Raw genomic sequence first — 72,089 nt, 5'->3', positions numbered from 1 at the left:
TTACCAGGAAGGTTTCCAACAATAACGAAGATTTAGAATTGAATTACGCGAAGTAAAACTATCTTTCGATGCAACTTACTTTACAACTTTAAAGGTATGAACTTTCTTCCGATGATTCTAGATACATTTTGAGATATGTACAATATATTAATGCTAAATAACTCAAAATGCCTGACTATTAGATAGAAAACTTCAACTTAGGTCTACACACTTGTGGTTCAGTAAAAATAAAATAGGAAAGAGGTTATTGAATGATAAAGATGATACTGAAAGCATTACATTTACAAATCAAACTAGAGGTAACAAATTCAAATTAGCAAAGAAGAGATGAAATACAACACAACGTCATTAGACTTTTTTACTGCGAATAGTGGACAAAATTGGAGGAGCTCATTTGGATCTTATATCACTGCAAATTCTAGTAATAAGAGTTTTTTAATGGAGGAGTTCGAAACCAATATCTCTGCATTATTAAAGAATGTCATTTCAAACAACTTACCAAGTAAAAATGTTTGATTTATTTATCAATTTTGCTAATTATCATTAATTTAAATAGTTTCATTGCGTGTCATCTTAAAAAGAAAAGAAGAAAATTTGCGAGATTTTGAAGGAAAAAAACATAAGTGGAATCGTCTACATGCAACGTTTATCATTGTTTATCACAAGGAAAATTATAAAACTAAAAAAGTAATGCAACAAAGAAGTAATTGACTAAATTGCCGAGTAGATCGATGTGACAAAGTATACTGGTATGAAACAAAAAGAATAGCTTGCAGTCATCCCCATCAATGAGGATATACATATATATTTACAAATACATGTTTTAATTTTACTGATCACAAATAAGATACTACAGAATGGACACTCTGGTCAGCTGAGTAACAGTTGATGTTTAAAGAAATCATGTAAACAATTTCAATCCAGTCACAAACAGCTGACTTACAACCTAAGTCAGTAAAGTTTACGAGTTTTGTAATAACTGTCATCAGCTGCTCATCGGTATTTAATGTAAATTGTTTAGTCCAATAAGAAACACATGTTTTTAATGTCTTGTTTGTTATGAGACGACCTAATTAATAGCACCACATTGGTTTTTGATTCTGTTTTTTTTAATGCCCGGATATTTATCTATTTGTTGATCATAAGTTAAGGTGTTTTCCGTTCTCTTTCCTGAAAATTTCCATTTTCCATATCAAACTTTCACATATTCAAATAAAACATCTGATTAAAAAAAATAGTGATGTACTAGGGTTTTACAAGAGTCCAATGTCAATCAACACGACCAGTTACTGATGATTGTTTTAAATGATAGTGATATGTGGTACGATTACCAGTTATAGATAACTATCTATTGATAGGACAACGTTACCATTGTTATGAAATTGCAGGTCAAAAAATGCGATAGGATAAATAAAATTGAGAATGGAAATGGTGAATGTGTCAAAGAGACAACAACCGGACCATAGAACAAACAATAGCAGAAGGTCACCAACAGGTCTTCAATGCAGCGAGAAATTTCCGCACCCGGAGGCGTCCTTCAGCTGGCCCCAAACAAATATATATATATACTAATTCAGGGATAATGAACGCCATACTAAACTCCAAATTGTACACAATAAACTTAAATTAAAAACAATACAAGACTAACAAAGGCCAGATAGGATTAATCATGTTTGTGACTCCCTCAATTATTACTGAAATAGTGTGGTGTAACAACGCAGCACAAGTACAAAATGTTAAATCAGTTTGAAAGATCTACACACGTCTGATCGGTACTAGGTGCAAAAAAGAACAGACTAAACTACTTTCTACTCTTTTTTTTTTAGGTTTCTTTATTAGTAATATGGCTCTTCAACCGTTTCGGTTCTTATTTACATCCTTGGTTTTCAAGATGTGTTCCTAATGAAGGAAAATCCAGAAAAGTGCCTCGGCCGCGTGCAATTTATAACAAGTTTTCATTTTTAATAATAGATACATGTATAAACATAGTTTATCACTTGTGGTTCGTGACAGATACTGCATACCCTTTCGAACCGCCTGAATTAACCAACAATTTTTAGAAGGAATCATATGACTCAACCTTACGCTCTCAGTAATAAAACTGAATACATAACAATGGAATTTAGAAAAAGTAATATAAAAATACTAATAATAGATATCAAAGGTACAAGAATTATAATTACAGAAATGACAATATGAACAACTAAGACTGAAACGCAAAAATATTAGGAATACGAGATGTGAATACTGGAAAAAATCAAGATCAACGAAAAAGGAAATGCCAGTAACAAAAAAAAAAAAAGAAAAAAAAAGAAGAAAGAAACAAAAACCCCAAAACGAGATCACGGGACACAGTAAGAAAAAGAATGAAAAACTAAAAGTGCAGTGAAGTAAGAAGTCGTCGATAATTGTAGTTTACTACTTCTTTAAACATCAACTGTTACTCAGCTGACCAGAGTGTCCATTCTGTAGTATCTTATTTGTGATCAGTAAAATTAAAACATGTATTTGTAAATATATATGTATATCCTCATTGATGGGGATGACTGCAAGCTAGTCTTTTTGTTTCATACCAGTATACTTTGTCACATCGATCTACCCGGCGATTTAGTCAATTTCTTCTTTGTTACATTACTTTTTTTAGTTTTATAATTTTCCTTGTGATAAACAATGATAAACGTTGCATGTAGACGATTCCACTTATGTTTTTTTTTCTCCAAAATCTCGCAAATAGTTTTCTTCTTTTCTTTTTAAGATGACACGCAATTGAAACTATTAAATGATTATAAGCAAAATTGATTAATAAATCAAACATTTTACTTGGTAAGTTGTTTGAAATGACATTTTTTAATTATGCAGGGGTTTTGGTTTCGAACTCCTCCATTAAAAAACTCTTATTACTAGAATTTGCAGTGATATAAGATCCAAATAAGCTCCTCCAATTTTGTCCACTATTCGCAGTAAAAAAGTCTAATGACGTTGTGTTGTATTTCATCTCTTCTTTGCTAATTTGAATTTGTTACCTCTAGTTTGATTTGTAAATGTAATGCTTTCAGTATCATCTTTATCATTCAATAACCTCTTCCCTCTTTTGTTCTTACTGAACCACACGTGTGTAGCCCTACGTTGAAGTTTTCTATATATATCTAATAGTCAGGCATTTTGAGTTATTTAGCATTAATATATTGTACATATTTCAAAATGTATCTAGAATCATCGGAAGAAAGTTCATACCTTTAAAGTTGTAAAGTAAGTTGCATCGAAAGATAGTTTTACTTCGCGTAATTCAATTCTAAATCTTCGTGTACATTTTGTTGCTTTGTTATTGTTGGAAACCTTCCTGGTAAAGAGAGAAAAATAATTTCTGGATCATTTCCAAAGAAATTACTAAAAGAATACTACATCAAGTTACTCGCAAGTAAAGGTTATAAATAAGATAAATGTTTGCCTCTTGGTAACTTGACCATAGCAAGCAAACAGATTGTAGAAGATCTGAAAAAATGCAATGACCATGTGGAACAAGAATACATATTTTGAAGAGCCAATGAATAAACTGAAAAAGCAGTGGCTTTAGAGTTGCATTACTATTTTAGAAATTCTTAAGTTATATCTATAAATAGTCATGAGCTACCAATAGCTAAATATACTCGTCAGCTATCATAATTAGTGGTTCTAAAGCACTGTATGATCACAATCTAAGCCGGGCCAGTCAGCTGTTGGTTTGAAATACTGTCAGATACCAAGACAACTGTCACTGAGGTGTTCTTGTTCTAAAATGGAAAATAATTTAATTTTGATGTAACGCGTCTTCTGATTGGCTGACGTTATTTTGTTATGAGCCCATAGACATAATTTAGACATGTGACCGTGACGTTATCAACGTTTTTTTTTTATGGTTTTCTACGGTTTAAAATGGAATTTAGAATTAAATTATAAGAAATGACTGTAATATTTTTTCTGTCTATTCGAAATAACATAAAAAATTTGGTGCACACTGTTAAATAACCCGCTACGTGCGTTATTCAGTGTGCACCAAATTTTTTATGTTATTTCTTAATAGACAGAAAAAATATTACAGTCATTTTTTAAATACATATACTACTAAAAGTTTAAAGTCTCTTATTTCATATATATTAATCCTAGGTTGTTTTTTAATAAAAAGATTTTATATGGCGTGATATGCTGCAGAATTTTAGAAATATGGTTACCAATGACCATGTGCAACAAGAATACATATTTCGAAGAGCCAATGAACAAACTGAACAAAAGCAGTGGCTTTAATGTTACTATTTTAGAAATTCTTGAGTTATAGCTGAATAGTAGCTACCAATAGCTGAATATAGCAGCTATCATAATCAGTGGTTCTATAGCACTGTATAACCACAATCTAAGCCGGACCAGTCTGTTGGAGTGAAATACTGTCAGATACCAAGACAACTGTCAATGGGGTGTTCTTGTTCTTAAATGGAAATGAAATAACTAAATTAGACATTATAATGATGTATTCTTCTGATATTTCAGTCTCATTCAGTCTCATTGAAATCTGGTTCTGGAATTATTTCCAAAACATGTGATACAAGTGGAAAATAGCAATGAATTTGATAATGATCATAACCAACCTTAACTCCTTAACACATAGAATAACAGAAAAACAATTTAATGACGAAATATATTGTCAAAAGATTGTACATGAATCGGGTATTTATGCAATCCTTGATAAACTATGGAAATTGTCAAAAGAGTGTCAAAGATATTATTATAAAATGTAGAATAGTAAGGTATACATATATATTACTAGTACATTAGTTGTATTATGTTAAACCTATCATAATTGTGGTTCCTCGATGCTTTTAAACTTCATACATGTTTTTTGTTACGTGTCACGGTACTTATCTATCCCAAATTCATGTATTTGGTTTTGATGTTATATTTGTTATTCTCATAGGATTTTGTCTCATGCTTAGTCCGTTTCTGTGTGTGTGTGTGTGTGTGTGTGTTACATTTTAATGTTGTGTCGTTGTTCTCGTCTTATATTTAATGCGTTTCCCTCAGTTCTAGTTTGTTACCCCGATTTTGTTTTTTGTCCATGGGTTTAAGCCTTGTGAGTTTTGAACCGCGTTCTACTACTGTTGTCTTTATTTAACCTGTTTATTTCGAGTGTTACTTTTTTAGTCGAAATTACGCGTCTGGTGTTAACATTTTTAATTCTGGTATCTGTGATGAGTTTATACATATATTGTTTCAGACTATGTTTTCTATGTTGTCTTCATACTATATTCATACATTTTTTGAATACACTCAGATTCCGTCTCTTCCTACATGTCCTACAAACAAAGTACGCTTGCTGTTGTTGTAAAATAATTTGCTGTTTATTTATTTTTATAAAACAATATTATGCAAGAGTTCCCATGAGAAGCGCATGCACAGATAGAGGTCATTGCGTTAGCAGATTTTAAGAAGTTTACACGTGGAAAATTGTAGAAACTTATTATTGAAAGTTTTGATTCTATTCTTATTAATTGGATTTATTATTATATTCAATGGATGAACAGTATTTTACAATTATTGATGTACAGGTCAATAAGTGCATATAATACACTATTTGATATGATCTTGGATGCATCCCAGAGAATAAAATAGAAAATTGTTTTTAGAAATATGAAAAGTAATGAGAGAGTTTCAGAAAAAAACCACAACCCAGATTACAGATATATTTTCAATGAAAATTTGAAAATATTTTTGAAGGTAAATGTACTGTTAATTGAAAATGTAAGAATTAATTGATCAAATAAGAAATGTGATATTGTATCGTCTGATGAACAGCATTGTATTATGACCGCAATCTTAGTATAAACCTTGCATGATATAGATATTAAAAGCCAAGTTTATACTTCACTTTCTAAAACTTAAACAGTAAGATTGACCATATACATTATGCAGATGCAACATGGGCCCAGCAAGGACACAGATACAGGACCGATTTATATATTAGTCGAAGATCACAATGACTTCATATTAGACTGTATCTGTATTAATTTCTTATATTTTGAAGACAAAAGTGGATAAAAACCTTGATTTAAGATACCCAATCTCGTAAGGACCGAGGTATTGTTGTGACATCTGATTGCATTTATGATTTTCTCCCCAAAATTGTTCATTTCAGTCAGTTCTTTGCTTTAAAGGGCACCCTGCTATATAAAGAATAAAACGATAAATGAAATGGAACAATCTAACATCATAATAAGCAATGACAAAACAAGAACCTGATCTTCCAGAATATTTAGCAATAACGATACTGATTATGATATCTTATTGCCGACAACAAGTTCAAATTATATTTTCGCAAACTTTGATATTATGAATGACGTCAGTTTGATACATAGGTTCGTTTAATTAACAAACAACAAAACCAAAGGATTAGTCGTACGAAAGTACATCGCACAATCATGAAACACTCGAGATTAAACAGCACTGCACTGAAAATATGACGCCGAGAGGGCGATTAAAAGAGATAACATTAGAAACGGTTAAAACGAAATCGTATGATGTTTATCTTTACTTCAGCAACAATAATGATCAAACTCAGTAATCTCAAGTAGATCCTCCGTCCGATTAGTTTTTCCATTAATATATATCAACAATATAGGAAATATTTCTATTTTTCCATTGAAATAATTACCGACGATCACTTCTTGTGTATTCACATACGGCAAACTTATGTAACTTATGTAATTATATTTTCTCTATTTTAGTTCTCATTACACATGTTACATAACATAGATATTCTGGCGTAAAAAAGTGCGAATCCCGTTTTAATCAAAATTCTTTAACTCATATTGATCACGGAACGCATCGTCCACACTTAATAACAGTCACTATGTCATCACATAAAAATACGTTTATCAGAGGGAAAATGAAAAAGCTAATTAATGAATCACATATATATGTAAACAAACAAAACTAGAATGGATCTGTTTCTTTGAATTTTTATAATATTATTTATTCGTATATTTTAGCAAATTTGATCGTAACGCATCAAAATGTCCACTACGTAACATGAGTTGTACCTTCATATGTGAAGTACTGTCTAATCTTTAACGATAAAAATGTTTTTCCGATTCAGAAAAAATGCGATTTTTCTAGTTTTTAAATTAAACAAACTGGAATGTATATAGGAAACATTTAAAATTGCCAAAAATATGTGTGTTTTGAAGAAGTTTCGTAGGGGACAAAAGTTCCCTACGAAACAGTACACAAATTATGAAAATAATATCATTTTAAAGAATATTTAAGATTGCACTTTTTGTTTACAAACAGGTCTATAATAGAGGTTTTCAAAATAACTCTTGAAATTAAATTTTAGACAAGTTTATTTTCCATTTTTTTTAAGTCTGAAAGTTACGCTTTTATTGAAAAACGCCCGTATATTGACGACTCTCTAATCGAAAGAACCTATGACGAATAACTAGAGAACTCTAGTGTAACGCAAATTTTGTTACGCGATTTTGTATTGATTAGGGACTTTCCGATTTTATTTTCCTTTGAGTTCAGTATTTTTGTGATTTTACTTTTTTTGTATTTGTTTTTTATTACACTTTAGTGTTTCTGTTGTTTTGTTTATTTCCTCTTATAGGTGATATGATTCCCTCGGTTTTAGTTTATAACCCGGATTTGTTTTTCTCTCAATCGATACATGGTCGTTTGTTTTTTTGTTGCACTTATGTGTATCTGTTGTTTCGTTTTTTTCTCTTATAGGTGATGTGTTTCCCTCGGTTTATGTTTGTTACCCGGATTTGTTTTCTCTCATTCGATTTATGACTTTCGAACAGCGGTATACTGTTGTGGCTTTTATTCATAGAAAGTTACAGTTTCCATCTGGATTTAATTGGAAATCTATTCAGTACTTTTCAAATTAAATAGGTTTCACTACTTCTCCTTTCCCACAATCCTGTTCTGCATGTTATTATTTGTACAAGTCAAAAATATTGTTTGATAGAATAAAGAGAATTATTTTCATAGCCATGGGGGCATTTAACAAAATTATGGTTAACATATTAAATAAATTCCAAAAACAAAAGATGAAGTGTGTAAATATTCATATCTGTAGTTGTCTACTTGTGATCAGAACAATACCAGCTCGATTAGTAAAGTGATAATTTTCCTCAAGTAATTTTTAGATAGAATCTTCAATCCCCATCATTTCATTAGATACAATCACTTGTTTGAAACATATCAGTTTTTGTAATACCACAAAGAAATACCAGTTATTTGTGTTATGTATATAACCAAATACTCAAATTTGAAGATTTGTAGAATTGTCGTATATTATTATTTAGTTTTTGTTATAAACAAACTTTACATCAACAACAATTCATACAATTTACATATACATGGAAGATATATAGCCAAAATTCTAAAGTCACTTATTGCCTGATATGATATTTGGCAATAGGTTGAATAATCATCATAAGATGCCTAAAGATTGCAAACAAATTATAACTTATTGAGTAGACGTTAGCTTATTGACAAGAATTTAAGCTGAATTTAACTTACTATATAAATAAATTCTATGAATAAATCGAAATTTCTATTTTTTTCCTTAAAATATTCAAATCTAACAATGCAAATTATGTTATGCAAGTAAGAAAAACATTCAAATTAAAACTTTGAAATAGATACGTCACTGTATCATTTTATTAAAAAATTACTTCTGTTTCTAAACAATAGAAAACAGTAAATTATTAAAATTTTTCAAATATAATACTTACCACATTATCAACAACACAAAATATAGTTATTAAATATTACAATATCATGTTAATAACCAAATACTTATCAACCACATAAATTGTAAACCTTTAAAAAAGGCGTTGACGAGGAATATCGCCTATATGATAATCATAGTGATACAAAGATAAAAAACAACGTAGAACAAACATCAAACGGACGAATGTTACACGTGTTTGACATATATATTGCGCATATTCAGGCTCACTGACTGCAAAGAACGTAAATCAAGAGGAGGGGCGGCAATTACTTTTGTAATGATCTATTTATAAAATAGGAAAATCCATTGCATGACAATGACCAAGCCTACAAGAAAAGAAGAGGGAAGATAACTACTAGAAGCCTATCTGTATGTGGTCAGATACTTGCAAAATGTATACAGTCATGCACGATTTTGATTCTGTAATTAGTCTAGTTCAAAGATTCAATTACTATATTTACTTGAACTACGGTGAGATTAAAACAAATCTACTGTACTATTTTTATAAATGGGTTTTCCCGTAATGTTGAAATACTGCCGTTCGAACAGGATTGGACATTAAGGTCTTCTGGAGTCTTCAGGTAAATGTTCTCTTTTGTAACATTTTAAATTAAAAGTTTTATATGTTTTTATCTGCGAGAAGTACATTTTTACTTCCTCTAATTATATAAATATTTGTAAAAATACATAATGTTTGAAGATATAGATATAAATAAAACAGTATAATGCCACGTGTTATTTAATTAGTTACACTGCATTACTTTCATTCCACATAGATAAATTAAATGTTATGGATAAATTAGAAAACTAATCAGAAGTATATTTGAAAATGTTTCAGTTTCATTTATATTCTAAAGATTTAATTTCAACTACTTTTAAGACTTTCAGATATTAAAATATCTGAAAGTCGGTTAAAGTCTATACATTAGACCTTAAATATTTTCCGAAAAAAAAATGAAAGTCTAGCATTTCATCAAACCTATATATATATTATATATATATATATAAATTATATATATATCGTATACGTAATCATATTCATGCTAGTTGAACATGTTAAAACAAGTATATATAGTTTATATGTAGTAGTTAGATGTGACATTTTTATTCATTAGTTATATTGATAGAGTTCATAGCATGAAATATTGAACTTGTATTTAAAACAACGTGAAAAATATAGACATGTTATACTATAAGAACTCGTATTTATAGATTTTGTTTTGTTAGTTTTCTTTTGAAAAGTAATTAAACACTTAAAAGTTGCATTCTTCATATGTACTGTTATCTACATTCCATTGGTTAAAAAGAAACAATTTCTTAATTATATATCTTTGTTAATTCCAGAAACTGATAAGAATGAAGGTTTACTTGAGATTACTAGGTTTGATAGTTATCGTTGCTGAAGTAAAGGTAAACATCTTTAATAGGATTTCGTTTTTATTGATACAAGTTTTATCTTTTTATCATCCCTTCCAAAATATTTTCAATGGAATGCAGTTTTAATGCTATGGTTAATGGGGGCTTTAACATATCGTGATATTCCCACAGGTTGGCCCATTTGGCTAAATATTTTACCCTGAGCGATAGCGAGGGGTAAATATCGGCATAAAAGGATAACCTGTGAAAAAAAATCACGATATTTTCAAGCCCCCATGAATTATTTCGATTCTAGTAGCCTAAGGACAAATACGGCAATTCATTTGGATCGAAGTGATCTAGGTTGAGGCAAATATCTGCCGTTCCCATAAATAAACGCACTATTAAATTGGCGTAAAAGAACGTAGCAAACTGAATTAGTGACATGCGTAAACTATTTACAATAACGTATTAAAGAATTTTGAATGAATTTAAATGATAATTTACTTATGTTTTATATGTATAAAAAAAATTGGTTGATACCGCATTTTAGTATCGTTTGTTTACGTTTCCTTGTTGTGATGATTTTCACAAGCGTGTATTTTCCCGTAAAATGCTTATATTCTTACGCCATAGTTCTATGACGTGGTGTACCTCATTCATATAAAAACATATGACGTGGGAGTACAGTTAGAAAAGCCCAGGCAGTATATTCATATTTTACCACGGGTGTGGACTCAAAGCGTTTGAAGGACCTCATGTTAAATTTAGTATTATAACACAACGATGTCATTGATATCAATTAGATAAAGCTGTCATGTCATGGAAACCTAATCCCTGGTTATAGATGAATAGGATCATTTTACTTTTGACTAAATTTGAAGTTATAAGAATGTATACGATATCCTGCATAGAGGGCAAACTATGAAGGTTAAGAAAAGGGTATTATCACAAAGAAAGTCTTTCGGACTGTTGTACAATATTTCACTGCTCGGTGACCGATATTGACAATAATCTTACCTGATGTTCAATTATTTTAATGTTTCTTTAAGACATACTATCCCTTTGGCATCCTATATGTATCACGATAATGCCCACATCATAAGTATTTTTAGAACAGAAGTCCTATATATCGACATTTGTATACTTGTCTGAATCATCGGACATTTTACACATTTCTTTTTACACTTTTTATTCCACTAAAGGCCTAATGTAAGGCATTAAATTTTAAATAAACAATTTAAACAATCATAAAGCACCTGAAACATAATATGTACATATGCAGACGTGTGAAGGAATTAAAATCCCTATTACAATTTTATAAAATTTGGGAAATATGGAACATGATTCAGATTCAGATGGAATTATTTTCCTTTACCAGAAAAATCCTCAATGTACAAATGGATTATACTTTTGATACTTTTTTGCTATTTGATAAGGGTCTTTCTGTTTTGAATTCTCTATGAGTTGTTTTTGGGTTAACTACTATTTATCCGATACGTAAGTTATATAACATGATATATCTCCCTTTTTGCCAGAAAAAAACCTTTGCCGTTACCGAAAGCTTGCTCATAGTATTAAATTTGCTTATATTGAAATCATGATAACTTACACTCGTATACCAGAGTTTGTAATTGGTAGAAGACTCAAAACAGCAACGTAATGTCATGTATTGTTGAAAGCGTTTCGTAAGTGAAGGCAGTGTGAAAGTATACATATATTGCTAACGAAAAATGTCTGATTGGTCAATTGTCTGACGATAAAAACTGAATCATGACCTAACTAAAAGTTATTAAAGAATCGTCTTTGTACTAACTTTTGGGGTTTATACGCGTTGACCGAAGCACATTTTGTATGAAGAGCTACATACTAAAATGAATATGACGCAGAAAATTGAAATTAAAAATAGCTAAACGATTCTTGTAATGGCCTATTTATGCTACACACATGAAAATACGAGCTATATCAACCTATGGTTTCTTTTCAATTGCAGTGATATATGGTTCAATCAATTTGGCATATTTTAGATTTTTTTTTCTGTTTATCATTGTAAAATCAGTCAATCCGTTCATTCGTAATACAACGAGGAGTAAAATTGAATGAAAAAGTTGTCTGGCAGTTATCAACAGCAATATGCATTGTAAGAAATCGATCTACTAGTATAGACTATATATACCTTTTTTGAAACTTTTCCCTTTTCAGATCGTTATTAATACATTTTCTTTTGATAACATTTAACCCAACAGCTAGTTGATTAAGTAACAGAGGAACGAAAGATACCAGACGAACAGTCAAAGTCATAAATCGAAAATGAAATGTCAACGTTATGACTAAAAATGAAAATGAAAAACAGATAAACAATAGTACACATGACACAACATATATAACCAAAGAATAAACAACACGAACCCCACCAAAAACTAGGGATGATCTCAGGTACTCTGGGAGGGTAAGCAGATCCTGCTCCAGATGTGGCACCCGTTTTTTTAATATAGACATTCAGATAACGATACAATCTACGTTTTGTTTTTAAAAATAAATCATGTTTTGTTTGAATTTTATCATTTTTACAATACGATATAATTTCAAGTTATCGAAGCTTGCTAAAATGATTGATTCATCAGGATTAAAGATGATTTTAAATATGTTTTCAGATTATAAATGGTTTCCCGAGAACTTGTAGTGCAGGACAGGCCACGAGGCTGTCATTGTCTGGGGATTATATATGTTGTAACACAGTGATATGTCAACAAGGTTCGTCTATTTACCTTTTTTTTTAAATCTGTTTATAACATGTATTGCAAATTGTGTATACGTATTTATTTTTGGCATTTTTGTATTGTAATGCTATGATAAATTTTATGTTTGTTTTAAAAAACAAATAATCAGTCGTTCAATCTTTAAGACATTTGTAACCACAGTGCGGAATTAGAATAAAAAAGGACATTAACTCTAAGGTAGAACTCTACAGTTTAATAATACATCAAAATTAAACCACTGTATGTTCAATCATCTTCTATTCATGGCTTCCTTATAAATTTAGCAACTGTTTGTGCATATTTATATCATCAATATCTGGTCCAAGGACACAGTTATCGTCCTTTGGTTTTCGTTGTCTAAATATAGTCCCTAGTGTAAACAGTGTATAACTTGCATGTTTTATTTGATACACTTTCCAAATTTATTTCTTGATATTAAATGCATGAAATATTAAGTAGGGGGATGGGATGTTATTACATGTTAAACACATTTGGGTGCTGAATCTTTATGTTAAGTAGTGATTTGGTCCAGTTCAAAAAGATCAAATGTTATCACGTCTGAAGCTGTCACATATGTTTATGTATTGGCATAGACTAGAGAATTCTCCATCTGATTTATTGAAAAATGCTTATGCTGAGTTAAAAATGATAGAAAGTAAAGGTCAAACCAGTTCCAATAATTCATGGCTCTCTAATATCATTTTCTACAGTGAAAAATTGGGTATTGACCTAAATATATGTAAAAATCTAGGAAAAAATAAATTTAAAAACTTATTGAAAAAACAGCTCAAATTAAATTTTCAAAATGATTGGGAGAAAATGCGAGATTTTTATTTACAGAATCAAGGCAAATTGGACACTTATTTTTCATTCAAAAAGTCATTTGACTATGAAAATTATTTAGATTTAAAGCACCCACAAAAACATTTATTAACAAAATACAGACTTAGCAATCACTGTTTAAGAATAGAAACTGGCAGACATGAACGAATTACCAATGTATGTGGTAAATATGAAATATTACCTCGACATGAGAGGATATGTTTATATTGTAATACAAATTGTATTGAAAATGAAATGCACTTTCTTCTGGAATGCCCTATTTACAATAACCTTAGAAGAGATATCACTGATTATATAAAAAAATACCCCAGTTTAGATAGTTTAAATATAAATGATCTTTTTTCATGGATCATTATTAATGAAGATAGCAGATTTCTATCTATTTTATGTGCATACCTGGATAAAAGCCTGCAACTAAGAAAATCAGAAAATTAGTTAGATACTCTAAAATATATCAAAATTATCTCCCCTTGACCACTGATCCTTTCTTCATGCATTTGAATTTCAATTATTATTTTATGTTTCTTTAATCACTCTGTAATGTTTATGTCATGTTGTTATTAATGTTATGCTCTCAATGGGCCCTTTAATTTGGAAAATAAAAAATATTGTATTGTATTGTATTGTCAGACTGAATTTTACACCCCTTAACACAGAATTGTCAATATTTTGAGTTAGAGCTGGTAGAAGTTTCTATAATTTTGATATTATTTGTCTCAGTGATAGTACACTACGCTGTAAAAATCTTTTTGAGAAAGAGCAGGTGCGATTTTTTAAATTTGAATTTGTTGTCTAAAAGAAATGCACTACGAAATAAATGTGTTCTCGGGCCATCTTCCATATATTTGATTTTCAAAAGTTTAAAAGGGTGAAATATAATTCCTTTTTTGTGTGTATCCATGGCAACCTTCTGCATTATTTACCTTGTATTTATCGTTAAAGGGACACGAAGAGGCCACATATTTTCCAAATGTTTGGTTCATAATAAAATTTCCATCCCTATGAGTGAACCCTTTCCTGAAACTATCATCATTAATCTGCCAAATAATCAAATAAAATTTAGGTGTATTTTGCGTTAAATTGAGTAAAACAGATTTCGCGTAAACATGTGAAACTACAACTAACTGTTGAGTGCTTCCAAAATATGAGTTGTCTCACCTCTGCTACCACTTTTGTTATTTTTTCTGTGTTCTGCTAGCTGAAACAATTAAAATGATACCCAAGTTTTAAAAGTTATCGCATCTATCTTTTTCAGGTCAGAAATATGACTTTTGTGATAACCATGATGGTCACGATACCTGTAGTAACTGTCCGGAAAGCACATACCATTTAGACATAATCAATACTGCTGAAATGTCCATTATCATAGATCCGTGTATACCGAAACCTACATGTGAGCAACGTAAGTTAAAAGTTTCTAGCTAAAACTACTTATTTAATTATTTGTGTTGTTAATATGAAAATGAGATGTAGTATGATTATTTATCTGGGTCCAAATAGGCCTTCGAACGAGAAAATCAATGATCCTATTTTTTTTCAACTGCCTGGCGTACCAAATTATAATATTTGTATCTTTGTTGAGCCTGTATGACACATCATTTGACGAAAACTCAAATATGAGAGAAAACATCCATCAGCAATCTTTTATTACCTTAATTATGACTTTCTTTGCGAAATTGGTTTTGTCTTTCAACTTAAACAATGAAATAACTCAATAGTAGAAAATATTAAATGTAGCAAATTTCCCCTAAATTTATTTTTGTCACAATTGAACGTGGAACATTCAATTTTTTTAATGAACTCGACATTTTTGTAGAAATGATTTTTGAATACATTTTTCGATGATGACTACATTATGTATAACATTTTCAAAAGTAACAATGCATTCAAAGAAGTTTTTATTTGAACGGTGCTTTACTTATTGTTTGCTTAGAACGACGTCTTGTTGTTTTGTTTAATAAAGTACACTCTTGATTATTCAAATCAATCATATTTAGTCTTAATTTCGTATTGGAGTTGGCCTTCAAAAAGTTTTGATTCGACCACCGCTGATGTGAAGATGAAACGCACGTCTGACGCATTAAAAGTCTAAATGAATTGATGATATAATTAATATTCACCGCTTTTATTTTATCGCATATGTTTACTTTTATGAATACATTTTAAACACTTATATTGTTTCATTGGACATGGTAAATAAAAAAAAGATTTAACCTTCATACAGTTAACCTTATTAACAAGGCCTCTTAAGTTATCATTTTTTTCATTAAAGCTGAAGTTATGTTAGAGAAAGATGCATGTGTTTGTGATAGAAGTCTTGGTTACTATGGAAGTGATTATAACAACTGTTTATTATCCGATGTTTCCTGTTCCAGTCCGGGATTTGAACTTAAAAATGACGGTAAGTTCAAAGTAGACAGCCTAAAAGACAATTAAAAAACACAAAACTATTTTCAGTCCTAAAATGATTTTGCAAGCTATTCCGAGTGAAGCGGCTGCATACCTAAATGATCTCTCACCGTATGCATTTGTTCTTCTCTGTGATATGCGAAGTATATAACCTTACCGAATACTAATTTTGAGTCTTTTAGATTGACTAAGTCATTTAAACACACTAGAGTTTTTACGTTAAGAATTGTGTAAGTCTAAAGTGCCATTGTCCTGACTCTTCGCACCTGTAGATTTGTAATCTTTGCGAAATACATAGGGGTTTCATGTGGTGAAGCATAATCTTCATATACACAACGAAGTGTTCTCTACCGCATTTTTAAGACATCTAATAGGAAGTGTTCGTGCTCGAAATGTTCGAAACTACAGTAAACTTTATTTATTGAAGATTGTTTAGTTTAGAAGTTTATGCCTTTCAGACATTTAATTTATGTTGTTTTTAATATAGGGCAATGTGGACCATGTGCTGAAGGCTTTTTCAAACCGGAAGCTAGCGATGAACACATATGTAGGAAGAAAACAAAGCAAGTATTCAGTAATAAATATATATGTATAACTCACCTAATTCAACATACAATTTGATAGCTAGTAACCATAAAGTTCAATTCAAAAATCATTTTTCTGCAGTTATTGCCTTTTCCTGGAATGAATTGTTTTCTCTTTTCAATCGACAAAATATAAACAATTTACACATTGAAATTTATAACTCGGTTTTGAGAAAGTTATCCTTTAATGAATATTTGAATTATCGTTTAAGCTAATATATACTCTTTGATGTGAGATGGTTTTGACGTACTTGAAAATTCTATCAATAGCATAATCCTTTATCATTTCCGCAAAACTTCAAAAGACATATATCTTTTTTATAAGATTGTACAGATATATGTTCAAGTTTTCAAAATAATATTGTTTGTTTTTTTTTAGGTGTTTTGAGTCTCAAGAAATTGCTGATAACGGTTCTACAACTAAAGACATATCTTGTAAGGCAAGGAAGAAGGTTAATTTGCAAGATATCAAACCTCTAGAGCAATTAACAGAAAATGAAGGTAAAATTGCTGATAGTTTTTTTCTTTCTGCAGTAATGAATATATGAAATCGATTCTAGAATATCAGTTCTCACAGAAATGGAAGCGATGATAAGTATAATATATCTGTTTTTGGGTTTGGAATCTAAATTCAGCAGGTTTAAAATGATATTAAAACTTTATCAATGAAAGACTAGAGGTACATGTTGTCTTTGGATATATTGAAATTTTAAACGACCAAGTATTTCTACTGATGTTCACATAAATTAAGGACGATTCCATGCCGCTGACCAGAGTAAAATAAGTAAGTTTCGATAAACTATTTCACAACAAAGAAAACTGTTCTAAAAGTGGCTGTTGGCATGATGAGGGATATTTTCTCCTCATATTATTTATTATGGTATAACGGAAGAGATAGTGCTTGGTATTCATATGATATAGACATAATCTTTTAATCAGTTAAATTGAGGTCCAGAACTGGCATGTCAGTAACTACTAGTAGTCCTATGTTAATTTATGTATCATTGTCAATTTGTGTAGTTTCTTTAAGGGGTTCTGACATCGGACTTGGACTTCTTTTAAACTGAGTTTTAATGTGCGTATTGATGTGTGTTTGTTTTCTACCTTGGCTAGAGGTATAGAGGGAGAGTTGAGACATAAAAAAAAACCATGTTTAACCCGTTGCATTTTTGTGCATGTCCCAAGTCATGAATCTCTGGCCTTTGTTAGTCTTGTATGATTTTTAAATTTAGTTTCTTTTGTATATATCGGAGTTTAGTATGACGTCCATCATCACTGAATTATTATTCATTTTTGGTTATGAAAAAAAAATGCACGCCTCCGTCGGGATTTTCTGGTTGCATTGAAGACCCTTGCTGGCCTTCGGCTGATATCTCCTCTTTGATCGGGATGTTTTCTCTTTGACACATTCGCCATTTCCATTCTCAATTCTGTAATTGTTTAACCGTCCCGGTGGCGTCCGTTTGTGACTTTTGATTTTTTCACCATATAAGTATATACTTACTTTTTGTGGTTATGGGCACGTGAATACGAATGCAACAAAGTGTAATAAGTATGAATAATATCCCACACATCGACGGAAGGTGTACAACACTTGTTATTCATTCAGATTGTGGTATAGTATTTTTTGTTAACCTTTGGAGAAGGTCCAGTAAGACCCCTTTTTTGGCTCCAAAATATAACAATTTTACAAAATTGTAAAATTGTAATCTTTTAGCTACTTATTGGAAAGTAGAATGCTTCTGCTACATAAATATAGGCTATTTTTGACAATACAATATATATACATCGCGTACTAGCACTATTAAGTCATGCTGAATTACTGAAATCTTCACAATTTTAGAATTTTAGTTAAATTTTAGACGGTTTCCGTCTAAAATGAAAGTGTCCGCATTCGTGTTCATTCATAATATTGGAATATAAGTTGCATTTAATGATAATACATAACATATATAAAGGTTGAAGATGATAATAAAATTGAGAACACGGATGCGGCCACTTTCAATTTTGACAAAAACCATCTGAAAAGTAACGTTTTTTTTGGCAATTTAATAGATTTTTCATATTTAAGCTTAATTTGGAGCGTTTTTAATGACTTAATCAGTTAAAATCGTTCACAAAAACTAATCAAATCAAATAAAATAGACACTTAAGTGTTTAAAAAGTGTCCAAAATCTTTCGTTAGATGAAACTAAAATTTGAGGCCAAAATCGGCCCTTGCTGTTGCCATCGACATAAATTGTGTTCAGCATTGAACATGATTGTTATGACATATTATTAAGCTATCGTCCAAAATAACAGGAAGTCTGAGATTGTATCCGTTTTGGTGATGTGCTGTTTATCAACCATTTATCATCAATGTTTTGATATATTATTTTGATTCTAGCTAATTAGAAACAAAACTCAATGATAAGGTCATGATTGTCTATGACATGATGAATTGTTGCAAAATCATGCATGCTTATATATTAATTATGCTTTCAGGTAAAAACATCACTTTAACTTACGGAGAATTTATTTTCTTACGAAATAGAGTAACGAAGTTAGAACAGCAAATAACAGAGTTAGAAGAAGTGAAGACATTGAATAAACAGTTAAAAAAAACGTTGAGAAAAATCAAACATTTGCCCACAATAACCAAAGAATTAAAACAAAATAAAAATAACAAACAGACGAAAAGAAGGAATAGACGAAAGAGGAAATCGAAAGGAAAAAGTAAAAATAAAAAGAGTAGAACATAAATCTTCAATTTATTCAGTGTATTATTATGAGTAGGCTGTATATGTTGGAAGCAAGAAAGTAAAAGACCATCGGAATCATTAACATACAATTAAAAGAGGAATATATTAAACGTAGAGATGTTAGACAGACAAAACCACTAAATTGTTAGATTTCATTTTGTAAGTTTATTACCTATACACCTGGCAAAGATCATAATCAGAGAGGTAACTATGATGTAGAAAATCCAGACGATTAGTTTCTTTAAAGAATTTTATAGATGTCACAAAAGCGAATTATTGTCATGTAAAAGGACATTTTTTATCTTCTAATTTGTAAAGGTTGTTGCATTGACTTTATTTCTCAATTATTATTTTGGAAGGGTAATTATAAGATATCACAAGATAAAGAAAAATAAAAGGGGCAAGTATTTAAACTGGATTTAAAAAAAAATATATTCCACTTACTACCAAAGATAGAATATATTAAAACTATGCATATACCATAAGCAGCATTCTGGTGATACCCATTGGCCTTACAGAGATGTACATGCACAGGTTAACTAATTGTTTTATACTTAATCTGACATGCTGGCAACATCTATCATCAACGCTTTTGTATGTTAAAACCAGTTAAACATCAATGAAAATGAAAACAAAACTATTACAGAAATTGATTGCTTCAAAATGTTTTTCTTTCAAAGAAGCTGTAATGACTATGTTTAAGCTAGTGTTATTTTATGGTTAAATATATAATTTATTCATTCATTCAAACTACAATTATATGTGTTATGCTTTAAGATAAGTAGAGTCTCTATTAGTTTTAAAAAACTTATGTCAAATTGCCATAAAAAGACTAACTAATTTTTATATTCGTTCTTATGTTGTACTGTTATACCACTGTCCCAGGTTAGGGGGAGGGTTGGGACCCCGCTAACATGTTTAACCCCGCCACATTATATATGTATGTGCCTGTCCAAAGTCAAGAGCCTGTAATTCAGTGGTTGTCGTTTGTTTATGTGTTACATATTTGTTTTTCGTTCATCTTTTATATATAAATAAGGCCGTTAGTTTTCTCGTTTGAATTGTTTTACATTGTCATATCGGGGCCTTTTATAGCTGACTATGTGGTATGGGCTTTGCTCATTGTTGAAGGCCGTACGGTGACCTATAGTTGTTAATGTCTGTGTTATTTTGGTCTCTTGTGGACAGTTGTCTCATTGGCAATCATACCACATCTTCTTTTTTTATATAACAGTAGTTATAACTGATATAAAAAAGATTCATAGAATCCAATATATGTGACATGTTTATTGTATAGAACACACGTAACTCTATTTCCTAGTTTTGTTGTAACTTTAAACTATCATTAATTCAAGTATACACCAGAATTAAAGACTCGACAAAAATATTTTATTTACTGAAATATTTGCATTTGTTGTTGTTTAATGCCATTAATGTTTCTCTTGTTAATTTCCTGCGATAATATGTATTAACTTTGAAAACTATGCACTTTAATATGTATTGTTTATGGAGTACGTAAATTATTACAAATAAGTGCATATTCAATGTTGATGAATAATCAACTATGAAAATTTTAGTTTTCCGACGTTCAAATCTAGGAAATTTATTTAAAATAGGCAAATGAAAAAAGACTCCCAGTTATAAAGCAAAATAAAGATAAAATTGCCATTCTTAAGTGTGAATCATTGTTCACCTTATTGTAAGTGTTTTGCAGAACTTCCTTCTATAGTGCCTGTTTTAACTTATAACAAGTAGTTTAATATTTTCCTTTTTTTATACGACCGCAAAAATTGAAAATTTTGTGGTCGTATATTGGTATCACGTTGGCGTCGTCGTCCGAAGATATTTGGTTTTCGCACTCTAACTTTAGTAAAAGTAAATAGAAATCTATGAAATTTAAACACAAGGTTTATGACCATAAAAGGAAGGTTGGGAGTAATTATGGGTGTTTTGGTCCCAACAGTTTAGGAATAAGGGGCCAAAAAAGCGCCCAAATAAGCATTGTTCTTGGTTTTCGCACGATAACTAGTATATATAAATATTGATTCTGTTCTATTTTATTCAAATTGTACTTTTTACTTTACTTTGTAAAAAATTAGAATAAATCATAGCTGGATATATATGTAGTTTACAGTGCATTCTCTTAAAGAAATACAGAAATATGCAAACCTGTATGATGGGCTGGACAGCAGATCCCTGATTTGTACTATCCTATCCCCAAACTCTTAGTCCCTTTCCTCCCATAACACCCCTTTACTCTCACTCTCTTCCTATACTCCAAGATGAAAATCGGTCAAAACATTTCCCAAGAATATCCATTTTCTACTTCCCCTCTTGTCCGAGTTACCACCCAGGACCCCACTTCTTGCCCTGTCGTACTATTTCCCCCTCCCCTGTCTACTTTTCTTGTATGTTGTGATGGGGACATACAATGATTCATGTTATAGAGACAGACACGTATTCATTAATACACAATTAAACTACTATTTTAAGTGTAAATACTTTCAGTTCTTTCTTAATATCGAGTTAATTCAATTCTAGGACATTCCTGAAAAGTAACATTGAAGCAGATTATAATTGATTCATTTTCTCTTACTTATCCACTGCCAAGGAGCTATTTTACATGGGCGTAGCACGTATCCTATGTAGTTATGTTTTGTCTAAATATCCATTCATTTTTTTAGCTAACCACTATTCCCTTTTATGGTCCGCTAAAGTCAAAATAACAACTAACACATGTTATGATGATGCAGGCCACAGATGTGACAGTTTATGTTTCAAAATCAATGATATCAAAAGATACATGTATACAATTTTTATACACTACAATTATAATTACTAATTATGAATTTGAATAAACATGTACAATTCTTTCATTACAGTCTGAACCAATGAGCATATTATGTAATAAATGAAAAGACAAATGTCATCAATTATTGAAATTGATTTTTTTGAAAAGTGAATCAATTTAGAGTTATCTCCCCTTGACTATACATTTGTTAATAATAGTGTAACATTTCGACTTTTGGGAGCAGATACCGCCCCAGATACCACTCTTTTTGTCCTCATTCAATTCAACAATTAACTAACCTCTTTTCAAGGTGGAAGAAGGGGGATGGGAAGGGGATTCAAATATTTATGTAAATTGAATGTCACCAAATTTCTGTGTGTTATTCCTTTGGCAGCTATTTGGAAAAGAGACTGGATATTAAAACATGTGCTTGAAGTAGCACCCCTTATCAATTACAAAATTCCCACGAGTTTCAAGTTAGATAATCACATATGTACCATCCAAAACTATTTTCTACATATTTCTAAAATTTACAAAACATGAACAAAAACACAAGACTGATGCTGCACATAAGTGTATTTACTTTAATTCTCAAATGTTGACATAATTTTATTAACACAAATCTAAAAAGGTGAAAAAGAATAAGTGTTACCCCGAGTAAATATTATAAACAGTGGCGAAGTTATCTTTTTAAATTGTGACATGCTGCTCTGTCATAATCTCAACAATGCGTCGTAATTCTTTTGTTTTACTTATGTCCTTTAAATTAAAATTATAATTATTGTCTTTAAAATCATTAATTTATAATTCAGCAAGAGTTTGTTCAATAACAGAATTTCAGTTGATCTGCACGAGAAAGGGACATCTTAAAAACTGTAACTATAATTATGACCAAATAATCGTAAAAAGTTAATTTATAATTATAACCATATAAAAGGTAATTCATGACAACTAGAAGTGCTAGTTACAAGGCTGGTGATACCATCGGAGAGGAAACCTTTACTAGAAATCGATCCAGTTATTGTACCAAATTTGTTTTTACTAAAATATCTACATAAGAAAATGCCTGTATTAATTGAGGAATATGTTTTTATTTCGTTTGATTTGTTATAAGTTTTAACTTAAAAAAAAATAAATTTAACCATGTTAACAGTAAACCAAAAGAAAGAAAAAAGGGTTAAATCTGCTTTATGGTTTACACTTGTTACACATATTCCCGAATATGTCAAAATATGCAGTGAAACAGATGCAATTGAAAAAAAAGCATCAATATGCCAATGTTCCCATTTTCCGATCAAAATCAATGGTCGATACTAATTAAAGAAATACAAATATACTGATTAAATATTGATTAATACTAATTTAGCAACTGATAAACGTACATAGAATACCTATAAATGTTGACAGAAGTAGGCTAGCTATTTTCTTAAACTATATATTTATTTGCTGTTCTTTATGAACACTGAATTGCATTAGTTTTGACTTTTTATTTATTTTTATTGTGAAAGATTGTAATGAGTTGTTGTTTAGAAGGTTTTTGGTTTATGTGCAAAAATTGGTTTACTTAGACGTGTTGTGATGCATTGATGTGAGTTGTGAGTCATGGGTAGTTTTCAAAACTATTGACGAAGTGTTTAGAGACTGGTTACTGTTATTTCATTTTATATGGTATAAGTCCTTATTATTTGTTCCTGTTGTCCAGAAATATTCATACTTAATTAGAAAAAAATGTATACTTAGCTCATAGGGCAAAGCGACATATTTGTATTAATAAACAAATACTCTTTTAGTACTTTTTATGTCAAACATAATTTATATATGGCATACTTTTTAAATTTCAGAATTTGAATTTTTCAACAAATTACTGACCTTCATAAATGATTTGTGATTAAGAATTCTTAAGTTAATAAAAATTGAAATGTGCATGCAAGGGTTAATCAAATAAACTAATGAAATAAAAACAATATCATTTGAAGCTTCTGAAAAAACAGTTATTTATTTATTGTCCTTAAGTTGAAACTTGTATGTATGTGATTCTTTTGTGCATGCATATTCGTTTATGTTGAAAGTTGTTGTAAGGTTATCTAATTTCATAGGCTTTTTATTTTAGATTTTTTATTGATATTAGAATGAATTAAATATAGATATTTCAATATGATTTTAACATCTATTCATTATTTTAACTATCATTTACACTTATTGTATCATTATATTTGTTGTATTTTAACATGTTAAAATTCGGTGCTTTATATTACTTTTCTAAAATATATTTTTACATACAATTTATGTTATTCATGAAGGAAACATATTTAATGCAAGGTTACATTGATATACAGGGAATTATTCTGCTACATAGTTTTTACTGGTTGTAATATGTTTGTGTTTAAATAAATAGAGTTTATCATTTGAGTGATTTTCTGAAAGCAACAAAACTTGAGGATCAAAAGATACAAGAAAGACAAATCAAAGTCATAAATCGGAAATAAACTTGACAACGACATGGCTTAAAAAGAAAACAAATGAACAAACAAAGACAAACAGACAAGCAAAAGAACTAAACACCATAGAAAAAAAGGATCAGCTACACGCACCGAACCAAAAAATTGTGGTGATCTCAGGTGCTCCGGAAGGGTAAGGAGATCCTGCTCCGCATGTGGAATAGTGTCATAAAGTATCACATTAATTGATCAAATCGTTACCAATTAGATCGAGGGCATCACGACGATTACATATTATAGCATTAACTGTACCACACATATATAATGTAATATGTAGGATCTAATAATAACCTCTTGAAATAATGTCCAGCGGACATTAGTTCATAGTTAAAACTGTCAATGGACAATATTTACTTATTAAAGTGTGTCCCGGACACAATTTCCTATGCAAATATCCTTTGGTATGCAAATACTATAATTCATTGACAAATTTATAGATGGACACTTTTTTACAAGACTTTATTATGACTTACAAATACATGTTGTAACATTTTACCGTTATTCAAACGATTCCCATCAACCAGTCCAGTACCAAAGATGAACTATGTTAATTAATTGTTCTAATTTGATTCCTATTTGTAATTAATTTTATGATTAAAAAATGTTTTCAAAGTTTACCATTGTATACTTGTTTTCTGATGAAACAAGTACAAATCATTTAAACAACTCAGCCATCGGTCTGACTCACTAGTGACATTTTTACTGCGATCATTGTCTAAAGACTATCAACAATGATAACAAATACCGTTCAATAACATATAAACATCGGCATTGGAAAGTGGAAATCAAACTCAGAGAGAAAAACCGACGATTTCATCTATGCTTAGAACAACAAACGAGAAAACACAGATTGAATATAACAACCAACGATAAAACAAAGATTGTAAATAACAACTAACTAGAAAACAAAGATTGAAGATAACAAACAAAGGAAAAACAAAGATTGTAGATAACAAACAACGACAGCCTCTGAATAACGGCCTTAAAAGAATGTGGAGGTGTAATATTTAAATGCGCTCAATTCTTACCATAACTTTTGACAATGGTATAACAGTATTACATTATGAAATAACCTGTTAATATTAAAATTAGCTGTTAATGTACTAACTAATAAGATAAGCACAAAGAACAACGAATAAATAGTACAGATTGATTTTAGAGCATTTGCATTTACAGAAAGTTAGTTCATGCGAATTAAAATCGGTAAAGTACTGTTGCCTCGGATTCAAAGCAAATTTCAACAATTAAAAAAAACCCACGAACTTCAAGGTGACACGGTAGTATTTCCTGGCCCATAAGGGATAATGATAGCCTTTTAAAATTTTCACCACTTTCTAACACTGCAAAAAATTCTACATTCACAGTTAACTGAAGTACTTTCATTTTACTATTCAGAAATGAATTTGAATATGTATCATGACCGTTTACTTTTTTTGCTATTTTTAAAAACCTAAGGCCACTAGTACTTTTAAGTCTTTTACGGTGCAGTGCATACAATATTAAAAAAAATTCTCAAAAATTCATTTTCATCTGTATGTAAAATTATTTCATATTTTTCTACATCTGATTCATCCCTCAGTTTGGGAAAGTATGTTCAGTTGATACTGTATTTTTTGTCCAATCACACTGTTTAGATACATTTACCTAAGTAGGGTACACAAAAGAGCAACCTAAGTTCTGGAATGCAAATACTACCTTGCCACCTTAACAAAGACATAACAAACTTGAAACCAGTCACGACACCTATGATGCATAGACTTCTTACTTTGGAACATATTACAATAAAGAATACTAGTCTGCACTCATTTGTTACAAAAAAAAAATAAAAAATGAAACATTACATCCCTACCGCATCTGGCAGAATTTCATTTTTTTCCATCTTATTATTTTTACTTAAGGAGTGAACAAAAACCAAATATATGATGTTTCAAATCAACACAGAAGTCAAACATGGTGATTCAGAAGGAATTGTTGGATTGCCAACTCTATTTATGGTTAATCTGACCAAAAGAAACAGTTTAAGCACCAAATCATGAAAACTGATATTAAAGTCCATTCCACATTTTACAGCATGCCTTATATTACTTTAAACACTTCCAGATTATGAGAGCAATACAACAAGAGTCTTTAGATTGCAGTTAACTATTATTCCAAAATCGGTTTGACAATACATGTACTAGAATACATCTCTAAGTTGACTGTTTGTCTATTTCTCATGTATGCATTAAGTTAAATTATGTCCCCTTACATAATCAATTTGCCTTTATTGTGCTTTTCACTGTCAGAAATTCTTAACAACTAATGGTATTTGCATGGAAAATGAATAAACCATTTAATCTTGCTGATATAACATAATAAATACATTCTTTGTCAAAATAATGTCTTGTCAATGTATAGAAACCCTATTTCTATCTCTATTTCAGACCAATATGAGAGCTAAATGAATAACTAAGGACCCCTTAACCACTTACTGGTTCCCCAAAAGCTCCTATTGGTGTCATGTAACATCAGAACTACAAATTAAACCTCAAGAAAACTAGTATAGCTGTACTTGTGTTGAAAAAAATAAGAAATTATGCAATTTATTTATTTCGGTGAAAATAATAGGATGTACATGCAACCGAAGAATGTCGGGTCTCAAATTTCAGTGGTTGCACATGTGTCAGACACTGCGAAAAGTTAAAGCGAGCATATATAATTAAATTGTATTGCAAGTTACATAAAAATAATGAAGTTCTACTTTCTAGGTAAATTTTTACATTATTACCTACAGATCAGGCAAATTTTGCTGAATCAGCAATTTTTACTCTAAGGGGTGGAATTTAAGGCTTGTTTTTATCATAGTTGCCCTTAATCAACTTTTTATTGATAAACTTACAAATTGCATAGGTAAAAAAAGTTCCTTTATTGATTTAGTGTAAAAATATATACCCCCCTTAAGGTGGCACGGTAGTATTTCCTGGCCCATAAGGGATAATGAAAGCCTTTTAAAAATTTTCACCACTTTGTAACACTGCAAAAATTCTACATTCATAGTTAACTGAAGTACTTTCATTTTACTATTCAGAAATGAATTTGAATATGTATCATGACCGTTTACTTTTTTTGCTAGTTTTAAAAACCTAAGGCCACTAGTACTTTTAAGTCTTTTACGGTGCAGTGAATACAAAATTTAAAACAATTCTCAAAAATTCATTTTCATCTGTATGTAAAACTATTTCATATTTTTCTACATCTGATTCATCTCTCAGTTTGGGAAAGTATGTTCAGTTGATACTGTATTTTTTGTCCAATAAGACTGTTTAGATACATTTACTTAAGTAGGGTACACAAAAGAGCAACCTAAATTCTGGAATGCAAATACTACCGTGCCACCTCTAGACTAAAACAAAGTGCACATCAAACAGATATAGTGTAAAGACGTGATACATATTCCGAGTAACGCATGACCTTGGGCAATGGCAAAACATATAAATAAGTATAGACAGGATGCTCGTTCACACTTCTCATATATATAAAGCAATGTATAGTAAGTTATGTTTAAGTTAATTCAAGGTGCAATAAGTAACGAGAAATAAAAACATATAGAATATGATTCATTAATGACAGTGATATAGGGAAATACTACTTCGCTTTAAAAGCCAGTTTGGTTCAATTTTGTCAAAATAAGCTATGAAACATTGCTGATAAATTATTAACTTGTAAGAGATTACTTCGACCTCATTGAATCCGTATTCATATGACCTTCAATTTAATCCCTTAGCAAGGGATGAGTGACGCATGGATGAAAAAAAATGTCAACATTGACATAGAAATAAGGGTAAACCAATTACAAACTAATTCGATCCATAAATATTCATTCGTATACAGATAAAAATGATGATAAACACACATTTTTAACCTATTGTATGAAATCATAGAGACCTTTATAGATTGCAATGACACGAGTTTGCTATCTATGTAGATCTTTATTCATGTTTATATCGGGTTTCATGATCGTCAGCTAACTTTGAAAGTCACCTTAGCGGTTAATGAGATGGCGTCTAGAATAAGAATATACACGAAAGCTGATACATTTACCGAGCCCTTGCCTTGTAAATTATTTATTTTAGACTTTTCATAAATTGGATATACGTTTTAGTATGTTATAAATCAAATGGGAATATTTGAGTCAAATCTGAAAACATGAATGTGACAGCAAATACAACTGTAAAACACAATCAATCTTAATCCGAGAAAGACAATAGGCGTATTCTTAGGGATACTTAATTAACATGGATCGTATCTTTTATGGAATTTATAAACAACATCGCTTACAAATTAAGATGTGTCATCGTCTATTTACACATTAAATAATTCTAATATGAAAAATAAGACTTTTGAATGATTGCTAATGAGACAACTATTACGATGGTTAAAATGAAGTGGAAGTAAGCAATAAAAGGCCATTGTACGGCCCTCAACAAAGTTCTATTTAGGGATGACTTCAGGATACTTTATTATTTAGTAGTACGTCTTTTTTTATATTATTTAAATTATTCATTTTATAAACATCATACATTTTAGAAGGATGGCATCAAATAGTTGGCATAAAGCGGGAGGTTTGGCTAGCCATTAAACCAGGTTCAATCCTCCGGTTATTAGTTTGTAACATGGATTGGTTTTCTCTCAATTAATTTATGACTTTTTAACATTGGTTTCTTACTGTTGCCTTTATTTGTTAATACTGGTTATATTAAAGGAGATTTCATCGGTTCCTTTTATAGACGCGAATGACATTGAGAACATACAAAATATATTCTTGTTATCAAGGTAAGTGAATTTAAAAAACCCAAATTCCATTTATACTTAGAGTTATATTAGTTACAATGCGTGCTAGTGACCTAATACGATATATATGGTGTCGAATCCCAATATGGAATTTACTGAACCAATATATATCGTATTAGGTCACTAGCACACTATGTAACGAATTTATCTTTCAGACTATCTTAACATGTGCTATTTAGACTAGTGGTATTAATACCGTTAGTATAAAGAACCTACTTCCATTGGTTTATTTACAAAAACAAATGCCAACAATAACAACTTGTTAGCTTTAAATGGGTTTTATTAATTCATTTTAATCTTTCATCATTATGATTTCATTGTCTGTTGAAACCTTTATAGTTTTTTCATCAACACCGTGTTGTTTTTATAAAGGGACGTAACACCACTACTAACAGTGTATTGAAATAAGCCCCGCCTCCCTCTAACTTAATATTAAATAAACACGGTCTCCACGCGGTTACTTTTAACCAATCAAATTCCTAAAATTACTAGGAGGTAAGATAAATAATTATGTTTCGTAAAAACATTATGCACACTTTTCGTTGCAACTCCACCAGTCTTTACTATATTTTTATTTTTCTATATACATGTAAGTTCTGTTTATATGAAAAAACACAAACGATTTGATTTATTTTGAATCTGGCTAACTTGATAGGTGTACATAAATTTATTTTATATATTTCAAATTGGACATTTTAAAGTGATGAAATATATGCATTAATGATATTCTATAAGAATTTGAAACTGAAGAGGAATCGGCGAGTAACATTATTGATAAAATGACGAAAGCAGTGTACTTTAATTCGTCTTTTATTTTTTATTCGAGCGTCATTTGTAGAAGAAACTCTCTTCAGACTTATAAATTTCAAGCCTGCTATCTATGAAGCATTTATAAATCTAAAGCTGTCAATTTTTACAGAAATTATATGCGTCGTTTTTTCTAAATAATGTTTTGTGCAATTAAATTCAAATATACTTTTTATTATGCAACATTAAGAAATGTGTGAGATTCGTGTATTTTTTTCTGACACAGCGCCGTAACAGTGGCAATTGTTATTCTCGTACTGTTACTGTTAATAAAAAGACGTAAATTTGTAATGGTAATCATCGTTCACTTGGGTAAACGTTCTTCATGTTCTTTATAGTTAGTCAATTCATAATACTAAAACATCAATGTTATGACTTTTTTCTTCAAACAAAAGTCCCATATGCTCTCATTCAAATGTTGTTTAAGGGTCTTAGTATCATGAGGTTCTGATAATAAAATTTTAGAATTTGTAACTAACTATTTGATCAATCCTAGAATGATAGCATTTAAACAGAGATTTGAAAAAAAACCTGATGATTTATGATATTACAAACTAAAAATCAACTACATATAAAGAATAACCATAGTTTTATGAGAAAATATTATGACTTTTTTCAACAGAAATAACGAGCTTGTTAGAACTTAAAACATACATGTAAAATGATAGAATTTTTCTAATATATGTTATATTTTGTTTAAATGCTGCGACATGATCCCACATTCTGCCGTCTGCCTCGGGGAGTCAATATTTAGGGTCAATGTGTGGATTAAGTTGTGTTTGACATTGTGTGGGGTCATGTCATGATTAGTTTAAAAAGAGCTGTATTTTTCGATTATAGAGAACATAACAACCTAATTTTGTGTGCATAATAAATTCTCTGTGCGAATTGATAGAAATACGAGTTGGTTGAGTACGAGTTCACTAAGGTACGTTATCAAGTATGGAGCATTGTGGAACTATTTCACTCTGGATTTATCAAAAATTCTTGACTTGTAATTTGTTGTTTATTTAGAATCGGAACTTGTCATAGGCTGGCAGTGGCAGTCACAAAACATGACTCAATTAAATAGAATACATTTTACAAATTTAGAAATAATAGAATTCTATGTAAAGAGCTAAAAAATACGTTAACAAATTAAGAAATTGTCTACCAATGTCTACACTTTAAGCCTCGGTCACACCTTACCGGATAGCACGAACGGACGCCTAACGGATCAAAATAAAAGAAATCTGACATACCAATAATTGGCATTTCTGACGCGAAATAAAATTGGCATTTATCCGTTTCAGATCCTTTCATCATCCGTTATATCCGTTATACGTCAGGTAGAATTCTGTTTATCATACGTTCAACATCCGTTTTATCCTTTAAACGTCCGGTAGAAGTCCGTTGGTGAATTTATCTTCCAGACCTCCAACGGATGTATAACGGACACGTAACGGATACAAAACGGACGTCCGTTCAATGTTTTGAACATGCTCAAAATTTTCCACCGGACAGAACAGACGTCGACGGATAAAACGTACACTTAACGGACATGCAACGGATATGGACGGACGTCCTACGGATAAGAACGGACGTCTAACGGACATAAACGGATTGAAAAAAAAATTATCCATTAGGCGTCCGTTCGAACTATCCGGTAAGGTGTGACCGAGGCTTGAGGAAGTTACATTTCGCATATCAAGAAATATAGAAATTCATGTAACGGATTACAAAAACAAATGCATTTTAAAAATAAAGAAAATACATTTCACAAATTAAGAAATTGTATTTATGGCGGATATTTTCTTCCATAGATGATAGTATAAAACTCGATGTATTTTAAATAAGGGTGCAATCAACAGTTTTTTCTATGACATCATATGTTTAGGGACCATATATAAGTGACCCTTAGTGGTGGACTGATTAATAAAGATACATGTACATGTATAAAACTAGATATCACTGGAATCAGAATGTTCTCTAGTTTATAATGAAATAAAAAACAAAGTGTACTTTTAATAGTATAAAAATGTTTTATCCAGAGAAACTGGGAAAAACATTGCCTAATTTAAGCTTAAAAAGCCTGAAATCAGGACATGTGCACACCCCTGAAGACATGATATCTGCACATTTTTCATAGTCAAAATTGTATAAATTTCATAGATGTTTACCTGGTCTTTCAAAAAAATCATGCTTCAAGGTACGTTCGCCTGCTCTGAAAAGAGCTACAGTGGCTGCAAATAAGTTTTCATTTTTCACTGCCAAAAAACAGACTGTTTACAGTGTTGTCTCCCCTCAAAACATGTATATCTAATCTAATTTTTTAAATTCAACCTGCTTTAATTGAAGTTAATTAACATATTTTTACAACCAAATACAAAAAACATGATACTTTTTCACCAATTTTATTGCTAAAAAGGGACTTCCCTCCATGTCTATTTTTAATCGGGGAATAACCCCTAGATTTTTATACGAAACTGTTTATAGCACCTTAAGTTAAACATTGTCACTGTTTATCTTTAGATATTGGTAATTCCGTCATGTACATTTTAGTAATTTAATACGTGATTAATAAGAAAAAATGCAATATCGAACAATAGGTTTTTTCCGTCTTCAATGTTTTTCACACAAATCAGAATAGCGTATCAACTCAATCATGTTAATTGTTTCTATACAAAGTGGAGAAACCTACTTTCTTTTCTATAAATAGATAAATGCAATATTTAAATCTTTTTATAAATAATTCAGATGAATTTACAAATGGAATACAAGGTAAGAAATACATTTCATTTAAAAGATTAAATCATGTCTTAGTAAAATCTTTTTACTAAATTATATATCCTGTTTTCCACCTGCAATTTAAGAGGAAGGAAAACAGCACTAGTTTTATGAACATATATGCATATAAACAAAAACATTGTCATAATCATGCATGTCATGATCAACGTCAATGATAAAAATGGAAACAATATTTGCATTGATGATGACATTTTTCACGACATTTGACATATTCTTATTTTATATCTTTAGAGCACTGGGTCTTAACCTCTGCTGGTGGACTAAAAATGTAAGAGGGTATTACATTTATCATCCAGTATTAAGTCAAAACTTGGTTCTGATATGATTGATCAAATTGACTTTATATAATTTATAAATTATGAAACTAATGGTTCAACTCCCTCCAGTAAAGTTGACCTCAGATGGATTATGTTATTATTGGTAAGTCCTTTTGATAAAATATCTCTTCAAATGTTATGGTTTTAAAACGCACTTATATAGCGTCCAAGTATTCAGCTACAAGCCTTTTTGATAATGATAAATATAGGAACATGTTTCGGATGAATGAAGTTAGTTTAATATATCAATTTTAAAGTGGTTCATTTATAAACTTTATAACACATGGATTAATGGAAGGTACTGCTACCGATGAGTTATCATACAATGTAAATCTAATTGTAAATTAGTTGTTTAAATATACTTTAAAGTCCTTTGAATGCCTGTATTGGGATTTTCATTTTGATATAAGATAAAACTTCAGAAATTCCGATTTTCAATTCCATTATGACACGAATTATAATTTTGGAGTTAATTTCTTGTTCCCCGAAATGAGTTTCTAGAAATGGTTACGAAAAGTAATTCCAAAAGTCCGGTTCACACCTCTCATTGGCAAAATTTCCTATAAATCCGTAATGGTAACAGGATTAAAGGTAATTTCAAACAAGTTTTTTCTATAAAGTCAAAAAAATGCAAGATTTCGTATTACAATAAGGGAAGGCTACCACATGAGATGTAAGTTATTCTTTATCTATGTTTAAATTAGTTTATCAAAGGTACCAGGATTTTTAAAGATTTATATGCTAATAACTTAAACAAACGTAACTGTTATTGATAATGATGCAACTTTTATGTAACAATTGTTTTCATTGGATAAAATTTACTGTCAAATCTACAGTTGTCCAAATTTGAATCGCAGAAGTAACGAATTTTGTAAGTTTTTATTTGTATGACGTCTTTGCGTCAACATCATTCATGAAGTTTCGCTGCGGAATTTTATTTATTTCAAATTTTTACATTTTGTCAAGGTCTAACGTAACATTTCTTTTTGTAATGCATAAGAATGACAGTATTGTAGAAGAGTAATCAATTTTGATTTGACGGTCGCAAATTTTCGTATTACTGTCTCCGCTACGCGTCGCCATTAAAACTGCTTTCGCCACCGTCAAATCGCCAATTGACGGTGGCAACTTTTCAACTACAGAACTGTTATTCCTTAATTATTAAGTGATTGAAAAGTGTTTATAATGTTACTTGTCAAACGAATAGTAAATTTTTAAAATATCTTTGCAAATATCAAAGTCAAGTGTATATCTAATAAAATTGAGAATGGAAATGGGGAATGTGCCAAAGATACAACAACCCGACCATAGAAAAAAAAAACAACAGCAGAAGGTCACCAACAGGTATTTAATGTAGCGAGAAATTCCCGCACCTAAGTCAGGATATACTTACATATCTATTGAAAAACGAGAATATTCCCCCTAGAATATTATATAAGTTTAATATATGGTTTAATTGGCTTTTTTGAAAAATGTTATTCTCTGAGGTCTACGACCGAGACAAGTCAATTAAGCCACATATTTACTTAAACAAAAGACTTTACTGATTTTTCAGAAAGAAAACATTTATATTTAAAGGAAACTCTTCTTAAACGTATTGTAGATAAAATGTTAAACCATAATTATGCATGTCAAAACACATTTATTGAATCGGGGTGAATATCACTTTCATAAAAGTGAATATTTTATTTTGTGTAAAATCCAATTCAAATAGAAAAACCTTCTGAGACAATTCCAATTATAAATATACACGGACAATTGTATCTTATTTGTTATTTAGAGACGGAGAAATGCGTCGTATTCTTAGAGTACTGATGATGCTACTCATGTGTCAGGTACGTTGTTATAATTATGTTTTACAAAGTATTTTTTATGTTGTACATACCTTTAAAACTGTAATTCATTGGATTTTTTCTTTTCCTTGTTTCTTTTTAACGTAACAATAGCCTTTAACGTGTTGTGAAATACCTGAATGTATCAATACTACCTATACGTCATCAAGTTCCCTCGACATCAACACATAGTTGAGAGTTTACAGTCTATGAAAAAAGTCTGACTCCGAAACATTGAACTTGAGCATTGTCTTTTCAATAATCGATTATATTCAATTCATTTTCCGATACATTATTGATTTTTGATAGATCACTGTTTTGCACGAAAGAATAACATTTAAAAACCTTCTCCATCCATGAAAAAAGTAAAATAACTAAAGGACCGAACTACGAGGAAAATTCATAATAGAAGGTCCTTAATCAGATGGCAATATTCAAATCCCAAACACATCTAACGAATGGGTAACAACTGTCATATACCTGACTTGGTACAGGCATTTTCATACGTAGAAAATGGTGAAATAATAAATTGTGGGTTCTTTAATGGTTCAATAAAAAATATGATAGATGCGTTCGATAATCGGAAAAAATATGATGTACCTTTTTTGGAATGGGACTTGTATGAATATCAATTAATTCTCGTCACAAAGTAGCATATTTATTTATTATCTGACGAGTTCTTTTAAAATTTGTCTGAAGGTTTCGCACTTGATTGCTTCCATAAAACTCATGCACAAATTTTACAAAACTTGGAACGATTAGAAGTTAATCATGAACACGTGCAATTTTTGAAAGACCCGTTTTGCCATCTAGTAGTGTTTTTGTCGTTAGGCTATTTGATCAATTACGTTTAACCCATATTTCAGTATCTTGTCTTAGGGAGGGATAAATCCTACTTTGTAAAGGATCACTCTGATTCGAGCAAAAAATTCTCTGAAACTGATATTATCAAGATGCTTGATTTCTTGATTGACAACATATTTGTTACGTTCGGAGGACGTGTTTTTCAACAGACTGTCGGCATTCCAATGGGAACAAACTGTGCCCCTTTACTTGCCGACTTGTTTCTTTATTATTATGAGGCTGACTTCATGCAGGAACTTCTTAGGAAGAAAGATAAGAAGTTAGCACTATCCTTTAACTCTACGTTTCGCTATATAGATGATGTTCTTTCACTAAATAATTCAAAATTTGGTGACTATGTGGAACGCATCTATCCAATCGAGCTAGAGATAAAGGATACTACAGATACAGTTAAGTCGGCCTCATATCTTGACTTACATCTGGAAATTGACAATGAGGGTCGGTTGAAAACAAAACTTTACGACAAAAGAGATGATTTCAGCTTTCCAATTGTGAACTTTCCATTTCTAAGTAGCAACATTCCAGCAGCACCTGCATACGGAGTATATATCTCCCAATTGATACGATATTCCCGTGCTTGCATTTCCTATCATGATTTTCTTGATAGAGGGTTGCTGCTCACAAGGAAGCTATTAAACCAAGAGTTCCAAATGGTGAAGTTGAAATCATCCCTTCGTAAATTTTACGGACGCCATCACGAGTTGGTTGACCGTTATGGAATAACCGTATCACAAATGATATCGGATATGTTCCTTACGTCGTAACTAAAATCCCCTTCCCTTTCCTGAATGTGACCTACCGAATTAGACTATTTACCGGATTTGTTATCACATAAGCAACACGACGGGTGCCGCATGTGGAGCAGGATCTGCTTACCCTTCCGGAGCACCTGAGATCACCCCTAGTTTTTGGTGAGGTTCGTGTTGTTTATTCTTTAGTGTTCTATGTTGTGTCATGTGAACTATTGTTTTTCTGTTTGTCTTTTTCATTTTTAGCCATGGCGTTGTCAGTTTGTTTTAGATTTATGAGTTTGACTGTCCCTTTGGTATCTTTCGTCCCTCTTCTCTAATAATCAACCAATACATGATATTGACCGAAAGCTTGTGAAAATAAGTGTTTTTTTAAATTGCATTCAAAGAGAACCTTTTTTTGGGTCAAGATAAGCGTTAATGAAAATACATTTAATGAGAACCTGCTTTGGATCTAGAAAATCGTGTCAGCAACTACGAAACATAAAGACTAAAGGCTGGGTTTGGTGGTATATTATTACTGGTACACAAAATTGGGAAGTTGAATATATAGAAAAAAAAAAGAATTTGATTTGAGGAATGAATATTTTAGATCTGTAACAGATCGTGCGGTCTGGGTTCACTTTGATATATGAAAATATAAGCACTCACTCAACACAGGGGTCATCTATTGAAATGATATTATAAGAATATATAGCAGTGAACTTTTATCAGTAAAACATCGTTGTAAATAAAATGGAATTGTGTGCGACTGTGATAAAATCGAGAGGTTCAGCTAGCTATACAACTAGATTATTACACAATTGTTTACATAAGTCAATGCCTGTACCAAGTCAGGAATATGACAGTTGTTATACTTCATTTGATTTCGCCATTTACTATGGGGCTTTCCTCTGAATTCGTTTTTTTGTGATATTGATATGGATTTTACTTTTATTTATATATATTCACATTTAAGATCCGTTCTTTCTATTAATACATATATTATCATGAGAAAAGAACAGGTGATTTTTTGAAATAATTCATTCAAATAGAGAATATCGGTTTTTATAAAGATACCAATTTAAATATAAAATTTCATAAAATTATTTTAAGAATAATCATTTTAAATATAGAATATCATATGATGTTTTGTATATAGGCATTAATAATGATTATGAACTGACTCAGGAGTGTTATACCTACCTTTTACCTTGACTGATATTGACCTGGTATCATGCGTTGATATCTCTAGTTATACAAACAGATCATACTTTTGGCATTACATATCTTAAAAAGAAGTCAATTTCCCGACACACACTGCAAATAAATTTATGTAAAATAAAGCATTTTCCTTTTGATCTGCTTAAATCAGTTATTTACTTGGATTATATCTACAAAATGATTGATCTAGCGTTGCTTGCTAATAGTCCAGTCAATCTAGCATAAATTTGACCCTAACCTGAAAGTAATTGCAACAGAAGATTTTTAAGTCATTATACCCCAAATATACACAGAAAAAAGTCCCATAAAATCTTATTTGAAGAAGATTAAACAAATCACCATTTTAAATTCCTATGGAGATTTGTATTGAAAAGGGAGATAACTCTTGCAAAAAAGGCAGAAATATCAATAAAAATTGATAAAAAATTATAACTTTACAGCTTCTATTCATCATATGATTGATATTTTAGCGGTCTTTAGGGTATAACAAACAACTCTTAAGGTGTTTTCATATCTTTTATCAAGCTATAATCTAGATTTTGTAATTCATTAGTTGACCATTTATTGAAATTTTCATCATATCAAGGTAAAGAATCTCAAATTTAATAAAAACAATTAAGCATGTATTATTCTTTTTGTGGTTTAAAGTTTCTTTAGACAAATTAGATGCTGAAAAAAATATAATATACAGATATAAACGATACCAAATTTTCAAATTATTTTTTCAAAATGGTCACAAAGCTTCAAATTTGCAATTTCTTTAATGAAAAATGCACTAAAAAAAAAAACTACCCATAACACTTCGGTTATGTACATTTCATGAGCAGAAGATTACATTATTTAGTCAAATATCAACTTATAACCCCATCAAAGTATCATACTTTACATAAATTTCAAGAAAATCAACTAAAAACTTACCAAAAAAGACTAATTTTTGCGGAGTTATCTCCCCTTCCTATGTTAATTTGCATAGGAAATAAAAAATGCTGATTTGGAGTTATCCTCAAGTTACATTTTTTGGAACTTTTTTCTGTGTATATTAAGGGCAGAATGCTATAGATTAGAACTCAAACATTTTCTGTTGCAATTAGTTTGAGGTTAAATTTTAGTTTGACTTGACCAAAAATGTCTTTGACAGGCATTTATAGTCGAGACCTCATCCATTCCATCAACGAATAAAATAACATGAATGAAATTGTATTTAGGGTTTGAAATTATGACTAAAACTAAACAAGTAGGAAAAGTTGGATAAAATATTAATAATATAATTCCATTTGGTTCATTTAACATTCAAAAAAAGGAGAGACAGAAACATTACTAACATTTTTGCTATAAATAAACAATAAACATTTAGAAAAGGCGAGGCCGAAACATCCTAAATTATTTGATATAAAGAAATAGTTTTAATGCGCCACATTTGAGCTATTTCGTGGTGTCCAGTATTTGTTGGTGGAAGAAGCTGGAGTGCCAGGAAGAAACCACAAACCTTTTACAGGAACCATAACAATCTTTGTGAATTCAAATAGAAGTCAAGAGCACCTATAAGAGCGGGGTTCGAAGTTATTACCTAATTGATGACTAGCTAGTGAATACAGTAGTAGATACGTAGACTAATCAGCCACCGAGGCCCATAATTTTATCATAAAAATAGAGATTATACACTGCAATTTTCTGTATTATTGACGAATATATGGGAAACTTATATTAAACTGAGTGTAGAACTTATCACGAACGTAGTATTTCTAAAGTTTAAAGAAGTAAAGAGGAAATCATGATGGCAGATGATAAATTCAATAATTAAAAATCAATTAAAACAAAAAACCTCATGACCACAAGAAAAAACGACGGAAAGAAAAACTACTGTAACAACATAGAAAAATAAACATTGAGCAACACAATCCTCATCAATAACGCGAGAAAACCTCAGATGCCCCGGAATGGTAAGCAGTTCATTTACCAATACTTTTTTTTATTATCATATACCTCGTTTGAATAAGTGTTTACTTATATTACATCAGGCTGTTATGAAAATGAAAATACAATATTAGGTTTTTGAGAATTGTTTAATCTAATATAAATGATTTATCTATTTGCAGATGATAAAAAGCATACCTTCATGTAAACCAAATCAAATGATGCGAAGAGACCAGTCCGGAAATAATATATGTTGTTACACCCTAATTTGTCGACAAGGTGAATATGGTTTTAGTAACACGCACATGCACACGGATGTTATCATTTTCTTAGTACATTGACAGAAATATAATTCTCTCATTGGCAATCACCTTACATTTACTTATTTAAATAAACCTGTTGAATCGGAGCCATATTTAATTTGATTTGGTAATACTGTAAACAAGAAAGGTAACCACAGAGACAAACAAATACTCATGTTATAAAATATAGATCATCGTACAGCTTTTACCAATGAGCAAATCTCAATCCATATTGTAAGATATTAAAGGCCCTGTCATGATAAAAATGTGAAACACTGCAAACAAGAAAACCAACGACTTAATGTATACTGAAACAATAAATAAAATACAAATATGATAGACAGCAACCATCGACAACCACTGCAAAACTGGGTCTTAAAAGTCACAGATGGCTACACGTGTTTGCTACCTTCCACCCCCCCCCCCCCCCCAAAAAAAAACCAGGGACAGTTGAGTAACAGTATATGAAAAAAAACCACACTGAAATAGTCAAGTGAAAATGGTTTGACTCATCAGATCGACAAGATCTTTATTTCTAAAGGAGATTTGGGTATTTTCGTTTTCAATTCTCTTCTATACAAAATAATGCTATGTAAATGAATTTAAGACAACATTAGGCCCATTATGTTTAATTAATCATTGAATGGTTTATTTAAGGACAAACATTTGCATTTTGTGAGCACGACCAGAGTATTGATACGTGTTCAAACTGCCCCGAAGGTACATATCATCTCGACACCATTGACACTTCAAAAATGAACACTGAACTAGATCCATGTATATCAAAACCAACTTGTGAGCAACGTAAGTTTTGTAATAGTTCAGAATATATTGATATAAAGGCCTACACATATTGTCGTAGCACATATACCTAAGTTAGAATTTTACAGAATCTAAATGAAGGTTATATATTTGCTTTAAAATCAGTGAAAAATAACTTGAATGATACATTCAAGATTCCAATTAAGTTTGATACAGCATGTGTGCATTTTTCAATGAAATAACATCTCACAAATTAATATACAGGTTTTGACAACAAACTCTGAAAACCACTTTACTTTAAGATAAAATGAAAACTTATTCATTTTCCCAGTATTTACGCCTGATAATATCTTTTCCTTGTAAATATGATTATGAATACAAGTAGAGTTAAGTAAGGACATTGTATAAACTTTCAGCTGAAGTAAGATTAGAAAATGGCAAATGTATTTGTGACAGAAGTCGTGGTTATTATGGAAATGATATCTATAACTGCATGTTAGCAGAAATGATGTGTACAAGTCCTGGGTTCGAACTCAAAGAAAATGGTAAGTAAAACACAGCTATATGACAAAAAATAATTCTGTTAAACATGAATAGTAAATTGTGCTTATCTTAAAGTTTTCAGTCATTTGCAGTAAAAGCAAAACATACACTCTAAAATTGAGTTGTTGAACAAGTTGTATGCACAGAGTGCATTGTCACGTAAGGCAAAATTAACACGGAGTAATAAATTTATTTTTTATACGACCGCGAAAATATGTTAGGTTCGTATATTGCTATGAAGTTGTCGTCGGCGTCGTTGTCGTCAGTTGTGTCGTCCGAAGACATTTGGTTTCTAGACAATGTTTTAATCATTTAGGTATAAGGGGCCAAAGGGGGTCCAGAACAATATTTTTTTTCTCAAGTTTTAGAACAATAAATTGTGTATATGTATTTTGTTTGATCTGTGGGTAGGGGTTGGGGAGGCAATTCTTTTTCAAAGAAAAATTGGGTGTCACAATTTTATTTGCTAATTCTTTGTATATAGTCTGAAAAACAGATTTTCAAAGCATTTTCACAGTGTATTGCACAAAAGCAAGAAATATTCATTTGAATATAAGTTCAAATCATATTACCAATTTCAACTTCTTCGAATACATTTATATATGTCAGAAACTAATAATGTGTCAAATATTTAATCACAATCCAAATTCAGACCTGTATTGAGCTTGAATTATGTGCCCCAACTGTTCAGAATTGAACTTTTGAGGTCGTATCCAGCTGCGCCCAGCGAAGCAGTTTATTTGAAATTGTTATTGATTTTTTTTATAAATAGAAATTCAAATTCCTTGTACAGTAAAGATCAAGAAACAAATCGTTTGGTAATTAAATCAACTTTGTCACGGTCGACAGAAGGTTTTATATCCTCGGGAGGTTTCGTTGAGACCTAGAACAAATGCACTATTTACTCAATACCAAGTCATATAGCAATCCTTAAACCTTCGTATGTCCCAAAGATAAACACCTTAATAAAAATTTTACATCATTGTTTTGCCTTTGTATGTGGTTTATAACCTCCTGCGGGCATCGTACTTGCTTTAGATAATAATTAGCTGGCGGCTGAGATCAAGACCCGCATTTCGCGAAATTCAAAATGCCATATTCGTATAGCCACTTAGTGTAAATTTGTGTATAGTGGGATGCCTACAGAAAATAATACACATTCTACCAAATTTTACTACAATAAATTATAGAAAAAAAATAATTTCTATTGATTCGTTTACTTGAATAAGATTTGTCACATAAACGTCTACCTATGCAATGTATTTGTACATTAGTATCATCAAACCAAACCGTCATGTGTAGTTTGAAGTTTAAAGATTTAAATAAATATGTTTCGTATTAATCTCCATGTTGCTCTGTTGGTTCTCTTATTTGTTCGGCGACAGCCAGAATATTAGGAAAAAATGTATATTAAACGCCTGCAGACGAGCTGGTCGAGCTGTATTTTGTATATTGAAGGGTAATGGTCTGACGCTTCCTTTTTAAAGCAATACACCAGATGTGTTTTCCCTACATCAGTGTCGCTTGAAACTAAACTATGGAAAGGTCAAATCTATAATACGGTTTAAAAACATTCAAACGTTAAAGTTTCGTACTTTGGTATTTTCTTTTCAATTTAAATGGACACAAGATAATAATATTATGTAATCGCAGAAATTGATATAAATATCCAGAGTAGGAAAAAATACAAACAGTAAGAAAACTTAAAGCTAAACAAATAATTGAGAATCGAATATAGCTTCATCTGAAAGTCAGATCAAATAGTTGCTTAGCTATATATTATGTTTTGCAGAAACATACCTTGAGAAAAGCAAAAGACTGAAGGCTGTGCACATTTGGTATTAGTTGAATTCCAAAAACTGTGTATTATAATGATATTCGGTAATGCACATTTTGACAAATTCTATACGAACATTTTATATTTTCAGGCAAATGTGAACCCTGTGCTGAAGGTTTCTTCAAACCAGAAACTAGTGCCGAAAATAACTGTAGACTCAAATCTAGGTAACTAAAGTCATGATAGTCCTGCATTTAGTGTACAATTTTAACCCTATACCTCTCGTCGAGAAAGTGTCACCTTTGTTAATCAATTGTCTGCAATCAAGTTAATGACGGACTTACAGTAATTTCAATTGATTGGTAAAAATTAGCTCTGTATTTTAAGTGTGATAGCTGCGTATCTACTTACATTATACGAACATTACTATTTCTAACCAATGATTTTGAGTGTGAGGATGCTGCCGTAATTTCATTTGTATCAATTTCACGGGGAAATGTTAACGAACCACTCTCTCCATAATCGAACACACTGTGCGTGACTAATGATTATCCATTGTTGATACTTACCATCTTAACGTTTAAAACAATTTGTAAAATAGAGAATTTTCAGTTTCAAACAAAACTTACGTACGGTAACGCAAGTGACTTAGGTTTACAATTATACGGACTTAAGACATATTATAAATTGCGGTTGTCTCTCTTCGCCGGTTTCAGCATTTTAGATTTCAGTCGGATACTGGATAGTTATAATATTGTTTTAATTCTGAAATGACATTCATGTATCAGGCACGGACCATTCGATTTTTGGGGGGAGGGGATTGTGAATTTCAAATGAATATATTTCTGGCCCTCCCTGCTTTTTTCAGAATGAAATTGATTTCAAGGTTGGCCAGCACCTTGAGTTAAAAGAGGTCTAAATTATACCCATTTGATAATTTTCAAAACAAAAAGTACGTATCATCATGATACCAGAATACATGCAAATAGGTCTGCATGGTCGGCGCTCGATTGAATTCCTTTCGATCGAAAGGAGTTCAACTACATGACTATACCTTATAAGGTTCGTAAGATAAATGGTATCATTATACTTCACGTTAAAATGCCATATTTTGATTGGCTGATACGAGGGTGTTAATTTACTCTATCACATGGCTGAGAGGGTGACAATGTTTTTAATGTTACCCTCTCGTAAAAAATCGATAGTTTAAAGGACAATGAATTGAATTTACATAAAGTAATTAAATACAATGCTTAACTTCTTCTTTTTGACTCAGATTTAATTATTTGAATGTAAAAAAAAAAAACCCCAAAAAACCCATCTTGCTTAACTCTTTCGTTTTTTCTAATACCTGTAAAGTTGTTATGTACTTGACGTCATAGAAAATACTTTTAAAATAAAATTAATCTGTAACAGACTATAATGATAGGACATTAAGAATAATAAATTAAATAACACATAGCTGACAGGGTGATAGAGCAGATTGTTACTCTCGAAAAAGCTTCGCCGAGGTAGACAATGTTTTCTCGGGGTAACAATCTGCTCTATCACCCTCTTATCTATGTGTTATTTATATATTGTAGTTCAATTCGAAAACGGAGGAGTTAATCGGTTAAACTTAAGAAGTAAATCGGATTGTATGTACATAAGTTGACAGAGTAAGAGGTCGACAGGTTGACATTAGAAAGGTCTACAAGTTTGACAAGTGTTTATGTCGACAAGTTGACTTATGTCGACAAGTTGACAAGTGTAAAGGTTAACAGGTTGTCAGTTCGACATGTTGAAAAGTCTATAAATGCATAGGTCGACAGGTTGACAAGTGTAAACGTTAACTCTCATGTATGGTTGAGTAATATGTTGGAATTCAAAGAGAAGGGTTGAATTTATACATGATCTTGATTAAGCACAGGATGTTTCTATTGTTGCAGAATAAGGTCATGCAAGATTAGGGTTTTTTCTCGTTCTTACAAGATAAAATTGTCAAGCTGTTAAAACCTTTTCAGTCCATTACAGTGATTGCAGCAAATTAAGATTGGAGGAGTCCTTTTCATTTTTTCATACCAAGTCGTGTAGGTGAGTGAGACTTAAACAGACTCATCTGATATACATTACAGCAAGGACTGTAATCTGAAAATTGGACTATAAAAACTCAAAAATCTAAACATTATTTTTCTCAGTCTTTTTTAAGACTTTTCAGTTCGATTTGGCCGTTTCAGTCTGATTATTTGTAACTAGTGACAAGTTTTACGTCGTCACTTCAAAAACATTTTTCTGCTTCAAGTTTAAATTAAAATAACTTAAATGTTTGTTTCGTGATTGTATGACTTGAAACACAATAATTGTTACATACAACGAGGAAAAGAGATACACATAACGATTATGATACATAATCTATAAAAAAAGAGTAAAAAAATGAATTCAGAAAAGAAAATGAACTTATAAACAAACTAAAATTTCAAATGTCAGGATCATCACTTATGGAATTCTGCACATCAATTTCAGTTGATCACAAGAAAGTTCAGTATCGTTGCAATTAGTAATAATCGGTGTTTCCTCGAAGTCCATGCAAGCTTTAAATACCATGTACTACAGATTAAAGGTTACAAATAACTTACTCAGTAGCTGTAAGGGGTGGGAGTTTGTGATTGGATCCTTCCTTTTTTTTTTCGAAAAATTAGAAAATTACGTGAATATTACGGAAAAGGAGACCGTTTTTTATCTTCTAGAACCCCTCTTTTTGAAATGTCTAGATCTGCACCTGTTATAAATCTACAACGCAAGTACCACGGGTTTGCTATATTATCCAAGTTAGCTGTAGTATGGGTTATCATGAAGCAGATATTGTCTGATAACTTCCCGAATTAAACCAATAGAAACTGAACTATCACTATAGGAAACAATAGAAATGAATGTCGCAAATTTACAATTCGATGAATCGTTCTAAAAGTTATTTTTAAATACTTCAAATATTGATTTCTTGCTATTGATGTATTACTCTGGAAAATACTATCCAATAAAGGGTCCAATAATCTTAAAATCAAATCACGCTTTGTTGACATAAATTGTTATGATATTATTACCCATTCTGCGTACCGTATCTCGCTTTGGACAACTTACATGTCGCCTTGAATTTTCTCTACCCGCGACACCATTTTTGTCAGAGTAATTACCTTTCCCCAGCGATGCTACTAAAGGTAATAGTAACACAATGGTACCGTCAATCCCTCTGTCCGTCCGTCGGACCGTCCGTTTATAACACCCATGTTGACACTATTGAATCTGATTCCTTTAAGGAATTCTAAATATGGCAAATTTATCAACCCGCGATATGTCACGTTTTTTTTTCACTGGCCTTTCTACCTCATGAATAGATTATCTTAGCTGTTTTTGACAAAAAGTTTAGGAATATTTGGTCCTCAATGCTCTTAAACTTCGCACTTAAACTTTTTTTCGATTCGAGCGTCACTGATGAGTCTGTTGTAGACCAAACACGCGTCTGGCGTAAAAATAAAATAATGATGAGTTTATATACACATGTTTGACAATGTTGATATAATTTTTTTCTTTACAGTTGCCACGAATCTCAAGATATTGCTAACAATGGTTCTACTACAATTGACAGATCTTGTAAAGCTAAAATAAAGATAAATCTTCCAGCAATCAAACTTACTACAGAAAATAATATTGATAATAGTGATAAAAATAATAGTGAGTATTACAAATAATGTCTTACAAAATGCTTGGCTCATTTATATGGCGTATTGTAGTCTGCATAAGGGGGGTATATACGTTATAACATGGCTTACCAAGGTTTATTGATAAAAAAAAAAGAAAACAACATTGTGCAATATTTTAAGACGTTTATTCAACTGTGTTTACCGTATTGTAATGGTACACGTCTATTGCGCTGAAAAGTCAGATTTAACAACGGAATTTTTCCAATCCATTTGGAGTGGCAAGTTTTGTGGTATTGTGATAAATGACGTGACATTCTTCTGTAAGTGTATGTTTTCATTATTGTTAAGCATGTTCACCCCTCTTGTTTTAGAATGTTTTGCTAGATATTCCATATCCTCTTGTTTTATCAATGTACAACCATTAAATATTTTGTTCACTAGTCACTTTTTTTTCTTTTTCATAAGTTTTATTGGTGTTCTTTGATCATTTGAATCATTTTGATTTTAACGAAAATATTTTTTTTTTATGCTGTTCTAAACATGTTTTAGAGTTTTGATTTTTTTCAACATTGAGGACTCAAGGATTCAAATCTAAACGTTGTTCTGAGATCCCTTGCATATGTGAGTCAAATATTTAATCCCAATTCCAATTCACAAATGATTTGTGTACTGAGTTTTATTTTATGTTCTTGTACCATTTGTTATGCCACAAATCGAGATTAAAAAGGTAGAGAGGTTAAGATTACACATAACAATTTTCTCCATGCCGCATTGTATGTGTCTGATTTAAGTTATGAAATACGTCAGTGGTTGTCTTATATTATATTTTAATCGAATGTTAATGTTTTTTCATATCATTGTGGGAATTTGGTGGTTAAGGCAAATCTGTGATAGTCTAACATTTGTTTAACAAAAAAAAAATTATATTATAACCTCATTATTTGATTTGGAAAATAACAGTTAGGATTTTATGTTGTTAGCATATTCGAATCCTTTGTCTCATAATCATGCTCTTCATACATTTCATGTAGATTGACGTCGTTCCATCAAGTCACATCAACCATTTAAATTTCAACTGAATTCGACAACGCTTTGATATAAAAAGTACACTAAGGTCAATTATTTATTATTGCAAAGCAATTTGTCATAATACTTTTGTGATAGCTTTCATTTTTATAATTTCTTGAAAAGTACTTTTTGATTTGGAAAATATCAGTTAGGATTTGATGTTGTAAACATGTTTTAATCATTTTCCTCATAATCATGCTCTTCATACATTTCATGTAGATTGACGTCATTCCATCAAGCCATATCAACCATTTAAATTTCAACTGAGTTGGACTTTGCTTTGTTACAAAAAATGCACTAAGGTTAATAATTTAATATTGCATAGTCATTCGTCATAATGCTTTTGTGATAGCTTTCATCGTATAATTTAATGAAAAGTACTAACAATACTTCTTTAAATACAAAAATGCATACACGAAGATATGACGAATTTTCGTTTCGACACCGACAAATAAATATTAGAGAAGACTTTTACATATATCTCAGTTTACGATATCTCAGTTTACGATCTTGCATGATAGACTGATTGAAATTTCCTTGCACTGACTGTGCACGTGGTTATATTGAAAACAAAAATAACGTTTTACGTTTTGTGGCAACTTCTTCTAGAAACAAATACATTCAATTCGTTTTGTATCAAAATACAAAAACACGTACAATTATTTATTTTTTATGTTCATAATCGTTACATGGAAGACAAAAGATTCATGAAAAACGTGTAAGAACCCACATATGTAAGACATTGATTCAATAGTTTAACTTTTTTCTCTTTCAAATATCATAAATGACAATTTGATAAGCATTGATTGCAAGTTTAAAAGTAATTGCTTTATCACCTTTTAATGAACTGTCATTGCTTATATTGCTTTACTAACATCATTATATGTCACCAAACGCATTTTGATGCATGTCTGTTCAGTCAGTTATTTTATTTTAGTCAGTTTATTTTATGCATGTTTGTTTAGTAAGTCTATGTTGAGTACGATTGTGCAGTCAGTTTATGCTATGCATGTTTGTTCAGTCAGATTATGCTATCCATGTTTATTTAGTAAGTTTATGTTGAGTACGATTGTGCTGTCAGTTTATGCTATGCATGTTTGTTCAGTCAGTTTATTTATGCATATTTGTCAGTTTATGTTATGCACGATTATTTATCAAATTTTTTATGTATTATAAGAGAACATTATATATTCTTTTATCACTCAATTACACTCTATATAGTATATAAATTTTTGATGATACTTTGTGTGTCAATTGTCTTTTTCATTAAATCAAATGATCTGTTGTTACTTTGAAATTTATAGCATGTTTACAATATTTGGGTTCATTTGTAGCTAATTTGACCAAAAAGATAAGGCAATTGATAGCCTAGATATATTTTATATGGTTTACTTTAATATATATTCCATAAAAGATTTCTCAGGAAACTTTGTTTTAAAGTATATATAGAATAATATGAAAATGGCATTTGTTTATAAGATGTTTTTATCCTTACAGTGTCAAATAACGATGAAAGATATTTAGTTTTATCAAGTATTATAGATCGACTGGAAAACTTAGAGAGAGAAGTAAAAAGATTGAAAAAAAGTGACAGACGAATTATCAGAAAACTAAACACTAAGAAAAAACAGTCGGATAAAAAGAGAAAAGACAGAAAAAAACCGGGAAACAACGAAAACACAACGGAAAAATACAAAAACAGTCACTATAGATATCAAAAACAGTCACTATAGATATTAACGTGGGACTGCAAAAAAGAATAGAATTAACTGCAACCATTTTAATAGATCATTAACGCACAATTAAGCAACGCAATGTTTTTAGCTTCTTCAAATGACTTTCAAACAAACAGGATGAAAGAGATCCAATACTTATAAATTAAGTGTGAAAACTTTTGTTCGGCTCTTCATTTGATTAGATGGATAAACATATAATAATGATATAAAAATGTGCTTCTGTAATGGCATGTAAAAATACAGATTTTGCACTATTTAAATTTGTTGTTACAACAGTTTGAAAATTTGTACAGTCTTGGAAATTCAAGACGAAATTCAAAAGCTGCTATAGCAGATTTAATTATTTATTATGTTCAATATAAGAAACAACTAGGTATGTGAGCTAACGATTTATTGAAATACTAGCGTTTACGATAGGATGACTAATAAAATAGATCAAATATCTGTTTTGAGAACTTAGTTATGACAAGTTATTTGTTTGTTGTAATGAATTAAAAAATCAATTTATGTTGCTTTCCTTTATGTCATAAAGCGCATTTTAATGCATATTTGTTTAGCCTGTTATCTTTGGATTTCACGTTTAAACCTTCATTTCATTTTTATGCATGTATGTTCAGTAAGTTTATATATGCATTGTATAAGAACAGTCGTAAAGAAAATAAACAATAATTGTTATGTTGTAACTCTCGTGTGTATTTCTTGATTGGAAGATATGTATATACCATACACGTATGGTGCATTATGTTTAAACCTTGTTAATCTGTTCGTTCGTTTGTTTGTGTGCGTTGTAAGTCCTGAAATTGGTTTTCGTTCTCTTACTTAAGTTTGCCACAACCAACTATTATCAAACATATACATACTGCTTATTACAAGAAAACAGAAAAAGAGATCAAGTTTGAATTTCCTGTTTCTATTCACATAACTGAAGTTTGTCTCAATCAAGTGTCATTAAGTTTTACTCAATGCTTATTACTTCAAAACCTAGACCAAAAACCAATTTGGATAGAGTCACTTTTTTGTTCGTGGGTAAAGTTCCTTTGTAACATTATATACAAGAGGGGACACATTCCCCAATTATTTTATTTTCTGTGATGGATGAGCATGTTTTCTTTACCAAGTCTTCAGTTATGAAATCAAATGTATATGATGAATTGAAAAATAATCTGTATGGTTGTTTTCTTAAATTAATTAACCTGTAACATTTTACTTCGAAACTTTCATTAAAATATATAACAGAAGTATGGAAGTGAACAGTGGTCATGTATACAACAAAGTTTTTCAAACTGTGTGAAATTGTAACTACTATATACTATCTTACTGTGTCGAAACTTTTAAGATACATTGTTATATCAAAGTAAGGTGATGGTAGGATATGTTGCCGAAAAAGTGTTTTTAAAACCCACTATTCAATCTAATCAATAGCACGTAATTGTTATCGTATTCTTCAAAATATGAAATATCAATGTGAAATAAAAGTAACTTAAAAAATTTACAGCAAAATCGTTTCAATTTGAGAAAAAAATATGTAGTAAGTATCATCGCTAAAGATGCATTTTAAGCCTTTATAAAAAAATATGATCCCGCCAAAAAATGCTTAAAAAACGCGTGTTCTCTGTTTAAATGTAGTCACCAATAACAATAACTACAAAACTGACCAATCCAGTATCATCAAAAAAGCTTCCAGATCAAAATTTTATCAACCAATTTGTCGTTTTCGTTTTAAAGGGACAATAACATAGGAAACCGTGTTCTATTTATATGATATTGTTGGAGTTTTCAATTTGTTTTGCAGCAGTTCTGATTGTGTCCTTGGTTAACGAATATGTTTTGAACATATATTAGCATGTTAAGAGCAACTCTGTGCATGAATTCAACCTTTATATTTATTTTTTCTAAACCATTTCTTGTCAACTTATGCAGTCATATTATTAGGCATTCAATTGAATCGTATGTATTTGCAACAAAGAACATTTGGAACAAATGAACAAGAGAAGTCCATATCTCCTCTAAAACTGATAATTCTTCTGCATGTTTACTTATTTTTACCTTTTCATATTACGAATTATACTTTTATAAAAGCTCATAGGTTTATTCTGAGTTTATTATTGAGTAAATAGTTTCTTGACTCATGTATTACAATTTCTAATAAAAGTTGATAATAACCACTTGTTTCTTCAAATTTTGTTTTAGATCAAAGTTCCAATGAACAGCAAAATAATGACGTAATTATTGGGTAAGATAATAGTAAAGTCAGTATGATATTGTTATTTACTAAGATAATAGTACAAACAGAACACATAGACAGGGTACTGTAGAACTAGAAATTATTTCGATTTCCTCATTTTAGACTAAATTGCAATTTTATTTTTTGAGATATTGAGAAAATCCTGCTAATTCATCTAAAAAAAAATCAAAATGCGAGTTTAAATTATTCTATTATCATGATAATTAAAAGTAAAATCACCAAAATACTGAACTTAGAGGAAAATCAATTTGGAAAGTCCATAACCACATGGCAAAATCAAATAACAAAACGCATAGAAAACGAATGGACAAGAACTGTCATATTCCTGACTTGGTACAGGCATTGTCAAATGTAGAAAATGGTGGATTAAACCTGGTTTGATAGCGCTAACTCTCTCACTTTGATGACAGTATCCTCAAATTCCGTTATATTTGCTTTTAAGGGTTAACTAAACTGCCGCATTTTTTGCATACTAATAAGAATATCCTATTTATTTCTGAATTTACAGTATTTGATGGATTTCAAGTTCGACATGATTGATAAATCAAACAAATATTTGGATTGTTTTTGCATTTACAATAAATGTGTGAAAGTCGTGGTCACATACTTTAAAATAAGTTGAAAGTAAATCAAAAAAATATCAAACTCAAAGGAAAATTCAAAACGGAAAGTTCGTAATAAAATGACTAAATCAAATGCTCAAACACATTTAACGAATGGATAACAACTCATATTCCTGACTTGATACAGTCATTTCTTATGTAGACAATGGTAGATTGAACCTGGTTTTATAGCTAGCTTTAACAGCCGCATCAAGTTCTAAAGACATCAAAACATCAAAGATTGTTTTTGCTTTTTTTTTAAATCATGCGACTCCCTCAATTTTGATTCTCCCGTCGTATTATGGTTGCATAACTATGGGTCTTAAACCGTAAAAATTAAGTTTTTTTTCACAGATCGCTACCTATCCGCAGAATGCGTGGATTAATTTCCCTACAATGTTTGATTTATTGTTTGGAAACATTAAACGAATCTCTCCTTTGATTTCTTAAAAATTCTGGTTTATCTGAGATGATGCACTTATTCGATTTATGTGAATTTTTAGATCTTAGTTATATACTTGCACTACAAACTGCTCAGAGTCTGATTTGACCAGTTTTGTGCTCGACCAGTAAAATCGAGCACACATTTTACTCGACTAGTCTCGAAATTGTCTCGACTGTACTTAACTATACAATGCTATACTTAAGTGTTTTCGACTAGGTCTCGACTTTAGTTAATTAGTCTGATTCATGCAGTACTTAATGGTGTAGTCTGAAATGTCTTGACCAAGGCTCGACCTGTCTCGACCTGTCACGACTAGTCTCGACTAGACTCGACTAGTCTCAACCAGTCTCGACCTGTCTCGACTAGTCTTGACCTTCAAATTTAGTTTTGACTGGTGTAGGTCAGCCCATTTAACTAAAATAGATATTGATCTTACAAAATTCAAGCTTATTTCATGTATTTGGTAGTTTGATTAATTGCTGAGAAATGAGAGAATTTAATTTTACAATAGGTAAAAATAAAAATTATTATTTAAATTCAGATAGGCATCTTTAATTTTTTTTTATAACTTTTTCATCAAACTATGCAGCTATCTGAGATAAATATTAAGCTTACTGAATCCCAGAATTTTGTTTTTTGTTGTAATGCTGTAAAATTTAAGAATTAAATTAATCTTGGTAAAAAAAGCTAGGATTTGCAATTCGGACAAAATAGAGATAGTACACTTTAATTTTTTTAATAACTTTTTCAAATCAACTAGGATTTTCATCAAACTATGCAGCTATCTTACATATTTATTAAGCCTACTGAATCCAATGTCATTTTGTTTTTTGTTGTATTGCTGTAAAATTTAAAGAATTACATTAATCTTGGTTAAAAAAGCTAGGATTTGCAATTCGGTCGACAAAATAGAGATAGGCATCTTTAATTTTTTTTATAACTTTTTCAAATCAACTTGGATTTTCATCAAACTATGCAACTATCTTAGATATATATTAAGCTTACTGAATCCCAGGTCATTTTGTTTTTTGTTGTATTGCTTCAAAATTTAAGAATTATCATTTTAACTTGGTGGGTCGCCTGCACATACGAAATCCACAAAATTTGGTTTCCCCTTAAACATGTTAAACAAAAACAAATCCACAGTATCCCATTTTATTCGTGCGACAATTTGAATATGCACAATAACGTTCTACCATTGGTTCTTAAGGTAGCTGCTCATTTCTTTCATTGATTTTAAATCGTCTTAATCTGTTTATGAGATATTGACTTTTTTATGTTACTTAATATGAAGCAATCAAAGGTAAAATAAAAAAAAGTCAATATTTAAATGGTAAAATATAAAAGCTCATAACACATCAATCGAGTGGATAACAAATATCATATTCATGACTTGGTACAGGGATTTTCTTATGTAGAAAATGGTGGATTGATAAAAGCAACGGTAGTAAACCGTTGTTCGAAAGTCATAAATAGATTGAAAACAAATCCGGGTTACAAATTATAGCGAGGGAAACACACCAACTGTAAGAGAAAACCACGAAACAACAGAAATACTAAAGTGAACAAAGAAAAAACGACAATGCAACACACAGAGAAACGAACTATAAGATAGCAACTGCCATTTTCCTGACTTGGTACTTGATTAAACCTGGTTTTATATAAATCATTTAAGTAAAATGCCTGTACAGAACTGAATTCATTGCCACAGAATGGGAATTAACATATGGTAGACGAGCAAAAAATGTCCATCAAATGCTTGCACGTATCACTAATCAGTTCCACAAAAGTTCGTGTATTATATTTATGTTATTCATTATGTATATATGATCGAAGTAACGATAATTCATCGCTAATATTTTAGAATCATCATTGGTATAGGCGTAGTGGTAATAATCGTGTGTATTGTCACTGCGAAAGTAATCCGTAGAGATAAGCCACTTCACATTTGTTTATGTATACGTGAGTATCTATTACCTTATATATGTTAGTGTTGACCTGGAACAACAAATTATTAATAAAAGGAATAAAATTGTTATTAATTCTTGCTAATTTTTTAAACCTAAAAACTGACCTGTTTGATTGCCTTCGGGACTAATAGGACACCAGCAAGCGGTTTCGACTGAGCGCTGTTAATAATTAGACTTAGGACTGACCTGTTTGAAATTAAATTCTGGTATAAATATAGTTTTGTAAAGTTTAAGTTAAAGTCATATGAAACTTCAAACAAAATGATGTCTATGATTTTTTATAACTAGATGGCTGGTTTTCCTTAAAAAACGTATTTGCATATACTTTTTTTTTGTCAAAATGTTAAAGAAATTTCCTTTTTAAATTGTTGGCTTCCAAGGCAATAATTTGCCAACATGTTTTCTTTATGCAGTTACCTCAGTATGACCTTTCTCGTAAAAATCCGGTGGTCGCAATATGCAAGTGCGAAAGGGAATACCTAATTGGCAGAGAGATTCAACAAACAGAAACATCGCTCCGTCATCTAAATACAATGTACATGCTTTTCATGTTCTTACCTAAATATCCTACCTTCTTTGTTAATTGTTTACAAAGTTGTCAATCGATTCACTTCGGCTTTAAAACACGACCATTAATCAGCTGCCATATTTTCAGAACAACACTGACAGGGTAAAATATTTGTTTGACAATTATACGAAAAAAGTAAAATCACAAAAATACTGAACTTAGAGGAAAATCAATTTGGAAAGTCCATAATCACATGGCAAAATCATATAACAATACGCATCAAAAACGAATGGACAAGAACTGTCATATTCCTGACTTGGTACAGACATTTTCAAATGTAGAAAATGGTGGATTAAACCTGGTTTTATAGCGCTAACACTCTCACTTTGATGACAGTCTCATCGAAATAGACAAAATGAAGGCGTCAAAAAATATAAGTTTATGATATATGCTTGCATTGGTTCGAGAATTGGATTTAGATTATTGTTCACTAGTCGCTCGTTTCATATGACATTAATCTAACTATACAGAAATCTGCCTAAATGTGTAATAATTCCAAAAGTTCATTCAAAATTTTCAGAAACCTGGTCAACAAATTGCCACACATATGAGAAGGCTTCAAAGGATGATGATAACAATAAAACATACAATGAAGTATATACATTATCCAATAGAAGTATATCTCATACATACGAGGAAACATGTGTATTGATGTCAGGTATTACAGATAACAACGATGATACAAGTCATTATGATAATACTAGTGCAAAAGAAAAAAATGTTTCAATATCAAAAGAAGAAATAAGAAAACCTCACATGGCTGAAGTTCACAGTTCATCAGGAGCTGAATCATTTTCTGAATGTTCAACAGACAAAAGTCCATCTGCAGCACATGAGGGATGCATAGAATTGATTTCGGATGTAAACCCTAATAGTCCTTGCAAACAAATATGGGTAGAGAGAGCAAAAAAATCACCCCAAAAATTAAAAAGCATTTCTCAGATTTTGCACGAAAAAAGTATTATAACCGATAAACACAAAACAATTGCTGAATTTAGCAATAAGAAGACATTAGCCTCAAGCGACAATGAACAAAATGGATTGCAGTCAAAACAAAATCTTATTCGTCCTTATGATGTGTCAAGTAATAACAAATCAGCAGAGATGACAATTGAAGTCGAACATGTTTGCAGACAGAAAACATATAAAAAGTCAAATGTTGAAGATGCTAAATCCAGGTCAAAAAGAAAAATAGCTGATAACGCGGGGAAGAGTGATAAAAAAGAGCATTCAAAATATGAAAATATGCCGCGGAAGAATGCTAAGACAAGAACGAGACAACTTGAAAATACAATTGGAGTTTTCCAGTTGAAAAATACCCAAATAAAGACACTCTCTAAAATGGACAAAACCACTCAGTCACGAGTGGATGACCCACTTAATATTTTAGAAGATGAATCAATTGCCGATCCATATACTCAGAAACGAACAGACTTTCTGAGACATGTACACGAGGAGGTTGTCATCAATAATGTGGATCAACCAAACCAAGAAGAAGATATAAGTTCGAAATCTGATCTTAAAAATAAGCAACTTCCAATGACTGACAAAAATCCTACAACTAACATAATTCCAAGCGTTGCTACAGGTATTTGATTTTTTTTAGAATAGTAACACCAAAATAGATAGATAATTTTCCTTAAACATAAACATATTTTGAAAATATAATTTTTTGTGAAATATAATTTGTGCTTGACAAAACAGCCTTGATATTTAGTGAAGCAATTGCAATTATTCATGTTTACAGGACGCACTATATAGGATTAAAATCTACAATACATACATCACTTTTTTTAATTGAATTATGAATAGATTACCTACAAACAAAATCTCTGAGATGCTGCAAAAGAAAAACATCTCATACATTTCGTGGTTCCGAGAGACTGATGTTGGAAATATTTAATCGTTTTGATGCAGTACACACGGTTGCATTCGGCAATCCTCGGTAGAATCCGCTACTCTCCTTCTATAGTTAGATGAGGGTACGGAATCGGCCGAGTTGAGACGATGACACGATTGGGGACTATTCTCATCTATAGCATATAACGAGACATTGGCATTTATCTTGAAATGATTTAATGTTTTTTTTCTATTTTTTTTATATAAATGTTTTAACAAATCTCACGCGACTCCATACTGAAACTGTTCTAGAACCCTTCCGGAGCACCTGAGATCACTCCTAGTTTTTTTGTGGGGTTCGTGTTGTTTATTCTTTAGTTCTCTATGTTGTGTCATGTTTACTATTGTTTTTCTGTTTGTCTTTTTCATTTTTAGCCATGGCGTTGTCAGTTTGTTTTAGATTTATGAGAATGACTGTCCCTTTGGTATCTTTCGTCCCCCTTTTCTAGGACATCAGAAATATTGTTTTCGATGACACAATATTACAAATATTCGTCTATAAAAAATATATTTTGTTTATATAATATATACAAACATTGGTTACCATATGTATGTTCTTAATGATGAATGGATTATAAAGGTACCGAAAGGATTGATAGACCAATGCATATATATGTGATTGTTCACTGAATTTCGGAATTTTTAAATAAAAAGAAGGTGATAAAAGCCCAGTTGTTTACCATCCCGGATTGTGTGGGCAGTAAATGTTTATTTGTCGTGTGCTATATTAGTGCTAATAAGTCAAATATTAGGTTTATATAATTTTTTAAAAGTTAAAAATGAAAAAGATTCGAGTCTTTAAATAAACGATTTGCACTATAGTTGTCACGACTGATAGTGTGCCCACTTTGATATACGTTTTGATATGCAAATTATTATTCCAGTAAAACCTAGACTAAGAAGAAAAGAAAAAGACCCCAACAACCAATGGACAACACAAGAACACCATTTAGCAGTAACTCAACCTGATAATCAAGATATATTTAGGAAAGTAGCAACAAGTAGAGCTCCGCGACCTTCAGAATCTGAAATGTCAAACAATGTCCACTCGGTATGTATACTTTAAATTTTTTTTAGCGTAAATAATTGGACGCACACGGCCTAGCTCATTTTGGAGTTCATTCGATTCCCACAGTATTGAATTTTTACCTTAAATGTATCTTCTTAAGATTTATGTCTCCTTCTTTATGCCTGTGTAATTTTAATGGCGAATGGCATCCAAATAACATTTAGATAAGAGGTTTTCATATTTCATCCTGCAAATGATTAGATACACAAAACCTTAATTTTGGTCAAGATGGCACTGAAATTATACTCCAAGAACACGTATTTTTCTGATGGAAATCGTCTCCAATGTTTTCACTACCACTTTGTCTATAATGCTACTGTTGAACTATCATTCCTCGAGGGTACCATCAAACTACAGTCGACTCTCGTTATGTCGAAGTCAGCCGGACCAGAGAAATATTTCGAGATACACGTAGTTCGACTCAAACGAACACCGGAAGTTCGACAATCTAAGGGACACAACTCTTGCTTAGCTTGGTAAAGCTAAAATAAATCCGGGTGAATATGGCAAGGGGATCGATATTCTAGTATCAGATCGATGTATTTGTATGTCACAGTCTTTTATTTATATAATGACATTGTTTCAATTAAAAAAAAATCCTATGGCTTTTCCAAGAATGTAAATTCCAATCGATAGTTTCGTTATTCAGGTCGGTTATAGCTGACAAAATTGTTTATTCTCGGATACAAAAGATTTAAAAAATTTTGATTTCTATTCATTTTGTTTTATCTCACTCTTTCTTTTCAAAAGAAAATATAACAAGATCAAAGAGGCTGTTTGAGTAGTTTTTATGTGATCATCAACGGAAGCCATAATCCTCACTTTATACACACTCAAGCTCATTAGTGTAAACCACAAATTAATTGCTTTGTAAACAATTTAAATACTTTTTCATGAACATTAACAATGTATCACTAATTATTTATCAAAATTCTATAAAAGATAATCTTAGGTAAACACTCATGGAAATAGCATGTCATAAATCAATACAGTGGTCAGTCACCGGAAATTTAATTACACGTGTATTGTCAGATTAACTCTTCAATCCATTTAAATCCCGGAGGTCATGTTTTGACATATGTGTATTAGTTCGAGATAAAAAATGAATTTTGAATGCTTTTGTTAACCTTGGGACCGTAGATTTAGTTTGACTCAACCGAAATTTCGACTCATCCAATTTCGACTCATCAGGAGTCGAATTACATACTTTTGTATGGAATAAAGTTCGGGACCACGTGAAAACTTCGACTCATCCGAAATTTCGAGTCAACCGAGTTCGAGACAACGAGAGTTAACTGTATTAGCCAGTAATTTAGTAGAGGATACCAGGATTGCTTTAACTCAGGTTGCATTCCCTAAAACAGAGATAACGATAAACTATACTGTTAGACCATTTGCGCTGTTTTGGTTTTATGCTATTATTTTGGCGTTGTCGGTTTATTTTCGATTAATGAGTTTGACTGTCCCTTTGGTATCTTTCGTCCCTCTTTTAAAACGTTTTACATGATTTTTGCTTTTAAAAGTTTTTTGTTTAGAACGCTTGTTGTGCGTACGGAAATTATATTGATCACTTAACAACTTTGGAGTCAGGCGCTGTGCTGGTGGAATTAGACATTAATTTCTGATCTGAGCGTCACTGATGAGTCTTATTTAGACGAAACGCGTATTAAATTATATTCCTGGTGACTTTGATAACTATTAAACAGTTTTCTCATTGGCATTTATCCCACATCTTCTTAATCTTACATTGATAATAAAAGCATTCAATATTAAGATAGTCTCTGGGGTTACCGATTTATAGACAAGTTATTTAGTCAAAACTTCATAAAATTTTATTAATCTTTGACAGAAGATTTTGAATGATTCGGAGATAACGTAAATACTAATATCTTTTGTTTTCTTCTGTTTTTCTAGTATAACTGAAAGATGTACTTAGTATTATGCAGTTAAAAAGTTAAAGCAGTTTGGAGTTTTTTCAATTTGAAGACATTAAAAACTTTGTTAAAATTTTATGGAATGTTACGAAAGGAGTAGGTCCGGTAAGGGCTGATTTTGGCCTCAAATTTCAGGTTCATCTGACGATAGATTTTGGACACTTTTTAAACTCTTAATTGTCTATTTCAGTTGATTCAATTGGTTGATGTGAAAGATTTGAACTGATTTACTCTTTAAATACGCTCCGATTCAAGCTGTAATATGAAAAATCTATCAAATATGCCAAAAAAAGTCACTTTTCAGATGGTTTTTGTCAAAAATTAAAGTGGCCGCATCCGTGTTCATCCTCAACCTTTATACATGTTATGTATGATCATCGAATACAACCACCATTTCAATATTAAGAATGAACTTAAACGCAGCCACTTTCATATAAGACGGAAACCGTCTAAAATTTAACTAAAATACTAAAATTGTGAAGATTTCAGTAATTTAGCATGACTTAATGATGCTAGTACCCGATATATGTGTATTGTATTGTAAACAAAACAGCCTATATTTATGTAGCAGAACCATTCTACTTTCCAATGAAAAACAAAAAGTTTACATTTTAACAATTTTGTAAAACTACTATATTTTGTGGCCAAAAAGGAGTCTTACTGAACATACTCCTTTAGACAAAAGCTTTTGAAGATGTCTGTAGAATATTTAGACAAAAAAATAGGATATGAAGAAACATATTGTATTTCTAGTTTTTTTTCTTCTGGTGGAGTTTTAGAGCAGTCCAAATAAGATGCTTAAACTGACAGCAGCAATGGCTTCCACGGAAGCCTTTTTCAAATTAGAGTTGGTTGTAGATGTAAGAGGGCCAAGATGTGAAATTAATAAACATAAACAATTAATTTATAGAAATATGCTCTCTTATAACATGGCATTTTATCTTAGGATGCAAATGTTCCACCAGTATTGCAAAAAAAAAAAAAACAAAAAAAAAAAAAAAAAAAACTTCCAGGCAGTATAATTCTTTTGGAATATTAAGTTTAAATTTGTTTTTTTCAGGGGTCTTCATCAGAAACAAGTCAAGAAGAAAATTCGAATGATGCCGAGTCCTTTGACAATTCCGGATCGTCGACATTTGACCCTGGCGAGGAAACTGCTTTGGTGAGATAGACACGATAATGTGTTCGAAAAACACTTTTTCATAAAAGTCTAAATGGAGGATCAAATATTTTCAAGCCACAGTTGTGTGTTTTTTTTAAATATTTGTTTGTTTTGAGATTGTGACACAGTGATGACTGCTGTACCCATATTTTTGACGATTGATCACACATCGTTGTAAATATAACGGAATTTGATGCCACTGTCATACAAGTGAGAGGTTTAGCGTTATAAAACCAGGTTCAATCCACCATTTTCTACATTTGAAAATGCCTGTACCAAGTCAGGAATACGACAGTTGTTGTCCATTCGTTTGATGTGTTTTGTCATTTGATTTCGCCATTTGATTAGGGACTTTCCGTTTTGAGTTTTCCTCGGAATTCAGTATTTTTGTGATTTTACTTTTTAAATCGAATAATGACATAGAGAAGAGTTCGTATTCTAATTTTTCCTTTTGAGTGTTAATAAATATGCACGGAAGATTACTTTTCACAAAAACACCTTTGCTGATAACAAACAAAATTATTCTCCTACATAAGTTAAATTACTTAGAATAAAGTACAATGATTTACCAATATCAAATACAATCATCTATGTTTTGTTTCCAAACGCCGTAAATATACAGATAATTTTATGATATCTTCGTTGAAGTTTTTCGACGTGAATAAGAGAATTCAAAAATGGTCAAATCATTTGATTTATAGTATATTTTTATTCCAAAACAGTTTATTAAGAGTTTTACTTTATATAATATAATAATGTTGAAAGAATCCATTCAAAATGATGACAAGAAAGAAAGGCGAAAAAATTCAGAAGGGATATTCGAACTCATAGGTCGAAAACAAATCAACAGTGCCATGGCGAAAAACGAAAAACGACAAAAAACCCCAAACAACTATACATAGAACTCACTATAGAAAACTAAATACTCTACAAAAAACCAATCTTATAAATCTCGAATATGATTAATATCCTTAAGTATATGTAACGTGATCTATTGTTATCAAGGTAAAGCATTTAAAAAAAATTCATAGATAAAAAGACTGTGCTTTTAAGTTTAATTGTATCTGAAGAAAAATTTTAAGCAACGAACAGAAATGTTATACGGAACGGTGAACTAATTTTTAGTGCCCATTCATTAAGTTACCATTCAAAACAATTGAAAGTTTTTTATGTCGTCTATAACCGTTACTGAATTGCTTTTATTTTCAAAAGTATATCATGCTGTCCAATTGTTGAAACCTAAGATCCTTCATTTTTGTTTAGTACAAAGTAATGAATTTCTAAGGCTGCTTTTAATATCCTTATAGTAAACCTGTTGTAGGTGTCTGTGTGACATTTTAAAATGATGACTCGAAAAAATTCAGAAGGGATATTCGAACTCGTAAGGCGAAAACCAACCAGCAATGCCATGGCAACAAACGAAAAACGACAAGAAGACAAAAAACGGTTTATTTGTTAGTGGAAAATGTTTGTCCGGATGTTAGTAAACATTATACATTCAGGCTCCTTAATTTTTATTTCTAACAATTTCTTTTTCTTTAGTACCCACCAGTCCGGTGGGGATTTTCTTTTTCATTTTCAATTGAGTCTCACAGTTGATTTCTATGTTTTGTCTGGCAACATTGTTCCTTGGTAGAAAATGGTTGAGAGCGTTTACAAACTTGATTACCGCGCTATGTTTGTTATGTACAAAATAAAGGGTTGTGTCTTATACAGTGTATAATAGCCTTTAGTCTCTTTAATTGTCGTTGATTGTCCCTGTTGTTTTGCTTGTTAGTGGTATTAATATTAATGTGGCCGTTTTCGTTTATGTATTATTTCACATTTTGTTATCAGGTATTGTTAAAACTGAACTATATGATAAACATTTCGTTATTAGTTGTCTGTTTAAATTGAACTATATGGTGTCATTTTCCATCCTAGTTTCCTGGTCTATTGGTGGAGGGTTTTCTCATTGCCAATTATGCTTATTTGTCATAAACGATAAAATTCTAACTAAGAAAAAATGATTAATTTGTTCACAGTAAACATTTAATTGTACCATACAATTACAAATAGAGACAAACACACACTTAAACAAGCTCACAAACAACACATGTAGCTAAAACAACTGCCACACAGCTTCACATCATATTGGTTAATTTTGTAATTAATCATTATATCATAGTATATGGTATTTGGTAGCAGTACATTTTACTTATAAAGGAGTAGGTCCAGTAAGAGCCCTTTTTGGCCTCAAATTATAGCAGTTTTACAAATTTGATAAAATGTAAACTTTTAGTTATTTATTTAACAGTAGAGTGCTTCTGCTACATAAATATGGGCTTTTTTTTTTTACTATACAATGAACATATATCGGTTACTGGCACCTTAATGTCATGTTAAATTACTGAATTCTTCAAAATTCTAGCATTTTAGTTTAATTTTAGACGGTTTTCGTGTTAAACGAAAGTGGCCGCATTCGTGTTCATCCTTAATATTGAAATGGAAGTTGTATTTTATGATAACACATAACATATATAAAGGTTGAGGATGAACACGGATGCGGCCACTTTCATTCTTGAAAAAACCATCCGAAATGTGACATTTTTCGGCATATTTGGTTGATTTTTCATATTTGAGCTTGAATCGATTCGTTTTTAATGAATAGATCAGTTCAAATCTTTCACATAAACTAATTGATTCAAATGAAATAGACACTTAAGTGTTTAAAAAGTGGTCAAAATCTTTTGTCAGATGAACCTGAAATTTGAGGCCAAAATCGGTCCTTACCGGACCTACTCCTTTTCAACAATTTAAAACATATGTGTTTTTTGTTTCAGAAATATTTACCACCTGTTGATTCAGTTGAGTTCTGACCTACGTTATAAACCAAAAACAGTAACGAGCCATATTATAATATATAGAATCGTTCTATTTAAAGTTTTGATATTGAAGGATTTAAATCCTTGTTAAATTATATTTATGGGTGATTATATGTGTGCGTGTGTGTATTTTGTGTTACTTTTTAAGTCACAGTTACAAATTATACTTCTGACTTTTGTATTTAAACGATTGTGATTTGAGGAAATGATTGATATTGAACGTTGAAAATATATATTTTGATTCTGACATTTGACTTAGTTTTTATTTCAAAATCATCGCACTTCCAACCATAAATGATGAAACATTTTAAAACAAAAATTTGTCCCACGTACACGGATGCCCCACTCGCACTATCATTTTCTATGTTCAGTGGACCGTGAAATGGGGTAAAAACTCTAATTTGGCATTAAAATTAGAAAGATCATATCAAATATGGAACGTGTGTACTAAGTTTCAAGTTGATAGGACTTCAACTTCATCAAAAACTACCTTGACTAAAAACTTTAACCTGAAACGTGAAGAACGGACGAACGAACGAACGAACGAACGAACGGACCCACAGACCAGAAAACATAATGTCCCTCTACTATCGTAGGTGGGGCATAAACAGAATTTCCGTTTTCAGAATCCCTTGCCATTTGAATGAGAAATTTTCGTAATTTTCTTTTAACCTTTTTTAGAAATTTTAAACTCATCAGTATTTGTAAACAATAACAATTAAAACCAAGGAGTAAACAAAGACTCATAAAACCAAAAGACATTTACATCAACAGTTAAAAATAATAAATAAGAAACATCACGAACTCCACTTAAAACCGGGATTGAAATCATGTGCTCCGAAAGGGTAATCATTTCCTGCACGGTATACGGCACCTGTCGTGTTATTTCTTTGTTCAGTTCGGTAAATATGGAAGGTTACTATAACTGAGGAAGAATATCAGATATGATTTCTAACACACTTTTGTCATAATGAGCTGATTGGCGGTCGTAAAATTTCTTGAGTGATGACCTTAATTTAATTAATTCATAGCCCTGTCCTAGCAACTTTTGATATATTAAATAAAAAGAAAAAGTGCCAGTTAAGAAAAGCTAAAAAAACAACAAAAACAAAACAACATTTGTATAGGGCTAAAACTTTAGTAGAGTGTAAATTTCAAATGTTGAGTATGAATAAAATATGGTAAAGTTATGGTACAGAAATCTAGTCAAGTTCAAAAGGTTTATCAATGTTTATAGAGATAAAAAAAAAAAAAGAACATACCAAGGGACAAACAAAGACAATATCTAGCAGAAAAACAGACAACACGCTGGTTGAAATAAAATCTCCAAAACACCCCAAGTGAACAAAATATATAGGATGGTTGTAATATTTTATAAATAAACTCATCATAGATACCAGCACTAAATTTTGTATATACACCAGACGCGCGTTTCGTCTACAAAAGACTCATCAGTGATGCTCGAATCCAAAAAAAGTTAAAAATGTCACATAAAGTACGAAGTTGAAGAGCATTGAAGACCAAAATTCCTAAAAGTCTTGCCAAATACAGTTAAAGTAATCTATGCCTGAGGTAGAACAGCCTTAGTATTTCAAAAATTCAAAATTTTGTAAACAGTTAATTTATAAATATAAACATATCAATGATAGTTATTGTCAGTACAAAAGTGACATAATTGATATCTTTGCTGTCTATGACGAAATATCATTAGAATGTGGAGCACATTGAATAACACTCGTAGCTGTGTTTTATCAAGTATTATCAAACGACTGGAAAAGTTAGAAAAAGAAGTAAATAGACTGACAAAAAGTAACAGACGAATTACCAGAAAACTAAACGTTAAGACAAGACAGTCAGATAAAAAAAAGAAAAGCTAAAAAACATAAAGGTAAAACACAAAAACAGTTAATACAGATGACAACAACGAACAGCAAAACGAGCAGGATCTATTGTAACCAATTTTTAGCAGATCATTAAAACACAATTAAACAACAATACAATGTATTTGGCTTCCTTAAATAACTCTTAAACAAACCTGATGAAAATAATCCAAGACTATAATGTGTAAACGTTTATTTAGCTCTTCATTACATTAGATGTATAAACATATGATAATAATGTTTTTAGTCCTTCTGTACATACGGATTTTATGTTATTTAAATTTGCTGTTACAACATTTTGGATTTTTTTTTTAAATTAAAGATATTTCCCTCATGCTAAGCTTTTATTCTTAGCCCGGCTTTGTCTATACTTTTTGGCAATTTTAATTTTTAATCCCTACCTTCCTACCCAAACCCTTCAATGCATGGGTAGGCAACATCAATCAAGGAATTTGTTAAGTGTGGCCTAATTAAAAAAATTAAAAGATGTTTCAATACATATACAACTGAGCAGTTTCAACAGAGCCAGACTTTATCAATAGTTGAGGAATACCCGTAGCTGTAATAATTTCCAGGACAGCAGTTGTTGGTTCTTCTTGTTTCTGACAAATTCTGTCACTGGTTGAAGATCTAGGGTTTTCTTCTATTTTACCACCTTTTCCATTGTATTAAGAATTGGAAGAGTTCAACTTAATTTTGAACAAAGGAAGATTACTTCAATTTCAAATATTACTTAAAAATTACCTATTTAAAGTTTTACAACAGATACCAAAATTATGGACCATGCACATCTTATGTAGTTTTCTCAATGAATTTGGTATAACAAATATGCACCATTTTATAACTTCAATATATGGGTATATATGATGTGCTGAGTGTATTTTTTGCACTGCTAAAAAGAAATTATTGGATCAGGCAATAAAAATCGTGGTGACCCTTCTATCGATAAGTGTCATGCCAAAACATGACTTATATGTCCCCGTCTTTCCACCACCAATACGAGAAGACCGCGTTTAATGGTCGCACATTTTTTTTTAAATTTGAAATTGATATAACTTGAAAAACAAACAGTATTATTTATTTACTCAAATGAAACAAACCGGGATGCGGTATTCAGTACGTAGTTGAAACTGAACGATATTTATCTAAACGCACTCAAAAACATCTGTATCGTTTTAAAAGACCAAATAAATTCAAAAGCATCATTTATCAACACCTTAAGAAGCACAATCATCCTATTAAATATTTAGCAGTTCAACTTTTGCAAGTAGTAAAAAAGCAGCCAGGTGAATCTCATTCATAGTTTGTACGATCACGGAATAGAATTGAATTCAATTGGATTAAAAAATTACAGACAGTCTACCCTTTCTGTCTTAAAATGATAATATCATGGGAATTGGCAATATCAAGAACCGATTCTGTTAACATTTTGGATAAAGTTTCTAAAACTGTTCGAAAAAAACATTATCATGGTCGTAGACAAAATTGCAATCAAAGAAAATTTCGGACTAATCATACCAACAACCATAATCAACGGCAGACATTATCTATTAACAAAACTCTGTTCATTACCGATTAATAAGTTAAATAAAATTTTAGAGGATTGCAACACAATTTCATATAGCAGTCCTAAGTATGAAATCGTTCAAATTATAATGGCATATCGTTATTCTAAACTGTTTCCCAAAATTAATCGCTCTGAAGATCATAAAAAAACATTTTATTAAAATAAAGTATGTCCATAAAGGTTTTGATTTTGTAAATATTGCCGGCATTTTTAACACCATTCTGTTAAAGAACAAATCCCTGGATATTTTGATAATTCTGAGCTCCCTCTTATTTGTTATAGTTACAAGAAATCTACCCGGATATTTGTGTTTAATTATAGGCAATTGTGTAAAGATGTTAGTCTTGTATGATTTTAAATTTTAGTTTCTTGTGTATAATTCGGAGTTTAGTATGACGTCCATTATCACTGTACTATTATGCATATTTTAGGGGCCAGCTGAAGGACACCTACGGGTGCGGGAATTCTCGCTACATTGAAGACCCATTGGTTGCCTTCGGCTGTTGTTTGCTCTATGGTCGGGTGGTTGTCGCTTTGACATATTCACCATTTCCTTTCTCAATTTTAATATCAGTGAAAATACACCTACTTCATGTAATTGCAGTAATTCCGAATACATTTATGGACCCATTTCCCATGTTATAACAGGAGATCTTAACATCGTCCAAGACCGACAGTTAAAATCATTCATCAGTAAAGGACCTTTATATTGTCCCCCGTCAATTAATAATTAGAATGAGGGTCGTAATATCATCCACGACTCACTCAGTACTTACGGTTTGGAATGGATAAAACGGGAAAAAGCTGACAAAAAATCTTTGGACTCTTTTTTTTTAATTCAGTAATGAACATAGTTGATATACGAATTCAAATTTAAAAGAACATTCTACTCTTAACAATAACCACAATAAACCTATTTCGCGTATCAAACATAAACTAAAAGAACTAGCCAAGGAATTTGTTTTTGTCCCGGCCGATAAAGCTGCTAATAATATTATAATTGTTTGACGTAAATTTTACATTGAGGGTCTACAAAAAGAAATCACCAATTCACCAACATTCCAACTGACTTCATTTTCTGAAAACGACATATGTAACAAACATAAACTTTTAGCTACCGCTTTACCAGCAGAACCAAAAACAATGAAAGTCCCAACTATGTATTTGCATCCGAAGCTACACAAAACACCTTACAAATATAGATTTATTTCGTCTTCAAGCCATTGTGCCAGTACTAAATTATTTATTCTTCTTACCAGTACACTTGGTACAATCAAAAACCTGATAATAAATTGTTCAAATAAGGCCTTCGAAAATAGTGGAATTAATTACTTTTGGAGTGTCAAAAACTCGTTGGAAGTACTTGATTAATTGCATGCTTAAATTGGTGATTTTGAATCTGTTCAAAGTTTTGATTTTTCTACCCTATATACCACATTGCCTCACATTCTCATTAAGAAAAAAATCACACACCTAATTAATTGGGCATTTAAAAAGTCCGAATGTGAATATATATGTTCAAACTCTTTTAGGTCATTTTTTAGTAGCAATAAACAAAAAAAACTATGTCAATTGGACATGCTTTGATACTATAACTGCCCTTAAATTTTTACTAGATAACCTTTTTGTTCGCTATGGAGATTCCGTATATCGCCAGGTTATCGGAATTTCAATGGGGACTAACTGTGCACCACTTATTGCGGACCTGTTTTTGCATTGCTATGAGTTACAATTTATGACAAAAATCAGCAAAGATCCATCGAAACAACATCTGATACACAAATTTAATAATACCTTTTAGATATTTGGCTGATATTTTGGCTCTCAATAATGACGACTTCAGTATGTATACTAAAGAAATTTATCCTGTTGAACGTACTTTAAATAAAGCTATACTAACAACGACCACTGCCCTTTCATCGATCTTGATATCAATATCATTAACGGAAAGCTTAATACTAAAATTTATGATAAAAGAGATGATTTCTCATTTCCTTTCGTTAATTATCCATTTTAAGATGGTGACGTTCCCTTGTCACCATCTTACGATGTTTATATATCTCAACTTGTACGATTCGCTCGTGACTGTAACAATGTTTTAGATTTTAACGAGAGAAATTTATGTTACTGAAAATTTATTGCACCAGGGTTTTCGATATCACAAACTAGTCAAAACATTTACGAAATTCTATCATCGATACATGTATAAAGACATCATTCGTAAATATAGCTCAACATGCAGACTTCTTATACGTTCAGGTATTTCACATCCGATATTTTATGGAAATATTCTTTGTAAAGCACAACAATGTCAGTATTCACTTCAGAAGCTAAGAAAACCTTTAAATAGACTTTATAAGAAGGGATATAGTTACGATACTGTTGTCAGGTCATTAAAGATTGCATATTTTGGCGTTAATATTGATTCACTTATAGGGTCTTTGCATTGGAACTAAACACATTTATTTAAAAACCAGTTGTTGGCATGACACTGGTTATGTTCTTCTCATATATGTTGGTATGATACTAAACCCCTCACGGGACGGATTTAGCCTGATATTCATATGATGAAGACATAATCTTTCAATCAGTTTAATTGAAGTCTGGAGCTGCCATGTCAGTATACTGCTAGTAGTCTAATGTTATTTATGTATTATTGTCATTTTGTTTATTTTCTTTGGTTACATCTTCTGACATGAGACTCGGACTTCTCTTGAACTGAATTTTAATGTGCGTATTGTTATGTGTTCACTTTTCTGCATTGGCTAGAGGTATAGGGGGAGGGTTGAGATCTTTTAAACATGTTTAACCCCGCCGCATTTTTGCGCCTGTTCCAGGTCAGGAGCCTCTTGCCTTTGTTAGTCTTGTATTATTTTTAATTTTAGTTTCTTGTCTACAATTTGGAGTTTAATATGACGTTCATTATCCCTGAACTAGAATATATATTTGTTTAGGGATCAGCTGAAGGACGCCTCCGGGTGTTGGAATTTCTCGCTGCATTGAAAACCTGTTGGTGACCTTTTGCGGTTGTCTTCTCTATGGTCGGATTGTTGTCTCTTTGACACATTCCCCATTTCCATTCTCAATTTTATATATAAAAACTCACATATTCATGACATTGTGTTAAATCCAAATGATAGAGACTGACTGTATATACACACGAAAGTGTCACTTGCATGCTTGTTTATTGTGTGTAAGCTCCTGTTGTCGTATATAAATGTTTATCATAATTGTATTGTAATTACTGTTCAGATATTTATGTATGTATGTATATTGAACTCTTGTACACTGTTGTGTCTGAGGATAATAAAACTTTGAATCTTGAATCTAGTTTAAAATTTTCAAATTTTGAAACTTGAGTTGAAAGAACTTTGCATAAATCATGCTCATAAAATCTTTAATTTAATACAACCCTCTTTTATTAAAAAATATTTGCATGAATTACCAAACATCAAATTAAACCACATGACATATACAATACAATATTAGGTCATTGTAAAATTGTAATAAATAAGTTAGAGGCATCGAGTATCAACTAAGAACATTTCTTTTTTTATTAATTATATAATTAAGTTAATCAGGATTGGAATTTTGTATAGGATTCAATCTTATCCATTCTCCAGCTACAAATAGTTTAAAAACACCCTGCTCGCACTTATATTTTATATTTCAAATACCTATAATAAGCCGATACTAATAAAGATTCCTATTGGAAATAAGCTGTATGACTTTCTGTAGATATCATTGATTTTAAAACCATTTCTGCATTCAGTACTGAGCAGACATAATTGAAGTTTCAGTGATCAATTAAAGATTTTATGATTATCCTTAATGAATTTTTAATCACCTGTGCATAGAATTGATATTTTTAACCTAAATATGATTTACCATTAAACTGCGCATATGCTGTCTGTTATATATGGTTGTATGTTGGCAAAGTTACTTATCGTAAGTAAATTAATACTTAA

The 72,089-nt window shown here is 31.0% G+C and overlaps 2 protein-coding genes across 5 annotated transcripts; both read left to right on the top strand.

Annotated features, from left to right (window-relative positions):
• The first annotated feature begins 9,209 nt into the window (after window positions 1-9,209).
• Window positions 9,210-26,794, top strand: LOC143056431 (uncharacterized). Of its 3 annotated transcripts, none has more exons than XM_076229518.1 (8): window positions 9,210-9,348; window positions 10,112-10,177; window positions 12,778-12,877; window positions 14,981-15,127; window positions 15,998-16,126; window positions 16,622-16,697; window positions 17,098-17,219; window positions 26,647-26,794. In XM_076229518.1, the coding sequence occupies exons 2-8, from the start codon at window positions 10,124-10,126 to the stop codon at window positions 26,703-26,705; spliced, it is 687 nt and encodes a 228-aa protein (XP_076085633.1). In that variant the 5' UTR covers window positions 9,210-9,348; window positions 10,112-10,123; the 3' UTR covers window positions 26,706-26,794. The 3 variants fall into 3 exon arrangements, with proteins under 3 accessions (XP_076085633.1, XP_076085634.1, XP_076085632.1); XM_076229519.1 differs by lacking the exon at window positions 26,647-26,794 and adding an exon at window positions 19,494-19,680; XM_076229517.1 differs by lacking the exon at window positions 26,647-26,794 and adding an exon at window positions 19,203-19,593.
• A 6,220-nt stretch (window positions 26,795-33,014) lies between these two features.
• On the top strand, window positions 33,015-64,921 carry LOC143057714 (uncharacterized). 2 transcript variants are annotated; one of them, XM_076231083.1, is made up of 14 exons: window positions 33,015-33,145; window positions 33,404-33,440; window positions 35,270-35,324; window positions 40,234-40,330; window positions 41,011-41,157; window positions 41,532-41,660; window positions 43,587-43,662; window positions 47,007-47,143; window positions 52,107-52,149; window positions 55,073-55,170; window positions 56,267-57,334; window positions 58,530-58,696; window positions 61,709-61,810; window positions 64,633-64,921. In XM_076231083.1, exons 1-14 carry the CDS (start codon window positions 33,088-33,090, stop codon window positions 64,666-64,668), a joined length of 2,250 nt encoding a protein of 749 aa, XP_076087198.1. In that variant the 5' UTR covers window positions 33,015-33,087; the 3' UTR covers window positions 64,669-64,921. The 2 variants fall into 2 exon arrangements, with proteins under 2 accessions (XP_076087198.1, XP_076087199.1); XM_076231084.1 differs by having other exon boundaries at window positions 33,036-33,145; window positions 33,404-33,592.
• The last annotated feature ends 7,168 nt before the right edge of the window (window positions 64,922-72,089 follow it).

This window comes from Mytilus galloprovincialis, chromosome 13 (assembly GCF_965363235.1).
Source record: "Mytilus galloprovincialis chromosome 13, xbMytGall1.hap1.1, whole genome shotgun sequence".
Taxonomy (NCBI): Eukaryota; Metazoa; Mollusca; class Bivalvia; order Mytilida; family Mytilidae; genus Mytilus; species Mytilus galloprovincialis.
This window is presented reverse-complemented; position numbering and strand designations above follow the sequence as displayed.

Coding starts and splice junctions, on each gene's coding strand:
- LOC143056431 (XM_076229517.1), top strand. CDS start 10,124: ATGAAGGTTTACTTGAGATTACTAGGTTTGATAGTTATCGTTGCTGAA. Junction 10,178..12,777: donor TTATCGTTGCTGAAGTAAAG/GTAAACATCTTT, acceptor ATATGTTTTCAG/ATTATAAATGGTTTCCCGAG. Junction 16,127..16,621: donor ATTTGAACTTAAAAATGACG/GTAAGTTCAAAG, acceptor TTTTTAATATAG/GGCAATGTGGACCATGTGCT.
- LOC143057714 (XM_076231083.1), top strand. CDS start 33,088: ATGCAATATTTAAATCTTTTTATAAATAATTCAGATGAATTTACAAAT. Junction 33,146..33,403: donor ATTTACAAATGGAATACAAG/GTAAGAAATACA, acceptor TTATATCTTTAG/AGCACTGGGTCTTAACCTCT. Junction 41,661..43,586: donor GTTCGAACTCAAAGAAAATG/GTAAGTAAAACA, acceptor TTATATTTTCAG/GCAAATGTGAACCCTGTGCT.